General features: G+C 43.3%; 2 protein-coding genes and 1 long non-coding RNA gene across 4 annotated transcripts; all 3 read right to left on the reverse strand.

Annotated features, from left to right (window-relative positions):
• Positions 1–7,591: 7,591 nt before the first annotated feature.
• Positions 7,592–9,021, reverse strand: ACTL9 (actin like 9). The gene has a single exon (XM_007109636.2). It carries the CDS (start codon positions 8,814–8,816, stop codon positions 7,662–7,664), a length of 1,155 nt encoding a protein of 384 aa, XP_007109698.1. The 5' UTR covers positions 8,817–9,021; the 3' UTR covers positions 7,592–7,661.
• A 26,985-nt stretch (positions 9,022–36,006) lies between these two features.
• On the reverse strand, positions 36,007–47,905 carry ZNF558 (zinc finger protein 558). 2 transcript variants are annotated; one of them, XM_024134066.3, is made up of 7 exons: positions 47,778–47,905; positions 47,133–47,221; positions 46,435–46,521; positions 46,097–46,223; positions 39,640–39,735; positions 39,045–39,127; positions 36,007–38,536 (listed from the first exon to the last, which is right to left on the reverse strand). In XM_024134066.3, the coding sequence occupies exons 1-7, from the start codon at positions 47,806–47,808 to the stop codon at positions 37,754–37,756; spliced, it is 1,296 nt and encodes a 431-aa protein (XP_023989834.1). In that variant the 5' UTR covers positions 47,809–47,905; the 3' UTR covers positions 36,007–37,753. The 2 variants fall into 2 exon arrangements, with proteins under 2 accessions (XP_023989834.1, XP_007109699.1); XM_007109637.4 differs by lacking the exon at positions 46,435–46,521 and having other exon boundaries at positions 36,014–38,536.
• An 876-nt stretch (positions 47,906–48,781) lies between these two features.
• On the reverse strand, positions 48,782–57,546 carry LOC129391648 (uncharacterized). The gene is made up of 4 exons (XR_008616204.1): positions 57,356–57,546; positions 56,453–56,540; positions 49,023–49,219; positions 48,782–48,869 (listed from the first exon to the last, which is right to left on the reverse strand). It is a non-coding gene; the product is annotated as an uncharacterized lncRNA (long non-coding RNA).
• Positions 57,547–62,014: the final 4,468 nt, after the last annotated feature.

Consider the following 62,014-nt stretch of genomic DNA (forward strand, 5'->3'; position numbering starts at 1 on the left):
CTGCTGTGGCCTCTCCCGTTGCGGAGCACAGGCTCCGGACGCGCAGGCTCAGCGGCCATGGCTCACGGGCCCAGCCGCTCCGCGGCATGTGGGATCCTCCCGGACCGGGGCGCGAACCCGGTTCCCCTGCATCGGCAGGCGGACGCGCAACCACTGCGCCACCAGGGAAGCCCCTGCAATGCTTTTAATCGAGATTATCTCCCATACTATACAATTCACCCTTTGAAAGTGTATAATTCCGAGGTAGTTAGTACATTCACAGGGTTGTGTAACCATCACCCCTGTCTACTCCAGAACAGTTTCATCACCCCAGGAAGAAACCCTATACCCATAGGGATCGCTCTGCGTTCCTCCCTATCCCCAGCTCCTGGCATCAATGCAATATGTAAAAAAATAAAAATTAATGCAAAAAAATTCCATGATGAACAAGGAGTCAAATTTTAAAAGGAAGCCAAGCTCTGATGCCTTACGTTTTGGCCGTGCAATATTCACCCCACCTTAATCTCCAATTGGTCTGTGATTTACCTGGTGGGATGACCCCACCTCCTCCAAAGACTTCCTCTGCTGGGTCCCCCAAAGGACAGGCAGTCTGGACTAAGGTGACTTGGTGGCTTCTCTCTCTGGTCAAACTCTTGGAGGAGGGTCTCCAGACTCTTGGTGGCCAGTGGGCTGGCTGGACGACATGGAGTCTGTCTTTGGCACACTCTAGTTGAAACAGCACCATGTATTAAGCACTTGCTGTGTACTGAGTGTGTTAAGTCCATTTTATGCATTACTCAAAATGGTTTGAAGGAATTATTTCTATGGAGGCATTTGCATTGTAGAACATTCAAACAATGCATTAATATACAGAGTAAATGCAAAAACTCCCCTGTCCCTCCTCACAGCCCCAAAGACAATGGCAGTTTGACATGTATCCTTCCATACTTCCCAGAGCACCTCTGTGATCTGACTTAATCCTTATAAAGCCTGCCTGAGGTGAGCACTGACGTCACCCTCACTTTACAGGTGCGTTGACTGAGACTCAGAGAGGTCTGGTTACTTGTCCAAGGTCGTACAGCATGTGAAGAGATGATGCTAGAACCCTGGTCTCTATGACTCCAGTGTCAGGAGGAAGAGAGGAAGAGGGGTCCCTACGTAGGAGGATTCCTCTTAGCTCAGCCAAAGTCATAGCTTATTCATTTAGTCATTCAACAAACGTTTATTGGTCATGACTGTGTGCTGGGTACATGATACACATGGGGCCTCTGCCCTCCCGAAACTCAAGGCCGAGGCAGGAGACACCATCCATTGACAAGGAATCAAACAAGTCAGAGGATCACAGCTAGGGAGAGGGAAAGAAAACAGTGCTACCTGGGTGGACACCAGAGGAACCTAAAATAAATCTCCATATTAAAAAAATATATTCACAGGGACACACAGTTTTGAGGGCATTAGCCCCCTGTGGCCCCCTTCGCCTGGCAAAGCAATAAAGCTGTTCTTTTCTACTTCACCCCCCCAAAAACATATTTACACGTTTCAAAATTTTAATACAGTAAGTCCCTTATGTACGAAGGAACTTTCAAAGATGCAAACGTGCGTCCAATCACGTAAGTTAGTTCACGTGTCTGGCGTACATTGTCATGTGTGTTCATCCTCTACAAGTGGTTGAGCTTTTGTGTACTTTACTGTACAGTACTGTGTCTTTATTTCAAGCCCAGGATGTCCGGAAGCAAGCGTAAATGTAGTGGTGATGTAGCTGGTACTATTGTACTTTTCAAGGTACTATACTGTAAGATTAAAAATGTTTCCTTTATTTTTTGTGTTTGTTTGTTTTTTATGTATTATTTGTGTGAAAAGTATTATAAACCTTTTACAGTATGGTACTATATGGCCGATTGTGTTAGTTGGGTACTTAGGCTAACTTTGTTGGACTTACAAATGAATTTGACTTATGAACGTGCTCTTGGAATGGAACTTGTCTGTATGTAGGGGACTTACTGTACTTCACAAGGGAAGGCAGTGGGCAGTCTCCTCCCCGCTTTGCAAAGGCTGCCTGGTCACCTCCCCAAGAGCATCAATCCTCCGTGGAGATGATATTGTCCCCAAAGGAGTGAAAATTGGTTTGGGGCTGTGTGCAAAAAAATCTGTTTATGTATAAAGCACAGGTATACACAGACTATATATGTATAGATATAGTATAGATACATAGTACCTCTGTTGTGTTAAACTTTTGTACGGGACAATTAAGAAAAAAAATGTCTAAAAATGATTGTTCCTTGAAGCGTAATAATGAAATAAAACTTGAGAAAATCTGGTCTAGCAGCATCCACCACTCAGATTTCTTGTGAGATCATCTAGAGATATTCTAGGCATTTCCAAGCAAATATCTACATATCCCTTTAATCCTTTTTTTTAACATAAATGGTAACATACCATTTTTTTTCACTTAAAATATATGTTGGCTTGCAGTCCATGTCAGTGAGCAGAGCTTGCTGGTTCCTTTTTAAGAGCTGTGTAGTATTCCTCTATGTCTGAATGACATTTAAGTAACCAGTTCCCATGGATGGTCACATAACGTTGGCAACACGTAATGTTTTTTCCTATGTTTTGCCACAATAAAGTGCTGCAGCATACAGTGGGTAACTGCATTGATGTCATTTCACATACGAGTGAGTGTATCTGAAGGAGAAATTCCTGGAAGTGTGATAGCTGGCTTGGAAGGTGTGTGCATTTGTCATTTAGGTAGATATTACCATTTGTTCTGAATAAGGGTTTGTACCAGTTTCCTTCTTCATCATCAGAATAAGAGAGTGCCAGTTTCCCCAGAGCCTCACCAACCTGGGGAGTTATCAAACCTTTTGATCTCTGCCAATCTGATGGGTTAAACATGGTCTTGCAGTGTAGTTTTAATGTTCATTTCCCTTATGAGATTGAGAATCTTCTCTTGTGGCTAAGAACCATTTGTGTTTCTTTCTCTGTGAGCTCAAAGTTCATATCCTTTGTTAACTTTTCCATGGACTGTTGCAATAGTTTTCTTATTGATTGTTTCCAAGAGCTCTTTATATATTCTGGACACTGTCCCTTTGTGTTATGAACTATAGTTTACTCCATTTGTCATTTGTCTTTTAAAAATTATTTATAATGTATTTAATTCGTTTTTTGAATTGTCATTTGTCTTAACATTGTTCAGGGTGAGGAGATAAAGTAATTGAGTTACGTTTACCCTTCTCTTTGATACCCTAATTTAAATACTATGATGTAAAGTGAACAATATTTAAATACTATGCTATAAAGTCAATACATCTTATGTTACATAATATGGAGAGGGAAGAAAACAAAGATATTTGGTTTATATGTATATATACATATACATACATGTGTGTATATATGTACTATACATACATATTCATAACAAAACAAGAGAGAAATACTCATGATAGTTACAGTCCTCATTTCTGTAATTGGCCACATGGCTGTAGCTGGCATTATAACTACCTTCCGAACCACACTTGGTAAAATCTCTCTTAGTCTACTGGGGTTGCCATAACAAAATAGATTACAGACTAGGTGGCTTATACAACAGACATTTGTTTTCTCAATTCTGGAGGCTAAAAATTCAAGATCAAGGTGTTGGCAGGGCTGGTTTCTTCTGAGGCCTCTCTCCTTGGCTTGTAGATGGCTGTCTTCTTGTTGTGTCCTCACATGGTCTTCCCTCTGTGTGTGTTGTCATAATTTCCCCTTTTTATAAGGACACTCATCATATTGGATTAGGGCCCGCCCTAATGGCTTCATCTTAACTTAATTATCCTTTAAAATCCCAATCTCCAGCATAGGAATTCTGCGGGGGACACATGCAGCCCGTAACAGTATGTTTGAGGAACAGAAAGGCAACTGGTGTGTTGGGGGTGAAGGTGGTGGGAGGGAAAGTCAAGGAGAAGTCTGAAGAGGTTGGCAGAGGATTCAGAGCTATCATAAGAACTTGGGTTTTGTTTTCCACCAGAGGGTTCTAAGTTATGCTTTGCAGAAATCCTCTGCAAGGGCCCTCCAGAGGGTGAGAGAGGTGACCAGGGCCCCAGGGAGGAGGCTTCCACGATCCTCCAGGTGAGCAATGAAGAGGCCTGGGCTGGGATGGGAAGGAAGTGGGTGCTTTTGAGGCCATAAAAAGGAAAGGACTTGTGGGTCAGTGTGTGGACCAGATATCAGGCAGTTGAAAGTTGATGAAAGAAGTGACCTGGTCAGACCTTCCGAGGAGGGTCTGGGAGGCTGAGACCCCATTTCTTGTTCACTGTGGTTTCCTTAGATTTGAGCACGGTGCCGGGCATGTAGTGGGTAGAGAATGAATGTTTGTGGAATGGGTGCGTGAATGACTTAAAGCCAGAAATGGAAAAAGTTGAGGATGTTGGGTTTGGGAGAGAGTAGAGTCCAGGGGTGCGTGTGGGCCTGAGTGGGGGGCTCAGTGCTCTGGATGGGGGGTGGCAAGCAGACTGCAGAGGTTTACCTAAGACTCCTGGGATGACTTGAGATTTTTTTTTAAAAATTAATTTATTTATTTTTGGCTGTGTTGGGTCTTCGTTGTTGTGAGCGGGCTTTCTCTAGTTGCGGCGAGCGGGAGCTACTCTTCATTGCAGTGCGCGGGCTTCTCATTGCAGTGGCGGTTTGGGAGAGAGTAGAGTCCAGGGGTGCGTGTGGGCCTGAGTGGGGGGCTCAGTGCTCTGGATGGGGGGTGGCAAGCAGACTGCAGAGGTTTACCTAAGACTCCTGGGATGACTTGAGATTTTTTTTTAAAAATTAATTTATTTATTTTTGGCTGTGTTGGGTCTTCGTTGTTGTGAGCGGGCTTTCTCTAGTTGCGGCGAGCGGGAGCTACTCTTCATTGCAGTGCGCGGGCTTCTCATTACAGTGGCTTCTTTTGTTGCGGAGCACGGGCTCTAGGTGCGCGGGCTCAGTAGTTGTGGCGCACGGGCTTAGTTGCTCCATGGCATGTGGGATCTTCCTGGATCAGAGATCGAACCCGTGTCCCCTGCATTGGCAGGCGGATTCTTAACCACTGCGCCACCAGGGAAGTCTATGAGTGGAGATTTCTAACACAGACTTGAAGTAGTGAGCTCCCCATGCCTGGGAGTGTGCAAATGGGGGCACATTTCCAGAGGGTTTTAGAGGAAATCTCTATCCCAGGGAAGGTTTGGAGCTGGGGGAAACTTAGTCTGGTCTAAATGAGTGTCCTTTGGGTTTCCCAGCAGCCCAAGGGTGGCAGGGGTTTCTGCATCCTCCTCGCTTCCTGTGGCTTCTGAGACTCAGCCTGTCCCACATCCCTTCTCTCTGTGTGTGTGTGGCTGGCAGTGCCCCGACATCATGGTTTGTGGTGGGTCTGGGATGCCAGGTTTGCTGCAGCCATCGTGGTTCTAAATTCGGCTCTGCCCTTAAGGCCTTGTGCTTGGAGGTGCTGCCCCCTGGTGGGAAGCATGAGCAGTTCCCCTCACCACTTCATAACCTCCTGGGAGTTCTTGCTGATTCTACAGGTTGAGGCTGCCTGCAGGAGGGAAGGCAAGGGAGGGGGTCCAACCTTGCATGTTTGTGATATGGGGATCTGAGCCTGTCTGTGAGGCTGTCCTCTCAGCTGAGGACCACCCACTGGCCTGTGAGGGGGCTGGAGCCACTGCCCAGGACACAGTGGTACAGGGTGGGTGGGGATGACCAGGGCCTTCGCTCCCTCCCATTGCCTGATGGCAGATGCGGGAGTTAAGTGGGGTGGCCTCACACGCTCCATGAATATAGGAGTTTCCACTCTGGAAAATTCCTGCATAAGAACTAGTGCTGGCAGGTGAGTCAGAGAGAAAAACACATCAAGTGAGCAAATAAAAAACAAAACCAAAGAGACACACGGGAAGACTCAGGGAGAGACAAAGACAGCCCATGAGTGAAGCTCAATAAGCGTTGACTGTTTGAAGGAATGAATGAATGAATGACCCCTTGGATCCAGCACGAATGTGGATAAGCTCTGGCAGCTCAGGCTCATTTTGTTGCTACCTTGGGAGGATGTGTCCAGGCTGCTGGCCAGGTGTCCTGACATTAATTGGGCTGGGCTAGACGGCATAAAGGCAAAGGGTCCTGCCTCCAGCAGGGGCCTCGGTGGCTGAGGATAAGGGCAGAGCAGAGAGAGGGGACTGAGGGTACCCCGCGGGGAGAATGTCCAGCCCCTCCACCCTGCAGGTGGGGTAGTAGAGGCTTCATAGGACATCCTCAGGGCAGGTCCCAGGGAAAGCCCTGGGGTGGCGTAGTAGGAATACGCCGAGAGAGGTCTGGGGAGATGGGGTGAACTTGGAATGAAACACTAGTGGAATGGAAGGTGGTGCGGATGGACGGCCCAGGACGACTGGCCCTGGAGACTTGTGTGGGGTTGGCAGGAGGGAGCCAGTGTCCAGGGGGACCCCCCCCCCCCACCTGGGGTATCTGCCTCAGGGTCACATCGCGCCCAGGACGACTGGCCCTGGAGACTTGTGTGGGGTTGGCAGGAGGGAGCCAGTGTCCAGGGGGACCCCCCCCCCCACCTGGGGTATCTGCCTCAGGGTCACATCGCGCTGGGCAGTCCTTGTAAACGTCACTGGCCGTTGGTGTCTCAACTAATGGGATGGGACCTTGTGGCTGGTCCTGGGGGTGAGTTCTGGGAGTCTGAGAACACCAGGATGGGGTGTCCTGGGGTTCACCAGAGGGCAACCCTGGGAAAATGTCTTTGGGGAGGGAGTTGGGGGATTCAGAACACAGGTGCAATACTGGGGTCCTCACATGATGGTCCTGGGGGCCCTAGCCTTCCTGGGAGGATATTCCAGGAGCTGAGGAATGGGGTCAGGAGATGCACTGAGGAACCACGTGGGAGTATTTCTGGGGGGGAGTTACAGAGCGGGGGGGAGCTGAGAGCAGAGGGGGCCATCCTGGGGGCTTTGGGGGTCTGAGAACTTGACGTTGTTTGGGGGTAAAGATGGGGGATGGGTTGTGGGAGCATCTGGATGGAAGGAGTTTGGGGAAACAAATCATGCGGGGAGGTCAGAGCTTTGGAGGAGGGTGGAACTTGGGGGATGGACTTTGAACACTGGGGGATCCTTTAGTGTGCTGCTGTAGGGGAGACCCTTGAGGGTCAGAATCTGGGGATGCAGCACTTGTGGGGGCATGTTCAAAACATCAGGGTGTCAGAGAACTTTGGATAATCAGCCCCGAGAAACCAAACAGTGGGTGGATTTGGGGTGCTGAGAACGAGGGATATCTTTGGAGTGGGCTTGGGAAGGAGATCCCCACCTGAGTGTGGTGGGAGACTAGGATTGTGGGAGATGGGTTTGACAGGGCTAGCACCTGGTGGGGTGGGTGTGTGTGTGTGTGTGTGTGTGTGTGTGTGTGTAGGGGGGGTTGATCGTGGGGGACGGAGGGTCAGGGAGTCAGAACTGGGGTGTCTCAGGGGATGGCTCCTGGGAGGTGAGTCAAGGCAGGGCAGAACCAGGGATGTCTTGGGAGGTAGCCCAGCAGGGCGGGTGGGTCTGTGGGGTCAGAGCCAGGCGCATCGGGGTGGGTCCAGCAGTGGACTGGGCCCGGCCCTGGGGGAAGGCAGGACGGAGCCGGCTGGGTAGCAGAAACTTTAGTGCCCATAACTCGCCCCAACCCCGCAGCGCCCACACCCACCCCTGCCCGGGTCAGCAGCATTTGCGGTACACGACGTGGGGCCCCTGCTCCTCGTACTGCTTCCGCAGGACCCAGCAGGAATTGAAGGCGCGCAGCGAGGCGAGGATGGAGCCTCCGATCCACACGGAGAAATTCCTGGTGGGCTGGGCCGCCACCGCCACGTGGGCCTCTGGCGGCAGACCGCGCAGCAGCTCGGCGCGGAAGCGACCCTCAAACCCGGCGAAGAGTGAAGAGCCCCCGCAGAGCAGCACGTTCTGGGCCACATCGGTCCGCAACTCCAGCGGCACCTTGTGAAGACTCTGTTTCGCCATGGTGGGGACGCCCACGGGCGACAGCCCTGGGATCTCGGGGGGGCTGAACAGCAGCTCAGGGCACCGGAACAGCTCTTGGCCCAGCGTGACCATCCGCCCGTCGGGCAGCTTCAAGGTCTGGCGGCGTTCCGCCTCGGGCCGGGCCTGTGCCTTCAGGAAGTCGGAGGCCACATAGCAGTAGCGGCGCTTGATGTTCTCCACCGTGTCCAGGTCCTGCCGCCCCAGCGGCAAGCCGGAGCCGAGCAGCATCTCCGCCAGGAAGGCGGTCAGGTGGGTGCCCGCCAGGTCCAGGCGCTCTGTGGCGTGAGGCAGGTTGTAGCCCTGGAAGACGGGCACCGTGTAGGTGACCCCATGGCCCGTGTCCACCACCAGCCCGCTGACCCGCCCGTGCGCGTAGGCCGACAGCACGGACTGGGAAGCCACGTACATGGCGGGGGAGCTCAGCGACTCGAAACCCACCTCCACCAGCTTCTCGCGGTTGGTGGTGGGGCTGAAGGGCGGATCGGAGAACAGCAGCGGGTGGTCCTGGGGGTTCACGCGGAGGTCGTGTTCCAGCATGTGGCGCCAGATCAGCTCGGCTGCGTCCCAGTCCACCACGATGCCGTTCCGCACGGGCTGCACCAGCATCAGCTCAGGGCGGGTGCGGGCTGCTTCGCCGATGAACGTCTCCAGCACCGGCGGCCCGGTGGTGGTCGGCTTCTTGGGCTGGCAGCCGACGACGGTGGCCACGGTGTAGGTGGGCCGGGCCTGCCCCGCGAAGCCCACCTTACAGGTGCCTGTGCCCATGTCGATGACCACCGCCCGGGTCTTTGGGGGCAACCTGTCGCCCACCATGCTGGGGGGGTCCTGCGGCATGGTATTGTTCGCCAGGATTGAGCAGGGGTTCAGGCTAGGCTTGGGGGCCTCTGGGGGAGGTCTGGGGCCCCGGGGGGGTTGCCCCGATTTGGATCCACGGCTGTAAGTGGTCGCGTGGGTTGCTTGGCAAGGCAGACCACTTTCCTCTGGGGTGAGGGGGGTGTGGAGAGAAAAGCCTGAAGCCAGGCCTGGGGCAAGCACAGGCGGAGAGAGGGAGAGGGGGCGGGGCCGCTGGTCTATGACATCATTTTGCCCCTCCCAATGAAGGAGTGGGGTGTTGGGGCGTAAGGGTGGGCTCTTCCTTGCTCCAGAAAGCTCCCAGCGTATTTAATCTGGGTTCCCCTCCGCCCCCCTCCCATCCCCAGTGCCAAATCTGGAGAAGGAGCAGGATAGAAGGCTCGCAAAGAGGGACCTCTGACCCAGTTCCCTGATCCAGAACCCAGTAAGACCCAGGATTCCTTCTCTTGGTGCCTTGTCTTGAAGTTATTTATAGTGTGGTATCTGAGAGCTGGTCACAGGCCTCCTTAGAATATTAAAATATTAATTAGAAAGTAGTTGGCTTTAGAGTGGCCTTCTGGTTTCCCAGAGGAAACAGAAGCCAGCCCAGGGTGGGGGGCAAGGAGAGGCACAGACACCCCTATACTAGATTCTTTGACACTTCTGCTCTTCCTGCTTCCCGGAACAGCCTTCCCATTCCATTCCTGCAGGGCAGGAATTTGCTCTTCAAATATCAGCAGGACACCACTGCCTCCTGTAAGTCTTCCTTGATTTCTCCTCCCTCTCTCTACTACCTGGTGGTGGTAGGAGGTGTCTGCCTTCACTCCAGGGACTTTATCTGCTTCCTCTTGGTGGAAGGGGTTGTCCATGGGATACAAAAGGGGGATTTCAGGGTAGATAAAAGGGGGATGCATTTGAGAGTAAGACACTGTTCGACAAAGGACAGCAGGCTCCACAATGGATCAGGAGTTGCTTCAAAAACTGTTTTTGTGGTGATAGGTATGACCTGTTAGTTAAAACAAATAAACAAATAAAAATCTCTGTGTGTGTGTTTGTGTGGAGTGCTAGAAATTACCGAGACTAGTGCTGAATGAGTCACAGGGATATCAAAGTGAGAGAGGCTTTACTTCCTAGTTGTGTTGAGATTTACTATCCTGACCAAAGAGTGATGTTGAGTTTTTATTAAATGAATTATTTTTTGTGTGATCTAATACATGTTTTTGGAAATGTTCATTTACTCAGCTATTTATTGAGGGTCCAGGCAGTCCCCCTGCTTCCAGGTTTATTGAGATGTAATTGACATATAACACTGTGTAAGTTTAAGGTGTACAGTGTGATGATTTGATACACTTACATATTGCAAAATGAATACCACTGTAGCATTAGTTAACACCTCCATTACCTCACATAATAACCATTTCTTTTTTTTGTGGTGAAAACATTGAAGATCTACTCTCTTAGCAACTTTTAAGTATATAATATAGTATTGTTAACTGTAATCACCATGTTGTATATTAGATCTGCAGAAATTATTCATCTTCTAACTTGAAGTTTGTACCTTTTGACCAACATCTTCCCATTCCCCCCACTCTCCAACCCCTGGTTACCACCATTATACTCTCTGTTTCTATGGCTTCAGCTTTTCTAGATTCCACATATAAGTGAGATCATACAGTATTTGTCTGTCTCTGACTTATTTCACTGAGCGTAATGCCCTCAAAGTCCATCTATGTTGTCACAAATGGCGTTATTTCCTTCTTTTTTCACGGCTGAATGATATTCATCTATCAATCTCTCTGTATATCTACGTATCACATCTTCTTTATCCATTCATCCGTTGATGGACACTTAGGTTTGTTTCCATACCTTGGCTATTGTGAATAGTGCTGCAATGAATATGGGGGTGCAGATATATCTTCTAAATCCTGTTTCTCTTTATTGAGGTATAGTTGATTTATAATATATTAGTTTCAGGTGTACAACATAGTGATTCAAAATTTTTATAGATTATACTCCATTTATACTTATTATAAAATATTGGCTATATTCCCCATGCTGCACAAAATATCCTTGTGGCTTATCTATTTTATACATAGCAGTTTGTACCTCTTAATCCTCTGCCCCATCTTGTTCCTCTGCACTTTCCTTTCCCCACTGGTAACCACTAGTTTGTCCTCTATGTCTGTGAGTCTGTTTCTTTTTTGTTATATTCACTAGTTAGTTCTATTTTTAAGATTCCACATATAACTGATATCATACAGTATGTGTCTTTGTCTGACTTATTTCACTAAGCATAATACCCTCCAGGTCCATCTACGTTGTTGTAAATGGCACAATTTCATTCTTTTTTATGGCTTAGTGGGATTCTATTATATATACATATACATATATATATATATGCATGCCATGTCTTCTTTACCCATTCGTCTGTTGATGGAAGCTTAGGTTGCTTCCAAACTTTGGCAATTGTAAATAATGCTGCTATGAACATTGGGGTGCATGTATCTTTTCAAATTATTGTTTTTGTTTTCTTTGGCTATATACTCAGGAGTGGGATTACTGGATCGTACGGTAGTTCTATTTTTAATTTTTTGAGGAACCTCCGTACTGTCTTCCATCGTGGCTACACAAATTTACACTCCCACCAACAGAACAAGGATTCTTTTTCCTCCACATCCTCAACGCTTGTTATCTCTTTAAAAAAAATTAATTAATTTTTGGCTGCATTGGGTCTTCGTTGCTGCATGTGGGCTTTCTCTAGTTGCGTCTAGTGGGGGCTATTCTTCGTTGCGGTGTGCGGGCTTCTCATTGCCATGGCTTCTCTTGTTGTGGAGCATAGACTCTAGGCGCATGGACTTCAGTAGTTGTGGTATGTGGGCTAAGTAGTTGTGGCGCACGGGCTTAGTTGCTCCGTGGCATGTGGGATCTTCCCGGACCAGGGCTCGAACCCGTGTCCCTTGCATTGGCAGGCGGATTCTTAACCACTGAGCCACCAGGGAAGTCCCTGTTACGTCTTTTTGAGGCTAGTCATTCTAACAGGTACGAGGTGATGTCTCGTGGCTTTGATTTGCATTTCTCTGACAATTAGTAATGTTGAGCACATTTTCATATACCTGTTGGCCACTCGTATATCTTTTTTGGAAAAATGTCTATTCAGTTCCTCTGCTCCCATTTTTAAATTGGATTGTTTGTTTTTGTGTGTTTTTTTTTTTGCGGTACGCGGGCCTCTCACTGTTGTGGCCTCTCCCGTTGCGGAGCACAGGCTCCGGACGCGCAGGCTCAGCGGCCATGGCTCGCGGGCCCAGCCGCTCCGCGGCACGTGGGATCTTCCCGGACCGGGGCACGAACCTGTGTCCCCTGCATCGGCAGGCGGACTCTCAACAACTGCGCCACCAGGGAAGCCCGGATTGTTTGTTTTTTGTTATTAAGTTGTATGAGTTCTTTATTTTGGATCCAGCCATTTTTTGGACTGTTCACAACAACCAGAAATATACTAAAGGACAGCACCTTACTTATCGTTTTCATACTTGGTTTTCAGTTTCATGTTTTAAATCTAAAAAGGCAGAAAAACACAGCCTGAGAAGGTGAAATCACCCCTAATTTCATCACTTAAAACTTATATAAAGAAAAAAGTTAAGGATTCTGCCTCTGATCTTTCGATACCTCTGCTCAGAGGTGCCCCAATTAACATTTTGGTGCACAGCCTTTGTTTCCAAGTGTTTTTAAACTAAAGGATAAAAATAGGCATTTTGCCTGGAAGAGTTTTCCCCCCTCATGTTTATAAAAAGAGCCATAGTACTATGTAATCAATTTTGTTTTCTTTATCTTTCAGAGGGTTTATTGAAATCACACTTTAAAAAATATTTTAAAGAAAAGTTTAACCCAGCAATCCCACTACTGGGCATATACCCTGAGAAAACCATAATTAAAAAAGAGTCATGTACCGCAATGTTCATTGCAGCTCTGTTCACAATAGCCAGGACATGGAAGCAGCCTAAGTGTCCATCGACAGATGAATGGATAAAGAAGATGTGGTACATATATACAGTGGAGTATTACTCATCCATATAAAGAAAGGAAATTGAGTTATTTGTAGTGAGGTGGATGGGCCTAGAGTCTGTCATACAGAGTGAAGTAAGTCAGAAAGAGAAAAACAAATACCGTATGCTAACACATATATATGGAATCTAAAAAAAAAAAAAGGTTCTGAATAACCTAGGGGCAGGACAGAAATAAAGATGCAGACGTAGAGAATGGACTTGAGGACACCGGGAGGGGGAAGGGTAAGCTGGGACGAAGTGAGATACTAGCATTGACATATATACACTACGAAATGTAAAACAGATAGCTAGTGGGAAGCAGCTGCATAGCACAGGGAGATCAGCTTGGTGCTTTGTGACCATAGAGAGGTGGGATAGGGAGGGTGGGAGGGAGACTCAAGAGGGAGGGGATATGGGGATATATGTAAATGTATAGCTGATTCACTTTGTTATACAGCAGAAACTAACACACCATTGTAAAGCTATTATACTCCAATAAAGATGTTTAAAAAAGAAAAGTTTAATAGTGGTAAAATAAACATAACATAATATTTACCACCTTAGGGACTTCCCTGGTGGCGCAGAGGTTAAGAATCTGCCTGCCAATGCAGGGGACAGGGTTTCAAGCCCTGGTCTGGGAAGATCCCACGTGCCGCGGAGCAACTCAGCCCGTGCGCCATAACTACTGAGCCTGCGCTCTAGGACCTGCGAGCCACAACTACTGAAGCCCGCTCGCCTAGAGCCCGTGCTCCGTAACAAGAGAAGCCACCGCAATGAGAAGCCCGCGCACCGCAACGAAGAGTAGCCCCTGCTCACTGCAACTAGAGAAAGCCCGCGCGCAGCAACGAAGACCCACTGCAGCCAAAAAATAAATAAATAAAATAAATTTTTAAAAAAATTACCACTTTAGCCATTTTTTAGTGTACAGTTCAGTAGTGTTAAGTACATTCACATCCTTATGCATCTCCTAAACTCTTTTCTATCTTGCAAAAGTGAAACTCTAAACCCATTAAACAACCACTTCCCCTTCCCCCTCCCTGTAGCCCCTGGCACCCACCCTTCTACTTCCTGTCTCTGTGGATGTGACTCCTCTAGGGACCTTATATGAGTGGAATCAGACAGTATTTGTCTTTTTGTGTCTGATTTATTTCACTGAGCATGTTTTCAAGGTTCATCCGTGTTGTAGTGTGTGTCAGAATTTCCTTCCTTTTAAAGGCTGATGAATATTTTATTATATGTATATACTTCGTTTTGTTTTTCCATTCATCCATCCATGGACACTTGGGTTGCTTCCACCTCTTGGATATCATGCATAATGCTGCTATGAACGTGGGTTATGAGTCTGTGATGCCAAATCTCGGCTCCCTGTGCACCGATGCCGAATAAAAATACGGAGACAGAGATTTGAAACATAAGAAATAGAGAGGCTTTTTATTTTCTTTGCCAGGCAAAGGGAAGACACAGTAGGCTAGCGCCTCAAGAACTGTGTCCCCCTGTCCTGGGGAAGTACAGGGGATCTTTTTTTTTTTTTTTTTTTCGGTACGCGGGCCTCTCACTGTCGTGGACTCTCCCGTTGCGGAGCACAGGCTCCGGACGCGCAGGCTCAGCGGCCACGGCTCACGGGCCCAGCCGCTCCGCGGCACGTGGGATCTTCCCGGACCGGGGCACGAACCCGCGTCCCCTGCATCGGCAGGCGGACTCTCAACCACTGCGCCACCAGGGAAGCCCAACAGGGGATCTTATAGGTGGAACTCACAGTCCAGGGTAAGTGATAAGGATAAAAGTGGTGAAGGTCTTGCATTCTTCTTATTCTTGCAATATTTTAAAACAGTCACTGCTGGTGTCAGGTGGCCTGGTAATGGTGTTCAGCAGCCTGGTAGTTGGGTCCGTTCATCTCTGGGTTATCAGTCTGTGACCTCCTTTCTGAAATGCAAACAGCTACAAGGGGTGATTTGCACCAGAGATTATAGGGAGAGTAAAGAGTAAATACCAGGTGCAGGATGTAAATTACCAAAATTACACAGGATTATGGGTGACAGGTTAGCTTTGTGAAGGATAAATCTAACTATAGACACTACAGATTAGTAACAGTTAAAATAAAACTAGGAGTGATTAACTCTTTCAGGCCAGTTTATGTTTCCTCTTTAGCCTGTTCACTGTTCCCTTTATTTTCCTTGTTCTCAGGAGAGGGAAAACTTCGTTTCTATTTTTTGGCTGCAATTTTAGAGAGACCATCATACTGTTTTCCATAGTGGCTGTTACCGAACTAAACTTGGGTCCACTCGCCCGCAACCATGGCTCAACTAATGTTTTATTGAAGGCTTCAATCACCTACCCTCTCTGATTTTCTAAAAAATAATTCTTCCAGGATAGAATTCTCCTAAACTAATGTTGCCTTGTTTGGCAGTCATGTCTCCTACTGAATTCCGATTGCCTCAGATTGGGTCACTGGGAAGAGTCACTGAGAGGGACAGTTGGGTGTAGAAAGTTTATTAGGATGGAATGGGCAGTTTCCCGGCTGTGGATATTTCCTAAGAAGCACACAGCTGTCAGATGTCAGAAGTCAATATTCCCAGCAGCTGGGGAATGGAAACAATAGCCCTAGGCAGGAATCTGGATTGAGGCTCACAGCATCCCCTGTACTACCCCTTTCCCTTTCCCTTTTCCTTCTCCTGTCACAGTTCATCATCTCACAACCCGAGGATTTCCCTGGGCTATATTTTAAACTTTCGTGGGTTATGTAAACCTAGCTTCTACATTTCCTTTTGATCAGATGAAGGAAAACGGTATTGGTGAAAATCCAAACTTTTCTCCTCAGAATTAAAAACCCGCTCACCTGTGGGCTTCTGTAGAGCTCCAGAACTCTTCCAATCTCAGCTGAAAATGCCAACGCGGTTCCTGTAACAATGGCCACAGATTTTCTCAGTCGCTGGCAGTTGTAGTTAGGGAGAGTCTGATTTCCTCTCCAAGGTCCTCTGGTCACTGGGAAAGGCAGCGTAGAGGTTGAAACACAAGGACAGACTGGGGAGCAGATGGGCGTCCTTATTGACTTCCTCAATGGCAAAGAGAAATGCCAGGACGTATTGGTAGTTCTTCCAAAGCCACCTAAACAGAGGGCGCAGCATTAGGGAGAATGGCCCAGTCATGTCATTTAGGGGCATCTGTCTCTGATGTACTACTCAAATCCCCAAAATTATTGCCATAAAATGTTTTATTCCATAGTTTGGCTAAATGATAGAGAAAGAGACAAAGAGGGACGGACACTTGAGATGAAACAGCTAGAAAGGATACATACTGGGCAGGCAGAAGTCCTCACACAAAGGAGAGAAAACAAAGCTGAAATTCCATCACAAAGGTCAGCAGCCCTGCTGTCACCTTTCTCCATGGCAAGGGTACCTGTTGACATGACCAGAGTTAACCACAAACATCACTGCTAAGGATAGAGACGCCCCATGGAAACAAATTGCACGTTGCCTAACCCTCTTCCGAGGACGTGGGCATGGTGGTAAATTTAATGCCTTGGAAGCATAGTCTCCCTTGCAAAGTCTGCACAGAGCATTAATGCAGTTTCTGCATGTTACCTGGAGAAGTTAGTAATTAGGATAAAAGAAAAGGGCATTAAGTCCCTCTGAAAGATGATCTCCTTTTCTTTTTTGACTTTCCAGATCTTGGACCAGAATGCCTCATGGCCCGGGGGATATAATTACTGGTGTGTACTGGGATATGTTCTGTTCAAGGTAGTAGATCTCAAAGACCCATGGCGTCTCCAGGAGGCTCATGTCACAAAGCCCCTGTTGGCACAGGACACCCAGACTGAGCCCCTGGCTCCTTATGCTGACTTCAGGCCAAGAGGGTCAACATTTCAGGATGCTTCTGTGCCCTAATCTGTGGGTCCTGGCAGGAGGAGGGCGTGGTGTCCCAACAGTCTCACTCATTCGAAGCCATCCAGGTACTGATCAGGGCGATCAGACTGATGGAATAGACAGGAAAAGTTGTTAAGTTCTCTGTTCTCTCAGGAAGGTACTGAGGGAAAAAGGAAAAAGAATAGACAGACCCTCATTATCCACTCGTCTGCATTTCTGCCATCTCTGTGCACACTTTACATAATTATCAAGGAGATTAAACACCAGCCCCCCCCCACTCAAACACACACACACACCACACACACACACACACACACACGAACTTGCACATTAGGTGTCACTTGCTGTTTTGGTCTGAGTGCAAAAGATACCCGCATCTGTCTGGTTCCTGTTCCAAGGAATAAAGGGGGAAAAATACATCCATCACCAGGTCCCCATCTCTATAGACACTTGGCTTCATGTTTCTAAAACATGTCCAGTTAGGCATCTCATATGGAATGTGTAAGGCCTGCAGGAGCAGAAAGAGACTAATCAGAGAGCACAGGGGCTTCCCTGGTGGTGCAAGTGGTTGAGAATCCACCTGCCAATGCAGAGGACACGGGTTCAAGCCCTGGTCTGGGAAGATCCCACATGCCACGGAGCAACTAAGCCTGTGTGCCACAACTACTGAGACTGCGCTCTAGAGCCCGCGAGCCGTAACTACTGAGCCCGCGTGCCACAACTACTGAAGCCCGCGCGCCTAGAGCTCGTGGTCTGCAACAAGAGAAGCCGGCGCAACGAGAAGCCTGCACACCTCAGCGAAGAGTAGCCTGGCTCACCGCAACTAAAGAAAGCCCACGCCCAGCAACAAAGACCCAGTGCAGCCAAAAATAAATAAATAAATAAATTTATATATATATATAAAAAAGAGAGAGAACAACATGGCAGGGTCTCTCCAACAGGGATTAAAAATACCCTGTGTCTAAATTGAACTGAGGAGAATTTGGAGCTGGAGCAAATCTACAGGTTCTTCCCTCTGAAGAGAAAAGTGATCTCTGTGTAGGGCTCAGCAGACTCCCACCGGCCAGTGTAAGCCTTCAGCCTGGAGCCTGTGCCAGGGCACAGCTAGAGCTGAAAAAGGCATGTATAAGGGAGTCGTGGTATCGAGACCTCACCCTTAGCATTCTTGTGATGAGAGCAGCCTGGCTTCCCCTTCTTTTCCCTGCTTTACTTCAGTCCCATCGTGGAGCTCTGGGGATGCCCTGCCTTGGGGCTCTGCACCTGTCCCTCTCCATCCTGCTGAAAAACAATGAGGAAAAACATGTTTAGAACTCTCCTCTCCTGGAATCTATGATTTCATCATAGTCCAGGTAGGCTTTGGGGACCACTGTATCCTGGGACAAGAGGGCTCTGCAATCCTGTGCCCCGAGGGGGTTGTGGGTAGTTATGACAGAAGACTGCTCTGAGGGCTCAGGCAGAGTTTGAAAGAGCTGGTGTTGAAATCAACAAAAAAGCCTAGAAACATATCCCATATGATGCTTTAGCAAAAGGAAAACACCAGCATCAGTTGTTGATGACCACCTGTAACATCAACAGAGGGCACTTCATCACCCTGACCTAACATTGCTTCCAATTCTGCAATAGCATCCTGGAAGAAAAGGGGCTCATGATTTACAGACCAGTAGTCTACAATCCAGAGACCATTAGGTCATTTCCTCCCCACAACTAAACTACTTATCCCTTAGCCTGATGTTCTGTGCTCTGCCTATTTATAATTCTGGCACCAAACACTCAGCATTAAATGGTTTAATGTGTCATAACTGAAAAGAACTGTGTTCTTCACCCAACATGTTCCTCCTGCTGTCATATCTTTTTTCTACCATGTTTCACCAAAAATGTTCTCGAAAAAATTTTTTCTAAGAACACACTTCCCATCTTCCATTCTCTCATGAACATCTTAAATCAGGCTTGTATTACCCCCTAACCAGTGGGGTCCAAAATGCTCTTTTCAAGGTTATCAAGCTTCTCTTGTATTCAGTAGCCTTTGCTGTGTAAGAAACCACTACATGATTTAGTGATTAAAACAGTTATTAACTCAAGTTTCTAGAGTTCAGCAATGTGATCTGGGCTCAGCTCTGTGGTTCTTCTGTAGGTCTTTTCTCACCCACTCTTGAGTCTGCCACCAGTGGGTGGATGACCTGGGGCTGCCGGGTCTAGGATGGCATCACTCACAAGTCTGGTGACTCATAGGCTAGCAGCATGGGTGTCTTGGTTTTCTTCCCCGGGTCCTCTACAGCAGGATAGCACAGACTTGTTCATGTGGCAGTAGCATTCAAGAAGACAGAAGAGGGGCTTCCCTGGTGGCGCAGTGGTTGAGAGTCCGCCTGCCGATGCAGGGAACACGGGTTCGTGTCCCGGTCCGGGAAGATCCCACATGCCGCGGAGCGGCTGGGCCCGTGAGCCATGGCCGCCGAGCCTGCGCGTCCGGAGCCTGTGCTCCGCAACGGGAGAGGCCACAGCAGTGAGAGGCCCGCATACCACAAAAAAAAAAAAAAGAAGACAGGAGAGGAACATGCAAGTTCTCTTGAGAACTGGGCTCAGAAATTGTACAATATGCCACATTTTGTTGGCCAAGCCAAGACCATCCCAGATTCAAGGGGTTTGGAAGAAGATTCCACCTCTTGATGGAAAGTAGCTCTTTGTAAGGTACCTCAACTCTATGCGTCCAGATCCTCTTACTTGATCAGTTAGCATGATTTGACCCCATCAGCCACTGAACCCTCTTCCTCCTTTAATACAGCTTTATTGATGTATAACTGAAATATAATAACTTGCACCTCTTTAACGTGTACACTCTCATATGTTTCATCTGCACACAGTGACAGATTTACTTCTCCTTTCCAGTTTTGGATGCCTGTGGTTTCTTTTACTTGTCTGCTTGCTGTGTCTAGGGCTTATAATACTATGTGAAATAGAAGTGGGTAGAGTGGGCATCCTTGTCTTGTTCCTGATTTTAAGGAAGAGCTTTGAGCGTTTCACCATTGACTATGATGTGAGCTGTGGGTTTGGCATAAATGGTTTTTATTATTTGGAGATACGTTCCCTCTATACGAACTTTGATATTTTATTATTTTTTTATTAAAAAAATTCAAATTGAAGTATAGTTGATTTATAATATTATATTAGTTTTAGGCATACAGAAGGGCGATTCAGTATTTTTGCAGGTTATACTCAATTATAAGTTATTAAAAGATAATGGCCATAATTCTCTATGCTATACAATAAATCCTTGTTTCTTATCTATTTTATACATAGTAGTTTGGATCTCTTAATCCCAAACTCCTAATTTGCCCTTCCCTTTTCCCTCTCCCCTAGTTTGTTTTCTATATCTGTGAGTCTGTTTTGCATACATACTCATCTGTATTATTTTTTAGATTCCACCTCTAAGTGATATCATACAGTATTTACCTTTCTCTACCTGACGTTTAACTAAGCATAATATTCTATAGGTCCATCCACGTTGCTGCAAATGGCAAAATTTCATTCTTTTATATGGCTGAGCAATATTCCATTGTATATATATACCACATCTCCTTTATACATTCTTTCGTAAGTAAGCATTTGGGTTGCTTCCATATCTTGACTGTTGTAAATAGTGTTGCTATGAACACTGGGGTGCATGTATCTTTTTGAATTAGTGTTTCATTTTTTTCTGTATATACCCAGGAGTAGAATTGCTGGAACATGTGGTGGTTCTATTTTTAGTTTTTAGTTTTTTTGGAACCTCCATACTGTTTTTCATTGTGGCTGCACCAATTTACATTCCCACCGATAGTGTTCAAAGGTTCTCTTTTCACCACATCCTCTCCAACATTTGTTATTTGTAGATTTTTTGATGATAGACATTTTGACAGGTGTGAGATGATAGCTCATTGTTTTGATTTGCATTTCTCTAATAATTAGTTATATTAAGCATCTTTTCATGTGTCTGTTGGCCATCTGTATGTCACCTTTGGGAAAACGTCTATCCAGGTCTTCTGCCCATTAAAAAAAATTTATTTTTGATATTGAGTTGTAAGAGCTGTTTACATATGTTGGATATTAACCCCTTGTTGGTCATATCAGTTGCAAATATTTTCTCCCATCCCGTGGGTTGTCGTTTCATTTTGTTAATGGTTTCCTTTCCTGTGCAAAAGCTTTTAAGTTTAATTAGGTCCCATTTGTTTATTTTTGCTTTTATTTATTTTGCCTTAGGATACTAATCAAAAAAAATATTGCCATGATTTAGGTCAAGTGTTCTGTCTTTGTTTTCTTCTGGGAGTTTTATGGTTTCAGGTCTTATATTTAGGTCTTTAAACAATTTTGAGTTTATTTTTGTATATGGTGTGAAGGAGTGTTCTAATCTCATTGTTTTATGTGTAGCCGTCCAGTTTTCCACTAGTTGAAGAGACTGTCTTTTCTCCATTGTACATTCTTGCATCCTTTGTCATACATTAATTAACCATAGGTGTATGGGTTTACTTCTGGGCTCTATATTGTGTTCCATTGATCTCTGTGTCTGATTTTGTGCCAGTGCCATGCTGTCTTGATTGCTGTAGCTTTGTAGTATAGTCTGGAGTTGGGGAAGGTGATACTTGCAGCTTTGTTCTTTTCTCCCAAGATTGCTTTGGCAGTTCAGAGTTTTCTGTGGTTCCATATAAATTTTAGGGTTATTCTAGTTCTCTGAAAAATGTCATGGATATTTTGATCGGGATTGCATTAAATCTGTAGATTGCTTTGGGTCATATGGCCACTTTAACAATATTAATTCTTCCAATCCTAGTGTATGGTATATCTTTCCATTTCTTTATATCATCTTGAATTACCTTCACCAATGTTTTATCATTTCCACAGTATAGGTCTTTCACCTCCCATGTTAAGTTTATTCCTAGGTATTTTATTCTTTTGATACAATTTAAATGGGATTAAATTTTTTTTCTTTTTCTCATAGTTCATTATTAGTGTATAGAAATGCAACAGATATCTGTATATTATTCTTGTATCCTGCAACTTTGTTGAATTCATTTGTTAGTTCTAATAGTTTTTTTCTATGTGGAGAGTTTAGGGTTCTCTAAAGTATCATGCCATCTGCAAATGGGGACAGTTTTCCCTCTTCCTTTCCATTTGGATGCCTTTTATTTCTTTTTGTTGTTGGATTGCTATGGTTAGGACTTCCAATACTATGATAAATAGAATTGGTGAGAGTGGGCATCCTTGTCTTTTCCTGAATTTAGAGGAAAGGCTTTCACTTTTTCACTGCTGAGTATGATGTTGGCTGTATGTTTTTCATAAAAGCCTTTATTATGTTGAGATATGTTCCTTCTATACCAACACTGATGAGAATTTTAAATCATGAATGGACATTGAATTTCATCACTTGCTTTCCTGCATCTATTGGGATACCATGTGATTTTTATCCTTTGTTTTGTTAATGTGGTGTATCATATTGATGGATTTGCAGATATAGAACCATCCTTGCATCCCTGGAGTAACTCCTTCCTTCTTTTTTTTCTTTCTTAAGGACTTCTTTAACAGTAGTTTAAAATTTAAAAAAAATTTATTTACTTATTTTTGGTCGTATTGGGTCTTCGTTGCTGCATGCAGGCTTTCTCTAGTTGCAGCGAGGGGGGTTACTCTTCATTACGGTGTGCGGGCTTCTCACTGGGGTGGCTTCTCTTGTTGTGGAGCATGGGCTCTAGGCGCACGGGCTTCAGTAGTTGTGGCTCGCGGGCTCTAGAGCGCAGGCTCAGTAGTTGTGGCCCATGGGCTTAGTTGCTCAGCAGCATGTGGGATCTTCCCAGACCAGGGCTCAAACCCGTGTCCCCTGCATTGGCAGGTGGTTTCTTAACAACTGTGTCAAGAGGGAAGTACAGTAAATCCTTCTTGATCATGGTGTATGATCCTTTTTATATAATGGTGAATTCGGTTTGCTAACATTTTGTTGAGGATTTTTGCATCTATATTCATCAGAGTTATTAGTCTGTAATTTTCTTTTTTGTAGTGTCCTTCTGGTTTTGGTATCAGGCTAATGGTGGCCTCATAGAATGAATTTGTGAATGTTCCTCTCATCTTTAATTTTTTGGAATAGTTTAAGAATGATAGCCATTAGCTCCTCTTTATATATTTGGTAGAATGCCCCTGTGAAGCCATTCAGTCCTGGACTTTGTTTGTTTGGAGTATTTTGATTACTAATTCAATTTTAGTACTCGTAATTGGTCTGTTCACATTATCTATTTCTTACTGATTCAATTTTGAATGATTATATATTTATAGAAATTTATTTTTTTCTTCTAGGTTGTTCAGTTTGTTGGCATATAACTGTTTGTAGTATTCTCTTATGATTTTTTTGTATCTCTATGATATCAGTTGTTATTTCTCCTCTTTCATTTCTTTTTCCCCCCGACATTTTCAGCTTTTTAATAGTGGTAGTCTTACTGTTACAAGAAGAATACAAAATATGGCCTTGGGATTGCTTTAGGCTATAGCATCACCACCCATTTCTAATTTTCTAGTCCTGTGGTTTTGCTGTGATACCCAAAGCATTTTCAGCTTTTCTATGTAATCACTCTTCTGATTTGTGAGGGATTTCTCCATGCACACTCTACAAAGTGCTGATTTTATGGGGATGATAGGATACACGCGGTGGCTTTTAGTGTTGGACAGATTTTGTATTATACACTTTGCTCTAAATTAAGCCTCTATCCAACTGAAAAGAATGAGGTTACAAGCACTGGTGCAATTACCATGGGATGTGTGTGTGTGTGTGTGTGTGTGTATTGGAGAGAGGGGTGAAGAGATTGAGAGAGAAAGATAGAGTAAGAGAGAGAGAGAAAGAGAGAGAGAGATATGAGAGAGAGAGAGAGGAATATGAGCAACAGGCTGCCTCAGGCACATGTAATCAAAAGGACTATAGATAAAAACAGACCCAAGAGGCTAGCTTAGAGCTTTCTTCAGTGGACAAGAGGACAAGGCTTAATTGAAAATCTTAACTGGAGGATTAAGTCTCTCTGCTCATCAAGTTCAAACTGCTAGGGTGAAGGAAAGGTCTATGTCAAGCCCTAGCCAAACTAAATCCAACGCAGGCTTTATGGAATGGAGGCATATGCCCAATTCCTTTTTCTCTTGCAAATACCCTTCACATGGAGGAAAACCTAAGAGCCACCCACCACAGGCACACACACAAGGCAGGAGAGAGCATTGAGGGAGGGTGTTGGGTTTCAGTTGGAGAAGTTGGAAAGCAGGCAAAAGACTGTAGGACAGGGACTTCCCTTGTGGTGCAGTGGTTAAGAATCTGCCTGCCAGTGCAGGGGACATGGGTTCGAGCCCTGGACTGGGAAGATCCCACGTGCCACGGAGCAACTAAGTCCGTGCACCACAACTACTGAGCCTGTGCTCTAGAGTCCCCGAGCCATAACTACTGAGCCCGTATGCCTAGAGCCCGTGCTCCGCAACAAGAGGAGCCACCGCAATGAGAAGCCCGAGCACCGCCATGAAGAGTAACCCCTGCTCGCTGCAACTAGAGAAAGCCTGTGCACAGCAACGGAGACCCAACTCAGCCAAAAAAAAAAAAAGACAGTAGGACCGTCTCAAACACTGAGAGCATAAGCTACAGCTCTGCAGATGAACAGAGCCACACACACCCCACGGTGTGCGACACCAGGCACCACATTCTCCACGGCTCCAATGCTTCCCAAGCCCTCCGCTGACCTCAACCCTAGTACAAACCCAGAACCAGCTCTCCCCTCAGGACACACCTGACTTCTCTAGCAGCCCCTGATACTCATTCTCCCATAACTGACATACCAAGAGGCAAGGAGACCCACCAGTATTGCACAGTTCCCCACTTGCCCTCCCAGGGTGTCATACCCTCCAATTCCCTTCAGAAGCCCTTCCTGGCCAGGGCTCATCATCCTGCCCCACAGACCTGCTCTCATGTATCATATCTCCTCCCAGGGAGTGACACCTTCCAAGCTAGGGACCTGAGAGACATGTTAGAGGCCACCTTGGTCTAATACAGCCCATATCCAGGTGGTCACATGGTCCTTTGAGGTCTACCCCCTACAACTCTGGAATACCTTCCACTTAGCTCTCTTCCCAACTGTTACAGACCAGGTCCTTCAGGTCTTATGCTTAGGTCACAGTGGGAAGAGCCTTGGATCCTTTTCCAGGCCATGACTACCTTCTAACTTCCAAGGCTTCGTTTGATCAGGGCTCCAGCAGATGAAATGTGGTGCAAAAGAGCTGTGGACATTGTCTTGTCAGCCAATAAGCCCTAAAGACCCACAATCAACTGGATCAGTGTTTTTTATTGTCTTTACGTGTGCAACTAACTCAACCATGGTGGACAGATATGGCCAAGAGAACAAAGAAATATAAGGTTATTGAAAATGTTCAAAGTTCCGTATACAACAAGCAAACCATTTATAGAAAAAGCACAGACTTCATAAATATTCAAATGCTCTGGCACCACCTCATCCCAACAAACACAAGACTTAGCCTTGCTAGGAGCTTCCCATGAACTAGTGCCAGTAATACATGATGAAATGATATTTTAAATGTGCCAGTTTCTAGAAATATAATATCGACCAACTTCGAGCAAAACTGTAAAGCAAGCTTCCTGGACCAGGTCAAAGCTTCAAAATGAGAATGCTAATTTCCAAAAAGATGTTTTCCTGGGCCAGATCTAAGGAAGAAAACATGCAACTTGACAGGCCAGGAAATGACTTAAACATCCTCTGAAGGCAAACGGGGGCAAGTCGATTCAGCTCTGAGGTATAAAAGCCAGCCCCAAGAATGTGATTTTTTTTTTTTTTTTTTTTGCGGCACGTGGGCCTCTCACTGTTGTGGCCTCTCCCGTTGCGGAGCACAGGCTCCGGACGCCCAGGCTCAGCGGTCATGGCTCATGGGCCCAGCCGCTCCGCGGCATGTGGGATCTTCCCGGACCGGGGCACGAACCCGTGTCCCCTGCATCGGCAGGCGGACTCTCAACCACTGCGCCACCAGGGAAGCCCACCAGGTAGAGTCTTGGTGGATGCTGATTTTTTTAACTGTGGTAAAATACACTTCACGCAGAACTCATCATTGGAATCATTTTTAAGTGTACAGTTCAGTAGTGTTAAGTATATTCACAGTGTTGTGCAACCAATCTCTAGAACTTGCAAAACTGAAATTCTATGCCCAGTGAACAACAGCTCTCCATTTCCATCTACCCCCAGATGTTGGCAACCACATTTCTACTTTCTGTCTCTAAATACTTGACTATTCTGTGTAGGTCGTAGAAATGAAGTTATCCGGTATTTGTCATTTTGTGACTAGCCTATTTCATTTAGTATAACATTCTTAAGGTTCATCCATGTTGTGGCATGTGTCCGAATTTCCTTCTTTGAAAGCCTGAATAATATTCCATTGTGTGGATATACCACATTTGGTTTATCCATTCATTAGGACTTTGGTTTTTACACAGAGCAGGCAATGTGCTAGGTGCTGGGGGTTCTACAGGATAAAGGTAAACTACATTGCCCCATTCCCTGACCTCATGGAGATCACCATCTGGAGGCAACAGAGACAAATAATAGATGCTCACATAGAAGGTAAACAGGGCTGTGATGGAACAAGCAAGAGGTATTGGGGAACCAAAATTGGTCCCTGACCTAGTCTGGGAGAGTTCTTGGAGGAGGAGGAGGCATCTAAGTGGAGGCCTGAAAGATGATCAGGAAATTACCTAGATAAGGAGAGAGGGGGAGAAACATCCAGACAGAAGAGACTGCATGTGCTGAGACCCCAGGCTGAGAATGTATTACCGGGTGGAGAAAGTGAGAATGATTAAAGGAGACTGGAACACAGGAAATGAAGTGTGCAGTGACCACAGAACGAGTGTGTCAAGAGGACTGCATCCCCCAAAAGTCAAGCATTTGCAAGGCTGACCCTGAACAGGGCTTGTGACGGACAGAGCATGGCTATGGTAAGGTACTAGAATTACTCAGCTTCCCTCCTCTCTGTCCCCAACCTGGGAATGGAGTTTGGCAACTCACACTTTCTTATCACCATTGCCCCATCAGGTGGACAGGGAGACATCCTGGTTCTTTATGACTCCCATTTTAGCAAAGAGGAAAACAGAAGTACAGAGAAGGGAAGGGACCTGGTCACACCACGGTAGGTTTGTGGCCAGTGTGGATATTAATATTCCCTTTACTTTGGCCATTGCAGGGGCCAGTTTATGATTTCTCTCCCTTGTAAACTGCACAACTTACATGCTTCATTGTGTTCACTCATTCAGCATTTACCAAGCATCTACTATAAACCAGGCCTCATGACTAGCACCAGGGACAGATAGGCTACATGTACAACCTATCTAATGGAAGCTCCAGTGGGGCAAAGACTTTGGTTCAGCAGTGTATTCCCTAAATGTAAATGGAACCTGGTACGTTGTAAGCTCTCAGTAAATATTCTTTGGCTGCAGAGACAGATTGGAGGGAGGGTGAAAGGGCAGATGGCAGGGTAGATGGATATTTGGGGGCAAAAGTGTGTGAACATAAATGTGATGAGAGTCTCTTGTTGGGGGCATGCTGGAGATGTGGGTAAGGAAGGGTGATTTATAATCCAAGGGTCTTTATAGTGGAGATGACATTTGAGTCTGACCCTAGAAGATGTCTTCGGTCTCTTTCTGGACCTGCAGCAATGGTATTGGCTTACCGAACTTTATTTTCTACACTTTTCTGGGTTGGAGTGTTACCCACCTGGGTTTTTGGATTCTTTAATCAATAGAAAGTGGTAAGAGGCCAGACGAGAAATTCAGGCAAGGCTTTATTGGCACCTGTGCTGCAGCACGAAGGAGCAAAAACAAGTAACATGTTCCCTCGCTCATTCCCTGAGGTGCGGTGAGCTGGTCCTTAAACAGGGTGAGGGTAGGGGCTGCTCCAGGGATCAGGCCTGAAGGATGGCTTGGGTGGCCTGCTCACCCCTTTGGTGACGCCCTGTTCAGGGATCATGTGCAATAATCTGCTTTTGCTCTGGAGACCTCAAAAGTGGCAGTTGGGCTTTTTGGTCTTTTTGTATCTTGTTGCCCATAATTTGCCCCAGCTGCCCATGCACCCAGTTATTTTTAGTTCCTTATAGTTTCTTTGTATTCTGTTGCGCAGGAGCCGCTTGTCCAGGTGCAAGCACTGCAGCAAAGGGCCCCAGGTCAGAGCCTGTCTCAAGATGCAGAGGGACCCGCACGGTGCAGGGTCACCCAGCCTCCTCATGGGCAGAGAACACATGGCTGTCACAGACAGATCACCCCAGTGGGCAGTGGCGGGGTCTGAGGAGCAGGGAGAAGGGCAGCGGGAGAACTGGAGCTCACGACCTCTTGCTGGTGGATGCTGCCGGCAGCTCCGGAGCCGGAACTGCACAGCCGCCCTCATTATCTGCGGTCCTCGCCTCCGCATCCCGCAGCGGTGCCGCCAGCCTGTCCTGTTTCAGCCACCCAAGGTCCTCCCATCATGGCATTGGCTGGGCTCTCCGCCACTTCTTTGGTTTTTCAGCCACGCTGGGTTCCCTAAGCCAGACCTCGGGTCCTTCCGTCCAGCCTCGGCTCTTCCCGCCAATCTTCGGCCTTTTCCCCCTCGCCTCGGTTCCCTCCGCCTCTCCCCGCCGCTTCTCGGCTCAGTTTGTTGATTCGGCTCCCTCCGCCTGGCTTCGGCTGTCTCCGATCTCACAGCTGTCGCTGGGCTCTTTGTGTTCTTCCCCGACCCGCGCCCGGCTCCGTTGGGCTCTGTCTGCCCGGCCAGGTTCTTGTGTCTGTGAGTAGAGGTCGTTCAAATTCACCTGCTTGTTATTGTGGTATCGGAATACCACTTTCCCCACATCCTGGCTCTTACATTAAACTTAAAAAAAAAAGTGCCTAATCGGATACATGAAAAAAGGAATCCCTGTGTTTTACTTCGTATTTTTCTTTTGACGTATGGATTTGGGAATTATCTCTGATGTTAGGAGTATTCATTTCCTGTGAACTTTTTGTTCTTAGCATTTGCCCATTTCTCCAATGCATTCTTGGTCTTTTCCTTTAGTTGGTAGGAGTTCCTTAATATTAATAAATTAGCCTTTGATGTTGCCAGTACTTTCGTGTGTGTGTGTGTGTGTGTGTGTGTGTGTGTGTGTGGGCGTGTGCGTGTGTATGTGTGCTTTGTCTTTGCCTCCAGTTGCCGCGCAGATTTTTATAAACGAAATCAAATGTATTGATTTTTGTTTCTTCTTATTATATGTTATACTTTAAAAAGACCATCTCTCCTCCGAGAGTGTATACAAAATATGTATCCTTTGGTTGCTTCAAGGACTTTTATAGCTTCAATTTTTATATTTAAATCTGTGATAATCCCTGTTCCACAGACCAACTAGTGATTCCAAGGTGTTTTCGTTTTTTTAACAATCTATTTTTTCTTTACTGACTTAGCGCACACACACACACACCCGTTTTACTATGAAAAAATTTTAAGGGTTGAGATTATTTGAAATAGTTTTACAGTGAATATGCACGTTATGGACGGTATTGTGTCCCTTCCCTCCATCCCTCCTACCCGCTCCACCACCCACACATTTATATATTGAAGCCAAATTCCCTAATACCTCATAATGTGACTGTATTTGGAGCTCAGGCCTTTAAAGAAGTAATTAAGGTGAAAAGAGGCCATTCGAGTCGGCCCTAATCTAATCTCACTGGTGTCCATATAAGAGGTGATTAGGACATACAGACCTAGAGACACCAGGGGCATGCATGCACAGAGGGACTACCCTGTGACAAGACAGCTAGAGGGTGGTCGTCTGTAAGCTAAGGAGAGAGAACTCAGGAGAAAACAACCTTGCTGGTACCTTGATCTTGAACTTCTGGCTTCTAGAACTGTGAGAAAATTAATTTCTGCTGTTTAAGCCACCCAGACTGTGGTACTTTGTTATGGCAGCCCTAATGTCCATCACCTAGATTCCATCAGTAACATTTTGCTGTATTTGCTTTCCCAGTTCCATCCCTCTATCATCCATCAGGTCATTTTTTTTTAAATGAATTAAAAAAAATATTTTTTTTGGCCACACTGCGTGGCATGGGGGATCTTAGTTCCCGGACCAGGGATCAAACCCGCATCCCCTGCAGGGGAAGCTCAGAGTCTTAACCACTGGACAGCCAGGGAAGTCCCCAGGTCATCTTTTTTTTTAAATGACTTTGAACTAGGTTGCAGACAGCAGTAGATTTCACCCCGAAACGTTCAGCACACATATTAATTAGACTTCAAAATCTGACTGGGGCTGGAAGATCTTCCAAGGCGGCTCATGAAATGGCCAGCAATTTGGTGCTGACAAGCTGGTTCCTCTCCACGTGGACCTCTCCACAGGGCTGCTCATGGCATGGCAGTATCCTCATGGCATGGCAAATGGCTTCCCTTAGAGAGGGAGTAATCTAAGAGACCAAGGAGGAAGCTTCAGTGTGTTTTATGATGTAGCCTCAGATGTCACAGCCGTTTTTACAGCATTGTATTGATCCCGTGGGTCACATCTAAATGTGGGGGGAGACTGCACAGGGCATGAAAAACAGGTGTTTAGGATCATTGGTGACCATTTTGGAGGCTAGCCAACACACCCTTTTCTCCAGGCCACATCTCCACATCAGGCCAGAATTTCTTTTATTCTGCTTAAGCTTGCCCCTGAGTGACTGGTTTGATTGTAGCTGTTCAGGTCCTCTGGAATTCACGGCTGGGGTTGGGATAACTTGGAAGGTCTCCTTTTCCCCTTTATTTTACTCCTCTCCCCTCTGCATCCTTCTCCGCCTTACTCCAGCTCCAGCCTTCCTTTTCCACAAGTCCTCTTTGAGCAGTAGAAGATGTTCTGAGGGCCAGCTGGGAATGCAGCAGATCAGAAGGGTCTGCTGGGGCAGGAAATGTTGGGGGAAGGTTTGTTTCCTGAGCTTCTGTCACCTCCTGTGTAATGGGAGCTTGGAGCATCAGTTGGCTTGTCAGAACTGCTGTTGTGTTCCTTATTCTGAGACTGGGGTCCTCAACATTTCCTAGGGCAGGGGACACTTGCGTTGATTGGGCTCTACCCACTACAGTTGGGGACAGAAATATCTGCATTGCAAGAGGAGGCTGAAGAGTTGCCAGCTGGGGCTCAAAATATGCCTTGTGTTTGGGATAAAGGAGGGGTTACGGAAAGGGCAGGCATCTCTCCTGTTGGGAGGAACTTGAGAGACTTGCATCCTGGGGTATCGTCCTCATTTGTCTTGAGAATGTTGCTTACTGATGCTTCTATCAACTCTTATTTTGTGATAATGAGAAGAGAGGTACATTTCTGGGTATCTATTTGACATTCCCCCCCCCCTTTTTTTTTAGCTGCACCACGCGGCATCTCTCCTGTTGGGAGGAACTTGAGAGACTTGCATCCTGGGGTATCGTCCTCATTTGTCTTGAGAATGTTGCTTACTGATGCTTCTATCAACTCTTATTTTGTGATAATGAGAAGAGAGGTACATTTCTGGGTATCTATTTGACATTCCCCCCCCCCCTTTTTTTTTTAGCTGCACCACGCGGCATGCAGGATCTTAGTTCCCCAACCAGGGATCGAACCTGCGTCCCCTGCAGTGGAAGAGCGGAGTCTTAACCACTGGACCACCAGGGAAGTCCCGACACTCATGTTGGAGAACCTGGTGAGTTGCCTGTTGAGACTCTGGTCATTACTGTTCTTGGGGGACACAGGGGATACTCTTTGCTGGGGATACTTTTATATCCAGTGTTGGGGAACCAAGGGAGGCAAGCAGGGGTTTGTGTTGGGTGAGAATGGTGTGGCATTTTTTGGGTGTCCTTTCTTCTTGAATGTGGAGGGAGTTGTAAATTGCTCTTTGGGGTTTCCATCATCTCTAACCTTGAAGACACACGGGGGGGATCGCTTGCTGAACGTTCCACCATGGAACCGTTATGATGTTTGAGTAACTGGGTGGTATGAGGCGAGGGTTCTTGTTTCTCTGGTGCTGGGAGATTCACTGCTGTCTGGTGCACTCATTTTTCAAGCGTTGGTGTGACAGGGAGGGGTTCACTGGATGGAGATCCCATTGTCTCTAACTTTGGAAGAGAATTGGAGTGACAATTGCATGGGATTCCATTTATCTCTAGTCAGGGGACTGGGGGGGGGTCTTTTACCTAGAATGGAGGGTGTGACTAGAAGAGTCACTTCCTGGGCCTCCCCTTGTCTATATTGTTTGTATAGTTGGGGTCGGTCTTTGAGCTGGGGTTGAGAAGCGGCTGAGGGACTCACTTATGGGGCTGCTGTCATGTTTAGTATTGGAGTGGGGAGGGGTGCGTGCTGGAGTTCCCATCATGTCTTATTTTGGGATGATGCAGGTCTTGTTTGCTTGGACTCCATCATTTGTGTTTGGATGACAGTTGTGTCTGAGGTCCTGATGCCTCGTGTTGGGGGAGAGGGGACAGGTGGTCACTTCATAGGGCTTCTGTAGGCTCTACTGTTGGATGCAGGCTGTGAGCATCACCTGCTGGAGATCCCATCTTGGGGCTGGACTGGGGGGTTGCTTGCAGTGGTTTCATCGTCCCTAGTGGGGTATCGGTTTAATGTGTTTTTAAAGCATCTTTCTTTGACAGTGAGAAATTAGCTCTCATTTTCTACTGTATATTTACTTAGTTGTTCAACGCTAGTATACACACAAAGTAGTTTCAGAAGTGCTAATGCGTGTCATCTGAAAAACAATTTTTTTTCAACTAGGGTACAGAATTTCTGGACAGTTCTTTTTGTATTCAACCTTAGAGTATCCAATCAAAACAGTCTTCTAAAGTAAATTTGGTTTCCTTTTTGCCCCGTTCGTTGTGGTTATGCTATTCATTTGTCATACAGTTAGGTTCATTTGTTACAGTTTGCATTCCCTCCACTATCTGGGGGATTTTTTCTTTTTAAACCCACAATATTCACTGTCTGTGGTGGTACAGTTCTGTAGGTTCTGGCAAATGCTAGAGTTATGTATCAATCAACACAGTCACGAGTGAACATGATACACACATGAACATCAACACATTTGTGATAGAACAATTTAATCACTCTCAAATCCCTTTGTTCTGCCCCTTTGTGGTCACCCCCCTCTTACTCCTTGCCCCTAGAAACCACTGACTTGTCCTTCCCTAAAGTTTTGCCTTTTCCAGAATGTCATACAATGGAATTATACAATAAATGTCTTTTTGTCTCTAGCTCCTTTCACTTGGCACAAATCTGATTTAAATTTAGGTATGTTACATACGGTACAATGTACAGAACTTAAGTGTACAGTTCAGTGTGTTTTGACAAATGCATATACCTATGCTCCTACTAAGATACAGAACATTCTCCCCACCCTATAAAGTTCCTTCATGTCTCTTCAGTCAATCCCTGCTCCTCTCTCACAACCTGAGCTTAGATGCAACCACTGTTCTGATTATTTTCCTATCACAGATTTTTTGCTTGTTTTTGAAATTCATACAAATATAACTGTACAATATTTACTCTTTTGAGTGTGGCTTATTTTGCTCAGTATAATCCTACAGTGAATTTTAATTAATTCATAATAAAAGATGAAATAAATATACAATGTTTCCTATATACCAGGAAGTCTCTTAAGTGCTTTACATGTATTAATTGAATCCTTAGTATATGTCTAAAAAGTAGGCACTCTTATTGTTTGCATTTTACAGATGAAAAAACTTTGGCATGAAAAGTTTGCCACTTGCCTAAGGTAACTATCTCTAAAGTAGAGAACCAGGATTGAGCAGAATAAGAGATTGAACTGTGATAACTTAAAAATGAAGACTACCCTTGACCCCATGGGGGGTTCCGGAGCTGGGGCTGACCGTTAGGGGTGTCTCAAATTGAGGCAAAGTAACTGTACCTTTGTACCCCCCAAATGAATCAGTCATTGGAAGTGGACTGGCCCCCAGACAGTTGCCATAATCTTAGGTGTGGCACTTTTCTTTGGCCCAAGGGAATTCCCAGAGAGGCTGTCAGCATGAGCCATCAGCAGCCAACACTTCCAGCAGATGGGGAAGTGACTTAGTCCTAAAAGAAGAAACTGGGAAATATACTGGTCTCCATTATGGTCCTCCAATTATGCCACTCAGATGTACTTGCTTCTTACAGTGAATGCACATAGGATTCTGGTTGCTCTTGTTACCTGGAGAAATTTACAAGAGAAAGATAAATGGGACAAACTACAGACAACTGTCCACAGCAGCTATTCTCAGCTGTTCTAAGCGTCAGCTGCAACTGACACTTATCATCACGTTCCTCTACTACCCTACCCTACCCTACATTCCTTTCACCCTTGACTAGCATCTCAGCTGGTCTAGGTGGCTTACCTGGCAGGATGATCCAGATCCTCATCGAGGAGTCTGAACACCTGGTCACCATACCTTTCTCAGGATAGAGCTGCTACGCTTGTTCATCAACAAAATTGGGAAAAGAGTATCAAGTGACATCTCATTGGATTACCTGAATTCCGAATGTTTTCTTCTTTGCCCTCACTGTATAATAGAAAACCCACATCTTCTGGGTGACAGGACTAATTACCCATGCCAAAAGCCATGGTGACGTCTTTCCTTGTGTGCTGGCCTCATAGCAGCCATAAAGTTCAATGGGGCTCTTACTTTCTCTCCCAGTGGAAGTGTTCGCCTTCTGGGAGCCAGGACCTTTAGGTTATTTTTTGCACTTTCCTCCCAAGAACCCCATGTCCATCTTGAAGAACACTTGTGGAGGAGACTATTTTAGACCACAGATGGGAGTACATCAGCACTCTGACAGCACCCAGGGTGCTAGAGTAGTTGATGGAATTCCTGGGTAGGGACATGAAGTTTCCACCCAGGTGACTGTTAAGAGTAGATTCTAAGAAGCAAAAGGGGTGAGCAGTTCTGGTTTTCTTCCCCCCCAGAGAACCCACTTACTCTACCTTGCTGCACCTTAGAAGGTTAGTCAGTATGAACTGTATCAATGGGCTTTCTTGCCTTATGGCTTCTGGTTGGGTTTAGTCCATGGGGAGCCTGGGCATGAAACAGGAGGATGAAAGAGACTGAAGTCTGGCACTGGCTATTTCTTGCAGAACCTGGGTCTGGACACCACCCCTGTCATCCTCTCAGCTCCTGGAATACAATTCTCTCCTCTCTTATCTCTGGATTTTAATAATCATTCCCTCCCCTTCCCCCTTCAGGCTTAGGGGTGTTAGAGCACTGCCTTTACCAGCTACTGGATACCAACCGCCTTTTGTGGTCTTTCTATTGATACATCCTTCCTACACTACTCTGTAAGTAGCCCTTTTATGAAAACTCTACTTGAATTGCCCTAGTCTGAACATCTCAGCTGTTTCCTGCTGGGGCTCTAAGAGGCCAACTCATTGAAAGTATAAGGGAAAGTCCTAACAATAACTCATAAAACCCAACAAGAGCAGGATCCACCAAGTCTTTTCTGCCACTCCATCTTCTCCCACTCCCTCACCATCCCCAGCTTGTTCTACTCCATTCACACTGGCCTCCGTGGTGTGGGCCTCGGCATATGCCAAGACCGCTCTTGCCACACGAATTCATGTGACTCACTGTTCCAACTCATTAAGGTCTCTATTCGAGTGCACCTTAACTAAGAGACTTTTCCTTCCGACTCTACATAAAATAGCAGGATCCCAATCCCCTTTAACTACCTTAAACTGCTTTAGTTTTCTACATTACACTTATAACAACATATTTTCTTGATTTTTCTGTAGGGAAAACCATTAAGATGTATTTTAATGGCAAAACTTGAGTTTCATTCATTGCTATAGACACCAGTGTCTCAAACAGTGCTTGGCATATAGAATACATTCAATAAATAGGCTAGCGGTTAAGAGCACAGACTGTCTGGATTCAAATATGGGCTCCACCATTTATTAGCCAGTGAACTTAGGCAAGTAACGTAAGTGTACCATGACAGTTTTCTCATCTGCAAAATGGGATATTAATAGCACACCTTTCTTAAGCTTATACTGAGTACTAATATCCATAAGGCATTTAGAAGAGTGCGTGGTCTTTGGGAAGAGCTATATAAATGTTCAGCCATTTATTATTGTATTGAAATACTTTGCTATGAAAAAATACTGCCCCTAAATAAAAAAGAACAATTCACAAAACAATACCTAACCATTTATGTACCTATTTACATCAAAATACGTAAAGAAAAAATGACAATTACCAAGAAGAATTTGTCAATCCATAACAACGGTGGAAGACTTTAATTCACATCTATCACTGAATAAGCTTGACAGAAAAAAAAAACCAACCTGAATGTACATACTATATCTGAACATCATAAAGTCCACTTACTTGATAAAAATGTCATTAAATTAGAAAAAGGTATGTAGCAAATATAGTCTAATTTCTACTAGGATAAACTAAATCACTCAGGAGATAATCAGAAATACCTTTATGAATATGCAATGTGTTAATATTTTAGAGTAAATGATAATAAACATATTAAATATAAAACTATGGAACATAATTTAAGGTTTATCTTAGGGTATAGCTATAGATATGTTTATACTTAAGCAAAGACTGAAAATTAAAGAGCTAGTTGCCCCATCCTAAGGATGAGACACTGATAAAGGTAATCCCATGCTCATAATATTTACACTTTTCATTCCCAGTTTAAAGTATTCTGTGGCCACTCAGAGAAGAGCTGAGGCAATCTCACGTTGAGTGTCTTCTAGGGTTCCCCGCCTGCGTGACTTCTCAGAAGTCAACAGACAGGACTCACCGAAAGATTTCCCAAAATTAATCCACAGGTTTTGCATCCAGGAATTTCATAGTTTTCCTAACGTAAGAGGTATCATTAAAGGCATTCCCTCATTCTTTATACTCACAAGTTTCTCTGCAACGACTTTTCAGTTTAAGGAATGTGGGAAAATGGAAGGTTTTCCGATACTGATGCCATTCAATGGGACATTCTCTCCAGAATAAATCATCATATCTCTTAAAAACTGAGAGAACATTGAAGGCTTTCCCATAGTACTTGCACTTGGAATCGCTTCATCTTCTGTTCAATAATGTAAACTCTTGTGCTATAGGGTTTTCCACATTCCTTATATGAGTGAGTGTTCCTCTGTAGTGATTCCTCATATGTGTTCTAAGGGATGAGTGTCCCTGAAGACTTTTACATTCTGATGATATTCATAGGATTTTCCCCTTAGTGTGAATTGTCACATGACTCCCTAGATATCACCACTGTATTCCTCAGATTTATCCCCGATACTTAATCTTTTGTGTACATTAGGGTGAATTTGAGCTGAAAGCTTATCACAAAGACTGGACTCATGAGGTTTCTTTCATGGGTGAATTAACACAAGAGTTATTAAATATTACTTCATACTGAACAGACTGAAAGAATGAGGGTCCCCTGAAGGCCTTACATCAGTGATTTCATGGAAAACTTCTCAGATGGTTCCCAACAATCTCTGTTTCCTGTTATTCATAATGAGTATGGTCTCTTCCCACATTGTATCAGACTGGTCTGTGTGACCATTAAAATATGGAAGAAGTGATGATATGTCCTTCTGAGACTAGGTCATAAAAGACAATGTGGTTTCTGCATTAGCTCTTCTTTAAATCAAATGCTTTGGGAGGAACCTGCTTCTACGTCATAAAGATACATAACCCTGTGGAGAGTCCTACATGGTGAGAAAATGAAGGTTCCCTGCTAACAACCAGCACTAACTTACCAGGCATGTGACTGAGCTATTCCAGAAGTGGACTCCTCAGCCAGCAGTAAAGTAGATGACAGTAGCTCCTGCTGACATCTTGACTACAACCTCATGAGAGATCCTGAGCTAGAACTACACAGCTAAGCTGGTTCTGAATTCCTGACCTATAGATAATAAATGTTTGTTGTTTAAAGCTACTGTTTTGAAGGGAAATTTGTTATGCAGCAACAGATAACTCATACATCTAGCGTTGAGTTATCACAGGTTGTCTGAGAGATAAGAAATCAGTGAATGCTTTCCCAGTTATTGTAGTCATATCCACCTATTATGGATTCTCTTGTGCACAGAAAGGTAAGAGTTAGTGGTGAAAGATTTCCCACAATGATTACATTCATAGGGTTTTTCTCCAGTGTGAGTTCTTACATGTTTCTTAACAGCTGAGAGATTATTAAAGGCTTTCCCACAGTTACTGCATTCATAGGGTTTCTCACCAGTATGAATTCTCTTGTGCACAGTAAGAGAAAAGCTACTACTAAAGGATTTTCCACACTGATTACACTCATAGGGTTTTTCTCCAGTATGAGTTCTCATATGCTGTGTGAGATATGAGCTCTTCCTAAAGGTTTTCCCACAATCACTGCATTCATAAGGTTTCTCTCCTGTATGAATACTGTTGTGCCCAGTAAGGGAGGACCTCGTGCTGAAGGCCTTGCCACACTGATTACATTCATGGTGATTCTCCCTCGTATGAATTCTCTTGTGGCTTTTGAGGTTACAACTAGTGCGGAAGACATGAAAACACTGGTTACATTCGTAGGGTTTTTCTCCAGTATGGATTCTCACATGCAGTCTGAGGGAGGAAGGATCATTGAAGGCTTTCCCACAGTCATTGCATCCATAGGGCTTCTCCCCATTATGTATTCTCTTATGAATAGTGAGGTAGGATCTACTGCTGAAGGATTTGCCACACTGATTACAGTCATAGGGTTTTTCTCCAGTATGAATTCTTTTGTGCTGAGTAAGGTTAGATTTTGTGCTGAAGACTTTAAAACACTGATTACATTCATTGAGTTTCACTCCCAGATGACTTCTCTCCTGTTAAGAGATGAATGAAAACTATAATTTATAATATTTTTTAATATTCAATGCTGTTATACAAATTCTCTCTCCCAGGAATTCTGTTACATTATTACAATTGATGTTTTGGTTACCTATTTTAAATGCTTGTCAAACTGGGCTTCTGCCCAGTTTGAGCTCTTAGAAGTTAAAAAACGAGAGACAGATACATTGCCACAAGTCCTTATCATATTCACAGAGCATTTTCTGATAAATTTAAGACCACTTTATATTTCGACAATCAATATTTTAATCACATTTAAGGAAATATTTACTTGTGGAAACTCTCAGTAAAGAAACAAGTCTGGAGTTAATTTATAGTTTTCTCCAAATTCACAACTGATTTACAGTATCTCTCCTGAGACACCATTATCTCATATGTAAATGACATTTCCCTTTAATGACTCTCCTGTTTATTCTGTGGCTTTTTTAACTTATGGAATTCTCCTACTGTGAAAAAAACAGCAATCAACCATGTTAGTCTTACCACTTTTACACCATTAGAATGTTCTTTTCTAAAAACATGCTTCTTAGGAGTTAACCATTTTGCTTGAAGTACTGTCTCCAAATCTGAAACAAATTGAAAAGAAATTTAAGTTGACGGAGAAAAGAAATACAAAAGTACACACGAGTATAGACAGACTGAGGGATTAGGGTTTTTGAGCAAGTGTGCAATGAAAGGGATATGAGTATTCAAACTACAGGTATTAAAAAAGGATTCTAAAAGGATTAGGACTGATCAGAGATTTACAAAGGGAGGAATTATCAGGAAGGTAAAGTAGGAAGGAGTCGGACAAAGAGCTCATATGAGACTTAAATTTAAAAAGGAAAAGAGAAGTCTTTATTTTTTCCCCCTCTGAGTCCAAAGTAAAGTATGAGATGTTGAACAGAAAATTAAAGAGGAAAGAAAGAAGGTGCATGAGGAAGCTCATAACAAATGTTCATGGCCATCTCTGTCAGAAAAAAGGACATTTTACAAAGTTCCCTGATTGGCATTTCCAAATGTAATACTCCCATCCCCTGAATCACTGGCTAGAGCTATTCCTCGAAAAGACTATTTCTCATATCTTCCTAGTGCTCACCTGGACAGGTGCCTGGAAGAATTCCTCTTTCCTCTGTCATCACCTTGTCTTCTTGCTCCAACTGGGAGATCAGTCTGGGTTTATCAACATGATACCCTATTTGTGGAAAAAAGCCATGTTACAGGGGGGCTGTGCAAGTGACAAGCACCTGCATGAAACTGAAGCCAAGAATTCTGAAGATGGGCAAGTGTGGCTTTGGGAGCAATGAAATAATTACATCTAAATTCTAAGGAATATAGTAACTCTCAGGAAACAAAAATACAAGCAACTCATTCAATATCCAGGTGACAGGGCACACATAGGCCCAAAGTCCATGCCCAAGTTTTTAAAAAAATTTATTTATTTTGGAGCAGAGAAAGGTTTATTTCAAGGCCATGCAAGGAGACGAGGTGGCTCATGCCCTAAAAAGCCTCGAGCTCCCCGAAGGGTTTTGGCAAAGCATTTTTAAAGCCAGGTGGCAGGGGGCATGGGGGTTGCAAGGTACATGATCAGATCGTGCACAATTCTGATTGGCTGATGATGAGGGAACAGGGTGGTGTCACAAGGGTTAACTTTATCAGTCCTTAGGCTCCAGGAGGCCTGGGGCTATGTGCTCATGGTCATCAAGTAGTTAACATCTTCCATTTGGTGGTGGTGGTGTCGGGGGGAATCATGCCCAAGTTTAAATACACACTTCAAAAGCTATAAAGCTTTTAAATATGGAGAATATAAAGTCAGGGTAAGGAAATATTCAATTCATAGGGAAGGAATTAAACAGAAAGCTCTATGAGCATGGGGACCATGTCTGTCTCCATCACTGTACTCCTACACCCCAGTAACAGACCCAGAAACAGACACATGCTTGACGTCTTGTGAGAAATGATGACAATGAAAATCATGGAATATGGAACTTCGGAAGTCCCCCTCTCTATAAAAACAGTGAATAAACTGGCAAAAACTGTCAGAACAACTTTATCACAACTCTGAAAACTTATCAAAAGTCTACAGCAACCAGGAAAATGCTTAATCAAAGACAAAAAACAGCTGACATTTTAACTGACCCTTGCCTCATCCTCTATTCCTTGCTTTGGCTGTGACATTGAAGACAACTCCTAGTACTAGAGAGTGTAGGATGGACCTTACTCTCAACAAGCTGTGGTTGTTTGTTTTGACCTTTCTGGTGGCTCCCTGAAGGACTGGCTCAAAGGGCTTGCCTTTACTTATCTAACCCCAAACTCTCTGAAGGCTGAGCTGGTTACCCAGTGGGCATGTGCTGAAGACATTAGAAGGCAATATATTAGCCACTACTGCCTGAGGCAAGTGGAAACAGCAAAGGAAAGCAAAAGGCAAACCAAGAAGCCTGGAGGAAAAGTATAGAATAAAATGTTTTGGGGAATTTTTGAAAAGCTTTCTGAAAAGCTCCCTCATATTCCTTTGAATCTAGAAAGCCATGTGCATACCCAAGCTTGGGCACATGCTCAGAAAAGACATGAGAGAGCACTAAGTCCTTACCTTTGGCAGACCTTCAGGCTCTGCACAAACAGGAAGTGAAAACTAAGGCAGAGTTATAAACTGCTTGATTTTGAAGGTATGCCCCTGTATAGAGAGACTAGGAGTTTTTTATTTTTTGTTCCAAGTGTGCAAGGAAATCTGATAAATCACTAGCTAACCATTAAGCTAACAGAACAGAGTCTTCAGTGGCCACATACAACAAATACTGACATTACAAAAATGAGTTCAGAAATATCACTAAACATACATACCACACCAACTAAAACAAGCAACAACAACAAACTCTAGGGATGGGGAAAAATGTGATTCCAGAATTACTATGTTGTAATATTACAAATGTCTAGTTTTCAACAACAAAAAATTATAAGGCAGGCCAATACACAGAAGTATGGCCCATTACAGGAAAAAAACCCCCAAATTTAGTAGAAACTATCCTTCAGGAAGTCCAAACATTGGACTTGCTAGACCAAGAATTTAAATCAACTGTTTTAAATATGCTTAAGGATCTAAAGGAAACCATAAGAACAAATTCTGACCAAAGAGAAAACATCTTAAAGAGACAGAAATTATAAAAAGAAACCAAACAGAAATTATGGAATTGAAAAGTACAATAACTATAATGAAAAATTCAGAAGAGTGGTTCAACAACAGATTTGAGCAAGAAGAAAGAATCAGTAGCCATGAAGATAGGACAACTTATATTACTCAGTTTAAAAAACAGAAAGAGAAAAAGAATAAACAAAATATGACCAGCACCTAAAAGACCCATGGGATACCATTAAACATACCAACATACACATATAGGAGTCCCTTAAATGAAGAAGGGGCAGAAAGAATATTTAAAGAAATAATGGCTAAAAACTTCCTCAAATGTGATGAAAGGCATAAATGTACACAACCAAGAAGCTTAACAAACCCAAAACAGGATAAATTCAAAGAGTCAGAATCCATCCTGAAACACATAATCACACTCTGGAAAGACAAAGACAGCGTATCCTGAAAGCAGCAAGAGAGAAGAGATTCATCATGTGCACAGGATCATCAGTGAGAGTAAAGAGATAATTTTGAATCAGAAACCACAGAGGCAACAGGCATTGGGATAATATACTCAAGCTGCTTTAAAAAAAAAAAAAAAGTGAACCAAAAATTCTGTCCTTCAAAAATAAAGAAATAAAGACATTCCTGGAACATATGTATATGTATAACTGATTCACTTTGTTGTAAAGGAGAAACTAACACACTATTGTAAAATAGTTATACTCCAATAAAGATGTTAAAAAAAAAATTTGTATGGAAACACAAAAGACCCCAAATAGCCAAAATTGATTTTTTTTTCAAGATTTTCAATCAGTTTCAAGATTGCTTGAGAAAGAAAAACAAAGCTGGAGGTATCACACTCCCTGATTTTAAACAATACTATACAAAGCTACAGTAATCAAAACAGTATGGTACAGGCACAAAAACAGACACATAGATCAATGGAACAAAATAGAGAGTCCAGAAATGAACCCATACTTCTATGCACAATTAAACTATGACCAAGGACTCAAGAATACACAATGGGAAAAGACAGCCTCTTCAATAAATGGTGCTGAGAAAACTGGACAGCTACATACAAAAGAATCAAACTGGACTACTCTCACACCATGCATAAAAATACATTCATTAAAGACTTAAATGTAAGCCCTGAAACCATAGACTTCTAGAAGAAAACATATGCAGTGTGCTCTTTAACATTGGTCTTAGTAATATTTTTTTTGGATATGTATCCTCAGGCAAAATAAACAAAAGCAAAAATAAACAAATAGACAATATCAAACAAAAAAGCTTTTGTGCAGCCAAGGAAACTATCAATAAAACAAAAAGGGCTTGGGCTTCCCTGGTGGCTCAGTGGTTGAGAATCCACCTGCCAATGCAGGGGACACGGGTTCGTGCCCTGGTCTGGGAAGATCCCATATGCCGCGGAGCGGCTGGGCCCATGAGCCATGGCCACTGAGCCTGCGCGTCCGGAGCCTGTGCTCTGCAACGGGAGAGGCCACAACAGTGAGAGGCCCGTGTACCACAAAAAAAAAAAAAAAAAAAAAAGACATTCCTATAAAAATCTGAGTGTTTGTCACTAACATATCTATCCTACAAGAAATGCTAATAGGAGACTTCCAAGCTGAAATGAATGGGCAATGAATACTGACTCAAATCCACACAAAGATATAAAGAATACCAATAAAGAAAAATAAATAGGTAAATATAAAAGTCAAAAACAATTGTTTATTTTTGGTTTGTAACTCAATGTATGTTTGGCTATGACTCCTCTCCTCTTTTTTTCTAATATGATTTAAAAGAGAAATGTCTGAACTAAAAATTATAAATCCATGTTAATGAAACAATGTATAAAGTTATAATTTGTAAAAAACAAACAAACAGAAAAAAGCATAAGGAGGGACACAGCTATACAGGAGCTAATTTTTTGTATACTGTTCAAATAAGTTGATATGAAGTCAAAATAGATTGTTTAAAACTAAAATGATAATTGCAATCCCTCAGGCAACCACTAAGAAAATAACTAAAAAATATAAACAGAAATGAGAAGAGAATCAAAATGGTCCACTAGAAAATACCTAACACAAAAGTAAACAATAATGGAGGAACTGAGGAATAAAAATGATATAAAGCATGTAGAAAACAAACAGCAAAATGACACTACTAAGTCCTTTATAAGTAATTCCATTAAATGTAAACAGACTAATCTGTCCAATTAAAAGGCAGATTTTCGCAGAATGGATAGAAAATAATCAATTATATGCTATCTATAAGAGACTCATTTTATATATAAAGACACTAACAGGTTGAAAGTCAACAAGTGGAAAAAGATATTCCATATAAACCACAGCTAAAAAAAGAGAATGTGACTATACTAATATCAGGCAAAATAGACTTTTAGACAAAAATTCTTACAAGACACAACAAAAGACATTATATGATGATTAAAAGATCAATTAATCAAGAAGATATAATAATTACATATATGTACCTAACAACAAAGATTTAAAATATACAAATTCAAAACTGACAGAATTGAAGGGAGAAATAGAGTTCTACAATAATAGTTGCAGAATTCAATGCCCACTTTTAATAATGGGTAGAACAACTAGTTAAAAGACCAACAAGGAAACAGAGGACTTAAACAATCCTATAAACTTACTAGACCTAACAGACATAAAACACTTCACCCAACAACAGAATACACATTCATCTCAAGTGCATGAAAAACATGCTCCAGAATAGAGCACATGTTAGTCCACAAAACAAGTCTAAATAAATTTAAAAACAATAAAATCATACAAAGTATCTACTCTGACCACAACAGAAGCAAATTAAAAATAAGCAACAGAGGATATGTACTGAAAAATTTAATATTGTTAAGATGACAATAATAACCAAAATCATCTACAGATTCAATGAAATCGCTATCAAATTTCTAACAGCTTTTTTTACATAAATGGAAAGGTGATCCTAAAATTCATATGGAATTGCAAGGCATCCTGAATAAACAAAGCAGTCTTGAGAAAGAACCAAATAGGAGGAATCACACTTACTGACATCAAAGCAATGGTAATGTGGTACTGGCACAATTAAACACAGATTAATGGAAAATAATTGAGAGTACATAAACTTGCATTTTATGGTCAAATAATTTTTGACAATTGTGCCAAAACAATTCAATGGGGGAAAGAATAGTCTTTGCTACAAAGATGCTGGGACAACTGGATTAATACATGCAAAAGAATGAAGCTGACAATTTTTCCTGAGCCATATAAACCTTAACTCAAAATAGATAAAAGATTTCATTGAAAAGGTAAAACTATAAAATTTTTGGAGGAAAACATAGAGGTAAATTTTCAGGACCTTGGTGGCAATAACTAGGTATGATACCAAATGCACAAGAAAAAAAAAGGAAAAAGTACATAAATTGGACTTCGTCAAAATTAAAACTTGTGTATCAAAGGACACTATCAAGAAAATGAAAAGATACCATACAATGGAAGAAATCATTTGCAAATAGGATCTAGTATTCAGAATATAATAAACCTCTAAAACCCAAAAACAAAAAAGATAACCCAGTTAAAAAATTGGCAAAGAACTGAATAGACATTTCTCCAAAAACGATATACAAGCAGCCAACAATTACATGAAAAAAATGTTCATTGTCATTAGTAATTAGGGAAATGCAAATCAAAACAACAGTGAGATACCAATTCATACCCAAGAGGATGGCTATATTCAAAAAAGCAAATGTTGGGGAAGATATGGAGAAAGTGGAATGCTCATATATTGGTGCAGCTGCTGTAAAAAACAGGTTGGCAGTTCCTCAAAAAGCTAAACATAGTAATCTATAACCCAGAATTCCACTCCTAGATACATACTGGAGAGAACTGAAAATAGGTGTTTGAACAAAGACTTGTACACAAATATTCAAAGCAGCATTATTTACAATAGCCAGTAAGTGGAAACCACCCAAATGTTTATCAACCAAATGAACAGATAAACAAAATGTGGTATATCCATAAAATAGCATATTATTCAGTCATAAAAAGGAATAAAGAAACTGTACATGCTACAACATAGCTAAACCTTTAAACATTAAGTTGCCTGAAAGAAATGAGACATAAGGATCACACATTTTATGATTCCATTGATATGAACTGCTCTGAATAGGCAAATCCATAGAGACAGAAAGCAAATTAGTGGTTGCCAGTAGAGGGGAGTGGGGAAGGTAACAGGTACTGGCCACTTAATGGGTACAGGTTTTAGGGGTGATGCACAACACTGAATTTATGAAAAGCCACTGAACTGCGTACTTTAAAATGATTAAAATGGTGAATTTTATGTTATGTGAATGATACCTCAATTTTTAAAAAGTCTTGTTACCTGAGTCATTAAATAAATGCAGGAATGATGTCAGGCTTACCAAGTGAAGCCAGGTTCCTGCAGTTCTCCAGCATCACATCTCTGTACAGTGTTCGCTGACAAGGGTCCAGCAGTGCCCACTCTTCCTGGGTGAACTCCACAGCCACATCCTCAAAAGTCACCAAGTCCTAAACCACCACAAACATCATGGCTTAGCCAAGGACCAACCCCACCAATGTGGACAGGAAAAGAGCCAAGGATGAGAGAGGAGTAGGAACAGGGAATCCAAAGCAGAAGCTGTACGGGCAGGGTTCTGATCTCTGCTCTCAACTGCGCCTAGGGTCAGCCCTGAACTCTCTTCTCCTGTCTATTCATGCCCACCCTCAATGTTAAATGTACCTCTAACACACAGGTGATTTTCTTTTCCAGTGAGACTGTGACATCCTGCAATCGAATTCCCCTCAATCTCAAAGGATGAGCATAGGCCTAGGACATTGCAGAAATCAGAGAAGTACTTGGTAAATGGATGAGTGATGTCCTAACGGCCATCACCAATTGCCTGAGTTTAGGACACAGTCATGTCTTTCCTTAGCTTCCCCTTAAAACTCTCAGCAAAGGGGGAGGAGAGGAGGGAGGGAAGGATTGGGAGTTTGGGATTAGCAGAGGCAAACTATTATATATAGGGTGGATAAACAGCAAGGTCCTACTGTATAGTTCAGGGAACTATATTCAATATCCTGTGATAAACCATAATGGAAAAAAATATGAAAAAGAATATATATATACACATATATATTCTGTCACTTTGCTATACAGATGAAATTAACATGACATTGAAAATAAACTATACTTCAATAAAATTAAAAAAAAACAAAAAACAAAAACTCTCAGCAGAACACGGTGTAGACAGTGACCCTGGAGGAGGCTCTACATTGCAGTAAATGCTGACATATGCTGACACTGTTTGGGTTGCCCCAAACCCTCCATCAGATGCCCAAAGACCTGATTTGGCTCTGATCCTGCAGGTCACTGAAGGATAACAAGTCCAACTTCTGGTCAAAGGAATAATGATTTGGAAACAGGAATGTCTGACTCACCTGTAACCAGTTTGTCAGGAAGCCATTAGCCAACCCTTCCTTCTCTGTGCATGCTTTCTGGTGAGAGGCTGGATACGGGGAAGACTGAGCTGGAGAAGAAGAAATGTCCCAAGAATCCAGGCTTGCCCCCTGTTCTCACACTCACAAATCTGGAGGCTCCCTCACCTACTTGTGATTGACTGTATCCCCAACAGACACAAATGACTATTCCCACACATAGCACATACCGACACCCAAACACCCACACCCAGCTTCCACAGGAAAATGGAACAGAGCACTGTCTCACCCAGGGCCAGAAAATAGGGCCAAGCTCCCTACCAAGCTGGAGGAAAAGACTACTATTTCCATTTTGCAGATGAAGAAACTGAAGTCCCAAAGGACACCACTGTTATTTTTTTTTTAGTTTATAGAAAGAATTAGAAATATAATTCAAAAGCTCCCACACATTCGCCACACAGGTGACATCTCCAGAGACACTCAAACCAGATAAGTCCCAAATCCCAAGAACCACAGAGTCAGGCACCAATGACCTCCAGGTTCATGGGGTAACACACCCACCTCAACTTCTCAGTCCCTTCCCTCTACCTTCTCTGTGGTGCAGGGGCCTTTAACACCTGGGCTGTGAGGGCTGACCCCCAAACTCACCACAAGTGGGGGACAGAACCATGGTCGCCATCCTGTGATTCAGACAGTAAGTTTTCCCGAACAACAGGAAGCAGAAGAAGGAGGACGCTCCTCCTCTTATCCCCACGATGCACTCAGGACAGGGCTCTGGAATAAACGGGAAAATATGAAGTCTTCACAGCCTCTCTTCCTCTCCAGGCTACTGAGGACCAATCTTTCTTAGCCTGTCCACCATTTCCTCCTTCAAAATGAGTCTGCCTCTGCCCAAAAAGGTGGCTACTGCTCCAACCACCTTAAAACCTCAGCTTCACTGAGTCTCAGGGCACATTCTTCCCATCCACATGGTTGTCACAAACACATTCCCAGCTACAATCCCTCATTCACTGGAGACTCTGGCCCCTGACTCCCAATATTCTTTCAACCTCCCATCCTACCGCACTCAAATGACATCAGAGCCCAGGAGGGTGGCCCTCACAGTACTAGGAGTCTGTCCTCACTCCACCTTGGCCACGCACTTCCCCAGGCACCACCCTAGACTTTGTCATCACTGGACATGATCCTACACCTACAACAATAGTTTAGAAATGTCTCTCTCTGAAGCCAATCTCCCAAACTTCGACCTTGCTCATTCATGTTTTTCTTTCACTACATGTGTTCTTCTCCCATGCAAAGCGCTCAGTCCACACACTCTCCTACCCTCCTGCTAGAGCCACCTCCTCTCCTCATTTTTTACTTTCCCAGCTTGGGTCTCACCATCCTTCATTTCAACAAATTTCCTCACCCCTACCTCCTACCTTCACTCTGACCCAGCAAAACTCCAACCAGGCATGATTCCAATCATCTGCCTGCTCCATGGCAACATCAGGGCAGACCAACCTGCACAAGAGTGGTCATGTTGCCACCTCTAGAAAAACACGGTCAGCAACGTGAAAAGAGCCCTCAACACTGCAGGGCAATTCTATAAGTCAATGTAACTTCCTACTCGTGAACCCTTCTCTTATCTCTTTAAATCTCACACAGCCTCACCTTTTCCCTCTATGGTTATCAGCTTCCCAAATAGCTTGAATGATCCAAGCTTCCTGGTATTCACAGCCACACTGAATCAGGGCTGATCTGTGTGACCAATAGAAAATTGTGGAGATGACTTCTGAGGGTAGATCCCTACAAGGCACTGTGGCTACTGCTTAGTCTTCTGAACTGCTTGCTCTAAGGGAAGGCAACTGCCATGTTTCAAAGACACTCAAGCAGCCCTGTGGAGAGACCTACTTGGAAAGGAACTGTCCCCTCCAACAGTCAGCACTGATGTGCCAGAATGTGAGGGAACCTCCTTGGAAGTGAACCCTTCGGCACCAGTCAAGCCTTCAGATGACTGCAGTCCCAGCTGATAACCTCCTGCAGCTTCATGAAAGTCCCAAGCCAGAACCTTCCAGCTAAGCTGCTCCTGAATTCCAGAACGACAAAACCTGTGAGAGATGGCAAATGATTACTGTTTTAGTCACTAAGGTTAGGGATGCTCTGTCATGCAGCAATTCATAACAAATACACCCTCACTTTCAGCAGATGGTCCTGCACCTTACTTCTCAAAGTCATCTTCATGAGAAGGAATCTACCTTCGTATCTTGCCACCAAAACTATATTCTGCACCATGGTTTCTTCCCTCTCTTGTTATAAACCAGGACCTGCCTTCTCTATAACACTGGGCTCTGTAGTTCTGTTCTGTGTTCCACTCCATCTGCCTTTTTAGGAGCTGGACACCATCGATTCTCTCTCTTTTACCCTTCCCTTCAAGCTCTCCCACTCTACCAGACTCTCACACCATTTAAACTCAATGAAGTGTTTTTGGTAGTGAGACAAATTTATCCTAAGGGCATAGTTTTCTTTCTAGTTACCACCCAGTCTGTCTCCCTCATCATTTTTTTTCTTTTTACTCTCTGTCTCATTTCCTCATGTCCCACCCACTCTGAGACACAGTTTAATTTGGTTTCCACCACTACCAATTCAATCAGTAGAATCACCATTGATCTTATTCACAGACACTGATACCATTTCTTATCTGTCAGATCAACAAAGACACAGGGGACCACGTCTTTCATCGGCAAGGCTGTAGAAAAAAGCACTCATACACTGTTGGGGTAGAACTCCTGTGGAAGGAAATTTGTTATCCTCAAGCAAAATGCAAAAACATTTATCATTTCCCTGTCAATCACACTACAAGGAATCTATTTGAAAGATACACAAATACTAAAAGACATGAGCGAGGTTATTCACTGTAGCATTATTTATAATATCAAAGGATTGGAAACAACACAAATTGCTATATATAGGAAATTGGTTCAGTAATCTACGGAATATCCACATAATGAAGAAGCATGAAGCCAGAAAAGAGAAAGACACGCTCTCTAGGTATTGATGGAGAGTTTTATCTCCAATAAGTTTAAATCAAAAACAAAAACAACAACAAAATCAAGGTACAAAGCAATAGAAATGGAATGTTTCCTTTCTATAAGGGAATGCCTCCTCTCCCTGGAGTTACAGAATACAACGTAACTCCATAAAACCAGCTTCTCAAGGTCTCTATCTGTGTCCTTCCTGCATCCAAAAGATAAAAGCAATAAAGTGAGTGTGTGCAGGGAGGGGAACACTGGACACTACGGTTGAGTGTCCAGGTGAAAAACTGTTGCAGAGAGTCTTTGACTCCTGGGCCTGTGGGGTAGACAGATTAATGCCTCTGCCCCAAAGATGTCCATGCTCTACTCCTCAGAATCTGTGAATATGTGACCTGACATGGCAAAAGGGATTTTGCAGATGTAAGTAAGGTTAGCATCTGGAGATGGAAAAAATTATTCTTGAATATACATGTTGACCCAATGAAATCACAAGGGTTCTTCTTTATAAGAGGGAGGCAGGAAGGTCAGGGTCAGAGGAGATATAAGGATGGAAGCAGACGTCAGAGAAAAAGAGAGAGAGAGAGAGATTTAAAGATGTTCTCACTGGCCTTAAAGATGGAGGAAGGAGCCACAAGCCAAGGAATACAGGTGGTCTCTACAAGATGGAAAAGGAATACAGCCCTGCCAACCCATTTAGGATTTCTGACCTCCAGAGCAAGAAGATAAATGTGTATTACTGTAAGTCACTAAGTTTATGGTAGTTTGTTACAGCAGCCAAAGGAAACTTGAACAGCCTCTCATAGCAAATCTTCCCTGAGGTCTTAGTGTGAGTCCAGCAGACCCAGATAATTGCTGAAGAACTTCTCCACTCTCTGCAGGTGGAAGAAGTCTACATTCTTCCCACCAGGAACCCAATTTGCCTTTAGGAATAGTTACAGTCATGAGCTGAGGAGTAACAGGAGGGGTGGGATCTAGACACCCCCAAAGCCCCAAGAGGAAAGCAGGCTGGGAAGGTGCCCAGGACGCTCTCAGGTCCTGAGTACCCTCTCCAGGTCTTTTGGCAGCTGAAGTCTCCTATTAGGGGAGGAGCGGTCTCTGTTCAGTTTACAGATTCAGTGACTCCTGTACCTGCAGTCAGTGTTTAGAGAGGATCAGAGGATGGGCCACTCTATACCAGTGTTGCTCAACAGAACTTTCAGGTATAATGGAAATGTTCTATACTTCTGCTCTGTCCAACATGGCAGTTCATATTTTCTATTTCTCTGATGAAAGAGAAAATCTAAACAGACTGATCACTAGCAAGGAGACTGAATCAGTATTCAAAAACCTCCCAACAGGGCTTCCCTGGTGGCGCAGTGGTTGAGAGTCCGCCTGCCGATGTAGGGGACGCGGGTTCGTGCCCCGGTCTGGGAAGAGCCCACATGCCGCGGGTGCCCCGGTCTGGGAAGATCCCACATGCCGCGGAGCGGCTGGGCCTGTGAGCCATGGCCGCTGAGCCTGCGCGTCCGGAGCCTGTGCTCCACAACAGGAGAGGCCACAACAGTGAGAGGCCCGCGTACCGCCCAAAAAAACAAAAAACAAAAAACAAAAAACAAACCTCCCAACAAACGAAAGTCCAGGACCAAGCAGCTTCACAGATAAATTTTACCAAACATTCCAAGAAGAACTAATACCAATCCTTCTCAAACTCTTGCCAAAAACAGAAGAGGGGGGAGTTCTTCCAAACACAGTTTACAAGGAAAGTATTACCCTGATACTGAAAACCAGACAAGGATGCCACAAAAAAAGAAAATTACAGGTCAACATCCCTGATGAACACAGATGCAAAAACCCTCAACAAAATATTAACAAACCAAATTCAACAATAAATTAAATCATACACCACGGTGTAATCATACACCATGACCAAGTGGGATTTATTCCAGGGATACAAGGATGGTTCAAATCAGTCAATGTGATACACCACATAAACAAAATAAAGAAAAAATATGATCATCTCAATAGATGCAGAAAAAGTATTTGACAAAATTCAACATCCATTTATGATAAAAACTCTCCACAAAGCAGGTATAGAGGAAACACACCTGAACATAATAAAGGCCATATATGATAAGCCCACAGCTAACAACGTACTCAATGGTGAAAAGCTGAAAGCTTTTCCTCTAAGATCAGGAACAAGACAAGGATGCCCACACTCTTGCCACTTTTATTCAACATAGTATTGGAAGTCTTCACCAAAGCAATTAGGCAAGAAAAAGAAATGAAAGGCATCTAAATTGGAAAGGAAAAAGTAAAACTTTTTCACTATTTGCAGATGGCATGATTTTATATATGGAAAACCCTAAAGATTTCATTAAAAAACTGTTAGAACTAATAAACGAATCCACTAAAGCTGGAGGGTACAAAATCAATACACAAAAATCTGTTGTTTCTTTGCACTAATAATGATCTATCAGAAAAATAAATTAAGAAAACAATCCATTCACAATTGCATCAAAAAGTATAAAATACCTAGGAATTTAACCAAGGGTGTGAAAGACCTATATATTGAAAACTACAAGACATGAATGAAAGAAATTGAAGAAGACACAAATAAATGGAAAGATATTCTGTGCTCATGGATTGAGAATTAATGTTGTTAAAATGTCCATACTACCGAAAGCAGTATGTAATCCCTATCAAAATTCCAATGGTATTTCTCACAGAAATAGAACAATCCCAAATTTTGTATGGAACCACAAAAACAATCCTGAGGAAGAACAAAGTTAGAGGCATCACATGCCCTGATTTATACTATATAACAAAGCTACAGTAATTAAAACAGTATGGTATTAGCACATAGCTCAATGGAACACAATAGAGAACCCAGAAATAAACCCACTCATATATGGCCAATTAATTTATGACAAAAGAGCCAAGAATATACAATGAGGAAAGGGCAGTCTCTTCAAAGAATGCTGTTGGGAAAACTGAAGAGCCAAATGCAAATGAGTGAAACTGGACCACTAGCTCACACCATACACAAAAATTAACTCAAAATGGATTAAAGACTTGAATATAAAACCTGAAACCATAAAACCCCTAGAGGAAAACGTAAGTGGTAAGCTCCTTGACATAGACCTTGGTGATGATTTTTTTTTTTTGAAACTGACACCAAAAGCAATAAAAGCAGGGCTTCCCTGGTGGCGCAGTGGTTGAGAGTCCGCCTGCCGATGCAGGGGACATGGGTTCGTGCCCCGGTCTGGGAGGATCCCACATGCCGCGGAGCAGCTGGGCCCATGAGCCATGGCCGCTGAGCCTGCACGTCTGGAGCCTGTGCTCCACAACAGGAGAGGCCCCAACAGTGAGAGGCCCATGTACCGCAAAAAAAAAAAAAAAAAAAAAAAAAAAAGCAATAAAAGCAAAAATAAGCAAGTGAGACTACATAAAACTAAAAAATTTCTGCACAGCAAAGGAAACCATCAACAAAATGAAAAGGCAACCTACTGAATGGGAGAAAACAATGGCAAATCACATATCTGATAAGGGGTTAATGACCAAAATATACAAAGAACTCATATAACTCAATAACAAAACAACAATCAGATTTTAAAAATGGGCAAAAGACATTTTTCCACAGATGACCAACAGGTACATGAAAAGATGCTCAACATCATTAATCATCAGGGAAATGCAAATCAAAACTGCAATGAGATATCACCTCACTCCTGTCAGAATGACTACTATGAAAAAGACAAGAAATAAGTGATGGTGAGGATGTGGAGAAAAGAGAACCATCATGCACTATGAGACATATAAACCAGTGCAAACACTCAGGAAAACAGTATGGAGGTTCCTCAAAATTTTTAAATAGACCTACTATATGATCCAGCAATTCTACTTCTGGGTATTTATCAGAAGAAAACAAAAACACTATTCAAAAAGATCTCTCTCTCTCTCTCTCCATGTTCACTGCAGCATTATTTACAATAGCAAGATATGGGGAAACAACCTAAGGATCCATCAATGAATGAATGGATAAAGAAATTGTGGTATATATACAATGGAATATTATTCAGCCATAAAAAAGAATGAAATCTTGTCATCTGCCACACATGGATGGACCCCGAGGGCATTATGCTAAATGAAATTAATCAGACAGAGAAAGATAAATGCCATATGATCTCTCATACGTACAATCTAAAGAACAACAACAACAAAAACAAGCTAATAGAGATAAAGAATAGACTGGTGGCTGCAAGAGGGGGGGATGGGGGTAGGAGAAATGGGTGAACTGGTTTTTTTCTTTTTTTAAATTTTAAATTGAATAAAAATTTTTTTTAAAAAAAGAAAGAAATGTTCTATACTGCTCTGTCCAACATGGTAGCTACTAGTCACATGTGGCTCCTTGAAATGTGGCTTGTAGGATTGAGAAAATGAATTTTTAATAGCATTTTTCATTGGTTTAACTGAAATTGCTACATGTGGCTAATGGCTACATGTAGCCATTAGTAGACAGTCCAGCCCTAGACATACTCAGGTCTGCCCTTCCTCTAGCATGTGGAGAAGGGGCCCTGTGGAGGCAAAGTGGGGTGTAAAAGGGCCTGAGTGAGGGGAATGCCTTCAAGATTGCATAGCCAGCAGCTGGGAGCACAGAAAGAGTTCTGTGCCACCTAACAAATGCATAAATGAATGGAAACACCAGGACATTCTCTCAGTTCTAAACTCCAAGCTCTCTTCTTTCCAACTCCACAGCCATCTTCCAGGCTTAGGGAATAATCATCTCATTCCCTAAACTTCCCTAATACCTTGTCTCTTAAGTCTTCATTCGTAATCCTGAAGTCCATTTTAATCTATGTGCACAGTCCAATCATTCTTCCGCTCACAACTCTTCAGTGTCTTCTCCCTGGTCTTAGAACAGAGTCCACAATGATGTCTGACCTGACCCTGCCCACTCACCATTTCAGTCTGGCTCATGCCCCTTATCCCTTGACCAGCTTGCCTCAGCCATCCCGTCTTCTCGGGTCATGAAGCACACCAGGCTCTCTTCTTTGGAGGCTATCCACATGCAGCTCCCTACGCCTGGACTGCTCTGTTGAGCCCTATGACTAGCTAAATCCAGCCCCAACTTTAGCTCTTTTTTAAATATCAGTTCTTCTCAGGAGGGCTTCCCTGTTAACCTCAGGTTGAGTTCTCTTGTGCCAAGCTCTCCCATCACTCTTGTCATTAATTGTTTAAATTCCAAACTCCCTATTAGAATATAAATCTCACAGAGGCAGGACAAAGTCTGTTTGGTTCTCCAGGGTCCCTATACATCTGGCCCTAGGCCTGACTCATGGAGAGGATGAGCCATCCTGGTTTGCCTAGAGTTCTAATCTTAATTTGAACCCAAAATATCCTGTGTCCTGGCAAACCTCTCAGTCCTGAATAAAAAAGCATGGTTGGTCACCATAAATTGTGCACCTGAAGAATATCTATTGCATGATAAGCAAGCATTCCCCTTAAGAATGTTACAGGAAAGACAGAATGAAAAAGGCGCACGCACGCACACACACACACACAATTGATAAAACCCAATAGTATAAAATTACTCAAAATGGTTCTCTGCAATATGAATCACCAGACTGTTATTTCATAAAAGTTTAGAGAAACAAAGTTAATTCTTATAGAAGCCAAGTTGTAGAGTACAATCTTTGGAAACTATTGCCCTACCCTTCAATCTGCAAGTTGTTGCTTAGTACTCCTCCAAGTGATTTTAAATATCACGAAGAAAAAACAAAACAAGAAACAAAACCCAACAGAAAACACTTGCAAACAGAAAATACATCTGGTTACTGGTCAATTCAATTTTAAATTTCTGTTGCCAATATAAAGAAGTTCAAATTATTTTTCCCCCATGTACCCCTATACTTTGAATCTTTGTGGAAGATTTATAGGGTTTTAGAAGTCAAACTGAACTGGGCCTGAGGAATGTTGTTGAGTAATCCTGATATACACATAAAAAGTTTATAGATTTATACTTATATAATTTTTAGTATTATGGAACGCAAGTAAATATATATTTCTGCTACTTATTTATAGTTATTTACATGCTTGTTTAATGTGTATTTATTTGTACATAACTGTATTTACTTATTTACACTCACAACACCACACACCTTACTATCTTTCCCTTGAATATAATTCATCAAAGATAAATCATTTTTTTTAAAGTGCCCTCACTCTTAGTGACTCCTTGTGTTCACACCTGAGCACAGGGAAGGCCTATTAGCAGTTCTGCACAGCTGAGGCTGCTGGCACCTGTTGTTACAAGTTCCACATGGTACTCACCTGGTCACACAGAAATCCACGGGTCAGTGAGGACAGGTGAAATTTGAGGCTGGTTTCAACTCAAACTTGAACTCCAGAGATAACTTGTCTGTAGGAAAAAAAAGAAGAAGGGTACAAAGGTTTCTTTTGAGGCCTTTTATAGGGCATAATACAGCTGCTGGATGGAAAGGCCACACCACTCACTTTTCTTTTTTGTATTTACTGTACTGATTTAACGTGTAATTGTTGGCTATGACTGGATTTTCCTGATTCCTATCCAGCCATCTACTCTCCAAGTGGGAGAAAGCGGCTTCATGCGGTGTGCATTCATTCGCCTTGCTGAACTCATCTGGCTGGATAGTGATTTTTTGTGACTCCAGACGCTTTTAATATGGCTTGTCACTCAGGGGCTCTAAAAGTGACTCAGCTAACCTTTAAGTTCATTCAGGGCTTTGAAGATTGTAAGACCCTAGAGCAGGGTTTCCAAACCTATGCACTCCTGATAATGCTTTGTCACGGGTGCTATTCAGTGCGTTGTAGGATGTCCAGCAGCACCCGTGGCCTCCACACACTAGACGCCAGTGGCAGCCCCTCCCATTTGTAACAACCAAAACAATGCCTCCACACGTGACTAAAAGTCCCATAGGGGGCAAAGTCACACCGGGGAAAGGTGATGGGAAGAGCGGGAACTCTGAGGAGGGGACGGCGGCGCCCAGAGCTGGGAGGAAACGGAGGCTATGGGCCAACCAGCGGGATGAGCCTGAGGCCCCAGGGGTCGAAATGCGGCTCGCGGGAAAGGGGGAGGAACGCCGGAGCCTGGAACGGGGGTGCCCCAGACCCATGCCCCTCCCTAGACTCCTACAGGAGCCCCGGGACTGCCCGCCGCTCACAGAGTCCTGACTCTCGCACTAAGGCCGAACGTACCACGTGAACCCAGTCCCCCGCGGAGAAAACTACACACAGCTCAGTGAGCCACCCCGCGACTCCTTCCTCTGCACCGTCCGGCGCTTCCGCTTCCGGTCTCAGGCTGTAGCCAGGGGCTTCAGTTTCCGGTGCCTAGCAGCCGCGGACAGCAGGGCATTGCGGGGCTCTGGATTAAGGCGGCGGGCGGGGCGGCGGCCTCGCATCCAAGCCTCCGACGAGGTGTTCTCGTTTGCTTAGTGAATGCAAGTCTGGGCCGTGGGCTGGGTCAGCGCCAGCGACTGAGACCCACTCTAGGGGCGGGGCTGTGGGATGGTACCAGCTGTGGGCGGAACCAAACCCAGAGGGCAGGGTTGTGGGCGGACACCCGTTTCTTGACGGGACTGAGGGCGGGGCTGTGGCTGGGTACCGGATCTGGGGGGCGGTGCTAGAGTCTCAGCCTGAAGGTGGGCAGAGACTAGGCCCAGGGGCGGGAATAAGGCGGGGGTGGGGCTTGGGTAGCCGGGCAGGAGAGTGGGAGAAAATCAGCTCCAGGGACGTGGATGAAGGCGGGGCTTTCCGTGGATTCCCCAGGCTGTACAAGTAGACGGATGCTAAACAAACAACTTTTCTTCAAGCCTTTCCCCATGTTCGCGGAGCCTCACACAGCCCAATTAAACGATATGCTCATATTTAGGATTTTTTTTCTTGTTTTTACTTATGTTCTTAAATTAAAAAAAAAATGGATCATATATTCACCTTTCTCTTTAACTTGCTGTCACAAGCCGGTAGATAGGGATCTAACTATATATATATATATTTTAAAGAAGATGTTGGGGGTAGGAGTTTATTAATTAATTTATTTATTTTTGCTGTGTTGGGTCTTCGTTTCTGTGCGAGGGCTTTCTCTAGTTGTGGAAAGCGGGGGCCACTCTTTATCGCGGTGCGCGGGGCTCTCACTATCGCGTCCTCTCTTGTTGCGGAGCACAGGCTCCAGACGCGCAGGCTCAGTAGTTGTGGCTCACGGGCCTAGTTGCTCCGCGGCATGTGGGATCCTCCCAGACCAGGGCTCGAACCCGTGTCCCCTGCATTGGCAGGCAGATTCTCAACCACTGCGCCACCAGGGAAGCCCTAACGCTATTTTTTTTTATAATGTTTTTTTTTGTGGGGGAGGGGGCTAGGTCATGGATGCACATATAGGAAATTTTCAAACAGTGGTAGTCAGTAAAATATTCTCACTCCCATACCGTCTCCCGGTCCTTTCTCCCAAAGATAAACATCATTTTCTCCTCTGTCCTTCCAGATACAGTGTGTATATGTATGTATGTGTGTATGTACGTACAGGCTCAAGAGGGATGCACCCCAGCAGGAAATGAAGCTGGTAAATTGTCTCATTCATTTGGATCTACTGAAAAGAGATTTAAATTTATGCTGGAGAAGGTGAACCAGTGATGAATTGATAGAAATAAAACAAAGAAACAAGGGAATTTTACCATTTAAAAAATCCAAAGAAAAAAGTGAGAAAGAATGTATTTATAAAATCTGGATCAAAAATAAAATAAAATCTGGATCAGACTCACATGTCATAAAATGGTAAACATCTATGTAATAAAACAATAGACACTGACTTTTGATTTATCCTAATTTATTATATAATTATATTGGGGGAGGGAAATTATGTTTTAAAATAGCAAGAGAACTACATGCTAATTTTTTCAGAGAAGAAGGTAATTAGAAAAAAATCAAAAGCTGAAAAATGAAAAAGCTGTATAAGTAGCTAATTTAGAAATACAGAATTACAACCAGAAAAACAAATAAGTTGTTTGTGGGAGTCAGAATAAAGACTGGGGGATGTAGCTTTTCATAAGGCTTAAAATATTATTTGAGACATATGTGTATAGACACACATACACACACACACAGAAACCTGAATTTTTATTCCAAAGGGATCATCAAACTCTAGGAAGAATTTATTTTAAAAAAAAGGTTCACTTTGCAAAAATAGATTTTAAGAACCGCAGACTTCAAGCATTAAAAAAAAAAAAGCTATAATCACCCTGGTGGAAAAAGGAATAGGCATTACATTCCACAATACATGACAAGCATTTTATGTACATTACTCCTGAGTATTTTCACGGAAACCCATAAGGAAATGCTATTATCTGTCTCCATTTTACAGACGAAGAAATCAATGGAAGCGTATTGCTAAAATGTTCATATTTCATTGAAATTTTCAACAGATATCATTTTATTTCAAAATCGTTTATTGAACTTCATTTTCATTAAAAAAATATCTCATTCTAGCAAATAAACAGTAAGTAGAAAACAGTTTAATGAAACTACAGTTTTCTTTTGATATAGTTAAATATATCAATCACTTTATTATTTTTTTGGCTTTCTGCCTCACATCTAGGAAGGTACTTCCTATCCTAGAGGTTTACTAGAAAACTTTACTAAATATTTAAGAATCAGGGAAACCCATGTAATGCAAGCTTCCTGAACATACACACAAAAAATCCATTATAACAAAATATTAAATTATTAATGAACTAATATCAATACAAATCATAATTAGGCAAGATTTAACTATAGAGTAACAAATATTTACACTTTAGAAGTTTAGAAAGGTAATCTATGACACTAGTTAATGTATGTAAGAAGAATTTTCAAGGAAAAATAAGAACTCTTCTAGGGGGGAAAAAGGACCATAGGGAAAGATATGAAAAAAGGAATATACCAAATACTCTCTAAAGTTTGTTATTGTGGGAAAGAAAACAATGTTCAATAGAAAAAAAAGGTGCTTGGGGCTTTCCTGGTGGCGCAGTGGTTAAGAATCCGCCTGCCAGTGCAGGGGACACGGGTTTGATCCCTGGTTGGGGAAGATCCCACGTGCCACGGAGCAATTAAGCTCATGCCACAACTACTGTGCCTGTGCCCTAGAGCCTGTGAGCCACAACTACTGAAGCCCACGCGCCTACAGCCTGCCCTCTGCAACAAGAGAAGCCACCGCAATGAGAAGCCCATGCACCACAACAAAGAGTAGCCCTTGCTCACCTCAACTAGAGAAAACCCGTGTGCAACAACAAAGACCCAATGCAGCCAAAAATAAATTAATAAAATAAACTAATAAAATAAATCGAGAAAAAAAAGAAGAAAAGGTGCTCAAGAAACAAGCTCATGTATATATAAAAGTTTACTATTTAATGAAGTTACCATTTCAAGTAAGTTGGAAAAAGATGATTTAAAATGACTTAAGGAGAATACATTACAATTTGTAAAAACTGGCCAAGTACTACATTCAGAAAAAAATTAAGCCAAAATAAAACGTTTAAACTCTAAAAGATTTAAAATGAAGCATGAGAAAGTCAGATATAACGTAGAAATTTTACCCAAGTATAAGTTTTTACCCTCACTGCAAACCGATGAACCAAAACAGAGAAAATATAATAAGAAGTAATCTGAAAAGTTCTTAGTTATAAAAAGAGCTTTCTGGGATAGAGGAGTGGCAGAAGTAATAAGGATATGCTTTCTGTATACTTACTGATGGAATAAATGGCTAGATTCAATAGCAAAAGTTTTGAGAATAGCCACTTATCTGATATAGAACACTTATCTATGAGTCTGCATGGCTGAGGGTAGTTGTACATCGATACTCTTAAAAAGAGATGGGAGAGGGCGTCCCTGGTGGCGCAGTGGTTGCACGTCCACCTGCCGATGCAGGGGAACCGGGTTCGCGCACCGGTCTGGGAGGATCCCACGTGCCGCGGAGCGGCTGGGCCCGTGAGCCATGGCCGCTGAGCCTGCGCGTCCGGAGCCTGTGCTCCACAACGGGAGAGGCCACAACAGAGGGAGGCCCGCATACCACAAAAAAAAAAAAAAAAAAAAAAAAGAGAGATGGGAGAATTCCTTGATGAATAGACGTAAAGCAGATTTTATGGTTTCTAATATTTGAATGAATAAACATAAATTATTATGTTTCCGATTTGTTTATTGTTCAAAACCAAAACTGTGATACAGACTTATGAAATAAAAACTTCAAAAAACACACTTTCCAAAGCATATGGAACACAGCAAAAGCAGTTGTTAAATGGAAGTTTATAACGATAGATGACTATCTCAAGAAACAACATACAGCCCAGCAATCCCACTACTGGGCATATACCCTGAGAAAATCATAATTCAAAAAGAGTCATGTACCAAAATGTTCATTGCAGCTCTATTTACAATAGTCAGGACATGGAAGCAACCTAAGTGTCCATCATCGGATGAATGGATAAAGAAGATGTGGCACATATATACAATGGAATATTACTCAGCCATAAAAAGAAACGAAATTGAGATATTTGTAGTGAGGTGGGTGGACCTAGAGTCTGTCATACAGAGTGAAGTAAGTCAGAAAGAGAAAAACAAATACCGTATGCTAACACATATATATGGAATCTAAGGAAAAAAAAAAAGGTCATGAAGAGCCTAGGGGTAAGACGGAATGTTCATTGCAGCTCTATTTACAATAGTCAGGACATGGAAGCAACCTAAGTGTCCATCATCGGATGAATGGATAAAGAAGATGTGGCACATATATACAATGGAATATTACTCAGCCATAAAAAGAAACGAAATTGAGATATTTGTAGTGAGGTGGATGGACCTAGAGTCTGTCATACAGAGTGAAGTAAGTCAGAA

Source organism: Physeter macrocephalus, chromosome 2 (genome assembly GCF_002837175.3).
Source record: "Physeter macrocephalus isolate SW-GA chromosome 2, ASM283717v5, whole genome shotgun sequence".
In the NCBI taxonomy this organism is placed as follows: Eukaryota; Metazoa; Chordata; class Mammalia; order Artiodactyla; family Physeteridae; genus Physeter; species Physeter macrocephalus.

Bases quoted from the DNA above. Each gene is read 5' to 3' on its own strand.
- ACTL9 (XM_007109636.2), bottom strand. From the start codon at position 8,816: ATGCCGCAGGACCCCCCCAGCATGGTGGGCGACAGGTTGCCCCCAAAG.
- ZNF558 (XM_024134066.3), bottom strand. From the start codon at position 47,808: ATGGCGACCATGGTTCTGTCCCCCACTTGTG. The intron at 46,522-47,132 runs GTGAGTCAGACA...GCAATGTCCTAG, and splicing joins TCCTGACAAACTGGTTACAG to GCCTATGCTCATCCTTTGAG. The intron at 39,736-46,096 runs GTAAGCCTGACA...TTCCACAAATAG, and splicing joins CAGGAACCTGGCTTCACTTG to GGTATCATGTTGATAAACCC.